Raw genomic sequence first — 72,089 nt, 5'->3', positions numbered from 1 at the left:
TTTCGAGATTTTAGTCCGTCGTTACTCCTCTAATATGCGTTGCGGAACATATTGACTATATACCTTTTGTTCCTCTCTTAAAAAGCTTTCGAGTGAGGTATAAGCTTAGTTTTATCTGTAATTACGGGTTGAAGGGTAACAGCAGTCCATTTCATTATTCAAAATATCCATTTTCATTATTCAAAATATCCATTTTCATTATTCAAAATTGGCTATTTCTTAATTTTCACGCGTATTTTTGCATTTAGGTCCTCCGTTACCTCTCTAATAGTCATTGTGGCACATGTCTTTTATTCTCAGTGTATTCCACTATCAATAAGTTTTAATTTGGTGTATATTTTTTTCCTTAAAGAAGCTGACTGGTTGCAGCAGTCCGTTCCAATGTTGAAATTAAGCTATTTCTCAATGTTCACGCGTATTTCGACATTTTAGTCCGTCGGTACTCCTCCAATATGTGTTGCGGAACATATGGAGTATAAACCTTTTGTTCCTCTCTTAATAAGCTTTCGAATGAGGTATAAGGTTTATCTGTAATAACGGGCTGAAGGGCCACAGCAGTCCATTTCATTATTCAAAATATCCATTTCATTATTCAAAATTGGTTACCAAGTATTTCTTAATTTTCACGCGTGTTTTGGCATTAAGGTCCTCCGTAACTCCTCTAATGGTCATTGCTGTGCAATCAACTTGTTGTATCTTTAATTAGAGGATAAAGAATGCAAAGGTCCAGGGGAAAAAAAAAGACAACGTAGAGTATTTTAATTTTGATATATATGTTTTGGTATTCAGATTGTCCATACATGGAATTTCTGTTAAAAATAGTTAAGAAAAGCCATAAGTTTATCCTCCGAAACTAAACAAATAAATAAAATTAAAGATTTACAGAGTGTTTTTATTTTTTTATATAATAATTTGAATTCAAAACATGTTAAAAAATTTAGAACCCTTCCCGAAATTGTCCCCGAAGACTAAAAAAAGTGGCCGATGGTTCCACGGTGGTTAAGCTGGAGTCACACATTCACGATTTTTACCGCCGTCCTTGACAGGACCATTCCCGATTAAAATTTATTAAAAGTCTGATCAAGACCCTATGAATCGTGGATGGAAATTAAAACTTAAATTAAAATTTGTAAAAAAAATAATTTAATCACTACAACAATCAGATATTGTCCAGGAAGCGTCGATATTCAACCGTTTCCAAGCGAATTTATCCCGATAATCCCGTTCTAAATCCGTTTCTAATCCGATTTGTATCTTTCGCCAGGTAAAATTCGACCGAGTCTGTTACGACTGCGTCCCGATTCTACCGAATGTAATCCGACAGAGATCAGATAGTGACAAAACAGTGAACCGACGCTGACGGAAGTTATCCGTTCGAAAACTGTCGGCATACTCGGGATGATCAGGTACTGTCGGAACGTAATCCTATCACGGTCCTCTCTATCGTATTGCAAACGGCTTTGTCTGGTCTCAGTCGTATTGTGTTCTGTAATTGTCGGGACTCTGACGTGGGTATCATTGACGAATTTAGAATTTATAACGGGACTGTTTCGGAACGGTTTCGGCAAAAACGGTTCGCAATCGACAAGGTCTGGATGCAATCTGGACTCAATCGACAATGAAAAATTTCTCCAGATCATTCCCGTTCCACGGGACACCGTCCCGAATACACAGAACATTGTAAGGAATTCGATCCGATACAGCAGAATCTGTCACGACATAGGCACGATTGTAATCCGACTAGACAAAATCGGCTGAGTTTCCCCGAATGTTACGGGACGCGCCTAACTGTCGGGGTGCTTTGCCGAACTATTCGGACCCTTCCCGACCAGTAGGAATCTGTTACGAACTGAAACGACTGCGTTCAGACAATAATAGGACATTCCAGATAATTGAGGATACTAATCCGACTTTTTCACTTTTCGTGTCGTATCGTTGTCTGATCTCAAACGGGAGCAATAATCGGCAATGTGTGAACCCCGCATTAAAGATGGCACTTCGAATAGCCCGATCTGAGTACGATAAGTCCCGATTTAGAAAATTTCCATAATCGTGTTGCCATCGGCGTAAAAATCGGGACAGTGTGACGCGGGCAGTAAAGAATTAAAAAAAACGGGGCGTATAATACCGAAATCGGGAATACGCTGGCATTTCATAATCTTCCGTGAATGATTTTGTAGGGCACATTTGGATGTGGTCTTACAAAACAGCTTCTAAATGCACATCTTATATCATTTTAATGTTTCATATAGATTTTCCAGTTCATTTTTTCATTGTATACTAGAAAGATCTCATTTTTTTTAATTGGATAACCATTTTTTAACGATAAAGATTAGACAGAACTTTACATACAAAGAAACAACTCAGTCTCATGATACTTAGTGGAAAGGAGTAGGTCCGGTAAGGGCCGATTTTGGCCTCTATTTTCAGGTTCATCAAACGAAAGTTTTTGGACACTTTTTAAACACTTAAGTGTCTATTTCAATTGATTCGATTGGTTTTTGTGAAAGATTTTAACTGATTTAGTCATTAAAAACGCTCTGATTCAAGCTTAAATATGAAAAATCTATCAAAAATGAAAAAAAACGTCACTTTTCAGATGTTTTTTGTCAAAAATGAAAGTGGCCGCATCCGTGTTCATCCTCAATCTTTACATATATGTTTTGAATTATCATCAAATACAACTTACATTTCAATATTATGAATGAACACGAATGCGGCCACTTTCATTTTAGACGGAAACCGTCTAAAAATTAACCAAAATACTAAAATTTTGAAGATTTAAGTAATTAGCATGACTTAATGATGCTAGAACGCGATATTTGTGCATTGAATTGTCAAAAACTGCTCATATTTATGTAGCAGAAGCATTTTACTTTCCAAATATAGCTTCAAGATTACATTTTCACAATTTTCTAAAACTGCTATATTTTGGGGCCAAAAAGGGGTCTGACTGAACCTACTCCTTTTGATGAATTTAGTAGTTTGTTTACAAAACCGTTTCGTAGTGGACAAATTGTGTCGTAGGTGATATCAACTCAATATTAAGTTGATAAAAACATACTAAAAATTACATAAAACTAACCATTGTTAATTGTTTTGCATAAATATAATTGAAAAAAGAGTATAAAAACGACAGCATGGTAGTGGTAGTGTCCAGGCACTACGGAACGTTTTTCTCTCAAAACGAATCAGGAAATAGAAATCCAAATAAGGAAAGGAAAATCGAATAAGGAAATAGAAACCAAATAAGGAAAAAGAAACCGAATAAGGAAATGAAAATTGAATTAGGAAATAAAAATCGAATAAGGAAATAGAAACCAAATAAGAAAAAAGAAGCCGAATAAGGAAAAAGAAACCGAATAAGGAAATGAAAATCGAATTAGGAAATATATATATGGAAGTGTTTAACGACCTCGACTGGCTTTTCAGCCCTCGCACGGTCTGCTCGGTGCCAGAAGGCGTTTGGTGAGCTGTTTCATCTTTTGATGCCGTTGGTCAAGAACAGGTAGTAGAGGACGCAAAATGTAGGCCACCATCTTGGTTTTGGTGAGTTTTTTTTGTTGTTGACTATTTTGGTGTTTCTTTTACTTCACAATGGCTGCTTTCAGGGCCAGTTTGGTCAGCTTGGCAGCCCGCTAACCTCGATGATGGAGTACTGGTAGATAAGTCTCGGACGTAGTATACAGGATGACTGGAAGCATTATCAGGACCAAAGCCGTGAGGCAGTGAAATGAAGGTCAATCACCCAACACCTAGAATGCAGCCCTCGGACGTTAATCGGCATAACACTCCCCAATGATACAATGGGTTTTGGAGTGCATGTTAACGCGGGTACGCCTACTAATACGTCTAATGTACGGGTTGGATTGGTGTCTGTCATCTAAAGTAGTAAGTCGTTGATCAGCTAACTGTAAACCCCATCGAATATAGCCGGTAAAGGAGAGCCGGCCCAGCACGTCCTTTCAGTTGTAATGACTGATACTTGGATGATGATGTAATGAATGAGGAAATAGAAACTGAATAAGGAAAAGAAATCGAATAAGGAAATGAAAATCAAATAAGGAAAAAGAAACCGAATAAGGAAATGAAAATCGAATAAGGAAATAGAAAACGGATAAGGAAATAGAAAACGAATAAGGAAACGAAAAAGAAAAAAATTGAGGAAAAATTTTGAGGAACAAAATTTTTTTGAATAAATAAAAAGTTTTGAGGAAAAAAAATAATTTTGAAAATTATTTTTTTGAGGAAAAACACATTTTGAAAGAAAAAAAATTTGAATATCGAAAAAGGAAAAAGGAAACCGAAACAGAAAATGAAAATTGAATAAGGAAATGAAAATCAAATAAGGAAATGAAAATCGAATAGGGAAAAAGAAACGGAATAAGAAAATGAAAATCGAAGAAGGATATAGAAACCAAAAAAGAAAAAAGAAACCGAAAAGGGAAAAAGAAACTGAATAAGGAAATGAAAATCGAATAAGGAAATGAAAATCGAAGAAGGAAATGAAAATCGAAAAAGGAAATAGAAACCGAATAAAGTAAAAGAAACCGAATAAGGAAATGAAAATCGAATAAGGAATTGAAATTCGATTAAGGAAATAGAAACAGAATAAGGAAAAAGAAACTGATTAAGGAAATGAAATTGAATAATGAAAATCGAATAAGGAAATAGAAACCGAATAAGGAAAAAGAAACAGAGTAAGGAAAAAGAAACAAAATAAGGAAATGAAAATAAAATAAGGAAATGGAAACTGAAGAATTTTACGGAAGAAGAAACTGAATAAGGAAATGAAAATCGAATAAGGAAATAGAAAACGAATATGAAAACGAATAAAAATGAGGAAACAAAAAAAATTAAAAAAGAAAAATTTTGAGGAAAAAAAATTTCACTGAAAAAATTTTGAGGAAAAAATAATTCAGTTTGGACTTATACTATTTTAAAAAATTTGAATATCGAAAAAGGAAAAAAGGAAACCTAATAAGGAAATGAAAATCGAATAAGGAAATAGAAACCGAAAGGAATGAAAATTGAAAAAGGAAAAAGAAACCGAATAAAGAAATGAAAATCGTAAAGGAAAGGAAAATCGAATAAGGAAATGAAAATCGAATACGGAAATAGACACCAACTAAAGAAAAAAAAACGAATAAGGAAATGAAAATCGAATAAGGAAAAGGAAACCGAATAAGGAAATGAAAATCTAATAAGGAAAATGAAACCAAATAAGAAAAAAGAAACTGAATAAGGAAATAGAAACCGGAAAAGGAAATAAAAATCGAATAAGGAAATGAAAATCAAATAAGGAAATAGAAACCAAATAAGGAAAAAGACACCAAATAAGGAAATAAAATCGAATAAGGAAAAAGAAATGGAATTAGGAAATGAAAATCGAGGAAGGAAATAGAAACCAAATAAGAAAATAGAAACTTAAAATGGAAAAAGAAACCGAACAAGGAAATGAAAATCGAATAAGGAAATGAAAATCGAACAAGAAAATGAAAATCGAATAAGGAAATACAAACCAAATAAGGAAATGAAATTTAATAAACAAATGAAATTCAAATAAGGAAATAGAAACCGAATAAGGAAAAAGAAACCAAATAAGGAAATGAAAATCAACTAAGGAAATAGAAACCAAATAAAGAAAAAGAACCGAATAAGGAAATGAAAATCGAATAAGGAAAAAGAAACCGAATAAGGAAATAAAAATCTGATAAGGAAATAGGGTTCATTCTGGCTATTCCTACATTTTAAATTTTATAGGTAAAATAGTAAAATTTTATGTAGGAGTTCCCAGAATTTGTATGTAAACAAGGGGATTATGTAGGATTATGTTGTAACAACACTTAACTAATAAATCCAGGTGAATCTTGTTGAAAATAAAGAAAAAGAATAATTTTTATTACAATATTTTATTAAATGATTAAAAGGCAAATTTTGGGTAAATAATATTGAAAATACAAAATGAATTTATAGGCTCAATGTAATGAACAAGTATTTAAAATTATTTAGGTAAACAAAATTAATATATACAAGTAAATGATATCAATTGCAATACATATATTAAATATATCAAAATTATAGTGGTTTTTTTAAACAATTTTTAAAGCATTAAATTTTGAGTTACACTACATATTTCATTGAAATAAAGCACCAAAAGAACATTAGATTGACATTAAAGCAGAGCACTTATTCAGTGATAAATTTCACTTAATAAAACACACAAGAGAATACAAAGTCTGAATCAATTTTAAAGTAGATGAGAAGCAGCATCTACTTATGAGATTGGTACAAGTTCGTAATTCTGTAACCTTGTTTTCAGTGTTTGAATACAAAAATAAGAAAATGTAGCTTGATTCCATATGGGACTGCTCTCCATGAGAGACTAAAATGAGTCAAAAATAACAACTACAGGTCTCCAAAAGGTCCTTCAACAATGAACAAAGCCCATACCATATAGCCATCAAAACAGGTCCACGAAATGACAAATGTAAAACAATTCAAACGAGAAAACTAATCACCTAGTTTATGTACAAAATAATGAACAAAAAACACAACATTACATGAAGCAACAAACAGCTACCACTGAGTTGAGACAAGCCAATTCAGGATATTTTGGTGTGAAACTCGTTTAAAGGCGCCAATTCTCCCTCTAAACTGAGAGCACGGAAGGCTCTCAACAACTTGATCATGCTGAAGATGTTTGGGTGTGGTGCATTGATTAACTTCTTTTGTTTACTATGCCAACCTTCTAAAAGATTTGTTGTGGAACTTCTGTTGTTGTTTAAAAATCATTATTTATTCAAATAATGAAATCAATTAAATCTTTGAAGCTAAAGTTGAAAGTGTTGAGTAATATTAAATGCTTTAACTACCTTTTCTTTTTCATTTTTTTTTCTAGACTTTAAAATGCCTTTATAATTTTTCTTTAAAAAAAATATTCCAGAATACTGGTTGCTTTTACAACCTTTTCTTCAGATGATTTTATTTTCAAGAAATTCTATATTAAAACACTTAATTATAATATTGATACATATTTTTCAACTAAAAAAAAAACACCAAATTTTACATTTATAATTAATTTTATTTAATTTCCACAGGTAATTTACCTGGTACCTAATTCATTTGTAATTAGACACAAATGACTAAAACAACATATTTTGCAATAACAACATGTATTGTTCTTCCACTAATCCCCCATGTAGGAATAGCCAGAATAGTAAAATACAAAATGTAGGAATAGCCAGAAGACACCGGAAATAGAAACCAAATAAGGTAAAAGAAACCGAAGAAGGAAAAAGTCAAATCACAAAAATACTGAACTTAGAGGAAAATAAATTCGGAAAGTCCATAATTACATGGCAAAATCAAATAACAAAACGCATCAAAAACGAATGGACAAGAACTGTCATATTCCTTACTTGGTACAGGCATTTTCAAATGTAGATAATGGTGGATTTAACCTGGTTCTCAAGCGCCAACCCTCTCACTTTAATGACAGTTTCATCAAATTCCGTGATATTTACATTGATGGGTTGAATAAAAAGACACAAGAAATGAAATAGTCAAAATATGGGTACATCAGTCATCATCGTATAACAATTTTAAAAGGGACAATTTAACAGAACACAAAAACATCTTCTATCTACGAACACATTCATTGATTTAAGTGAAATGAAAATTGAAATCGAATTAGGAAAAAGAAATCGAATAAGGAAATCGAAATCGAATAAGGAAAAAGAAAACGAGTAAGGAAATAAAAATTGAATAAGGAAATAGAAAACGAATCACGAAACGAAAAAAAAAATGATGGAAAAAAAATTTGTGGAAAAATTTTTTGAGAAATTTTATTGAGGAAAAAAAAAATTTGAGGAAATTTTTTTTTGAGGAAATAAAAATCAGTTTGGACCTTTTCAAAATTTGAATATCGAAAAAGTAAAACGGAAACAACTTGTGTCTGGTCATCTTAGCACCGAACCAACACTAGTAGCCCGAAATTAGCTTAAATGGTCAAAAATATTTTAAGACTCTTAAAAAAGGATTACTGAAATATTGAATCAGATTAACAAAAATCAAAAACAGGTTTCTATCATATTCAATCCAATTTAAGATATTTTTATACCAGTCAAATAGACTCCCTTCCAGTCATTCAAGATGTCTTAAGACCCGGCTTATCTCCGTAAAACCTATAAGCCACACCCATGTTAAGCTATAACAAATGATATTAATGCCTACTCGTAAGGTACATCCCTCAAGAAGAAAACAAACCCCAATAGAAATATCTATCGTCTGTCCATTTCAAACGCTATTTATTTTCGTAAGATGATTTATCTCCATCAACTATTCCCTATTAAAAATACATATCAATAAATTAAGTATAACATTTAGATATATGAATAATATAATTTAAATTGTCCACATGCAATATAGGTATGTTTTTAGTGACTTTTAATTAAAATTGAGAATTGAAATGGGGAATGTATCAAAGAGGCAACAATCTGACCATAGAAAAAAACAACAGCAGAAGGTCACCAACAGGTCTTCAATGTAACGAGAAATTCCCGCGCCCGGAGGCGTCCTTCAGCTGGCCCCTTAACAAATATATACTAGTTCAGTGATAATTGAATATTTTCAGTGTTTTCCAAACGAGTCAAAATTTGCAAGTGCGTTGCTGAACTTGGAGTATTACATTATTTAACTGGCAAGGCATATCATCTCTTCATTCCATCATGAAACTACAGCAAAATAGCATAGTATCTATCTCGTCTGTTATCAATGGTGTGCAGATATTCTAGTTTTTTCGCCTACCTACTTTTTAGAACTACAATCTAGGAAAAAGAGAGATGACCCTTGCTCCAAAAAAATATTTAAAATTGTCAAGTTCTGAAAGCATAAAAACAGATTGTTTATATCAACTTTTTTGATATATTACAAGACGATAAAACGGCCTGCTGTGTGTCGTGTAGGAAATACCTGTCAAATTTCCTTTTTCTAACAAAAAAGAATCCTATATGCCATATTGACAGATTTTATACTTCAAATATACCATCCCGATGTTTTGGTATAAAAACCATATATATTCCAGATAAAAGCATATTAGAATTTCTAAAAAAATGAACACTGCGTTTGAAATGATACAATGGTTAAATTAAGAAATAATTCATGGAAGCCATAGATTTGTTGGAAATTTACACATGGCCTGGGCCGTGATATTCTAATTTTATCCTGAGCGTTAGCGAGGGATAAAATTAACGAATATCACGGCCCAGGCCATGTGTAAATTTACAACAAATCTATGGCTTCCATGAATTATTTCGATTCTAATAGGATAAATACGATCATTAAAAATCTGAAGCGATGATGGGTATACCGTGTGTGTGGCTGTTCTATTTTACCCACTGTTCGATAAATGTAAAACAAATCTAATAAACCTACATGAATGATTTCTTAACTAACCGCTAGAAAAAAATGTGATTACATTTTTTACTTCTCAGTAAACCCAACATTCGCAATTTTAGATTTGCATTTTTTATCGTAAGCTACCGTCAAATTCACCGTTGACATGTTGTAACCAAGGAGCCGCCATGTTGACTTGCTGAAATTAGTAAATGTGCGAATATTGCAATAGAACAGAAAACAAACATCACCTACCTCAATACTTTATTTTAATGCAATTGTATCCGAGTTAAGAAGGTAAACGCAATAGAAAAACCTTCAGCTTTGACGTTTTCATTCGTATGACGTCATGTTTTGAAATGACGTTAATGCGCAAAAATCATTACTGGAATTTCGCGGAATTTTAATTTGTTTTGTTTTTGTCCATTTTTCCGTTCTCTAATGTGTAAATTCTTTTTGTTATGCATTAGAATCAGAATAAATGTTCTGTAGGGTTTTATTCAATTGTAATTGTTAACACAGCGAAATCCACAACCGTTTACACATAGGTTACGATACATGTGGATTTACGTGGGAGGCATATTTAAACAGCCATTTGTGTACATCTTGGAGTCTGCGCTAAGCATAGATATATCGAGAATTTTATCACGGTGTTGTTTACAAAGCGAAAGAAGCACGTCATATTAGAATTTGTTATTATTTGGTTGATTTACACCTGTTCAGCTGTAAAAATAAGCGAAAACATATATATTTGGACAAATCGTAAAAAAAGACTTAAATTAGCTGTTTTTAAGGTTCATATGAATATATTTCAAATGCTTTTAATGATTTAGAAAATTCGTGACTTAACTGGATTTTTCCGTGCACTTTTTTTCGTTTTCGTTACTGCAGAAGATGATGAAATTAACAAACAGTTGAGATTCCCTTGATATTGTCACACAGGCACACAGTTTAAGTACAGCTCTTTATAAGAACCAGGCAGATTACCATATACATGTGATACATGGGGGGTTTAAGATTTTATTTATAATTGGCCTAGTAGAAGCAATAAATGAATACTGCTCAAAAAATAATTGTGAGTGGAAAAATATGAATGGTTGCCATGGTAACGGACACTCGATTTTTTGGTTGTTAAGCGGTGTAAAATCTTTCAAAAATCAGTTAAATCACCACATTTCAGAGCCTGATTATGAATAGAATCATGCATTGTTTATTAATTTTCATATGTAACATTGATAGAACTTGGTTTAAGCTTCAATTTAGTAAAGATTGTATGTCAACCAAATTTGTGAATTTTGTGAAAATGTTTTGCGAAAAAAATGCATATTTTCAACTTTTCTGAAATTGGGATTTTTGCGAAATTATCATATTTTCTCTGATGTTTTTCAGAAAAGTGCAAATGTGTACAGAATAGCAACCGATTTTTTCCCTGGAAACGGAGTTTTCATTTGCAGAATATTGCAGTTTAAGAGCTTAAATGTCCTGAATTGTTTTATAACCGATATGAAAATACATAAAAGTTAACGGTAACTTTAAATTAAAATCGTCAAGTGTTGTTGACTTCAATTGCTACGTCGGAAACCCATATTATCCATAGCAACATCCACTAAAAAACTGCTTTAATAGAAATTTATGTAAAACAATATATAAATAGAAGGTGTTTATTTTCAAATTGGAATATGATTTCATTCTTTGCTTCACTCACAGTCTTGTCTGTATTTTTTCTTCAGATTGTTCAATAAATGTAATATGTAATGAAACATTTGGGTTGGGGGCCTTGGAAAAGGGGGGGGGGGGGAGGGGTATGTTAATTTCTTAAAATGTTGCATACAAGTAGATACTTGAAAAGATTATTGCGTTTTGTCGTCCGAAGACACATTGGTTTTCACTCTTTTACTTTAGTTTAAGTCAAAAGAAATCTATGAAATTTAAACACAAGTCTTAGGTTAATTACTACAAAAGGAAGGTTGGGATTGATTTTGAGAGTTTTGGTCCCAACAGTTAAGGAATTAGTGGCCAAAAAGGGCCCATTTAGGCATTTTTCTTGGTTTTCACACAATAACTTTAGTATAAGTAAATAGAAATCTATGAAATTCAAACACAATGTTTATGAACACAAATGATTCGAACTCGTCGGTCAAATAAGAACATTTTTAATTTCGTATGGCACACATCCGTCTGAGATGTTATTCCACCAGCATATATCACAAAATTGACCCGTTAATAATATAAACAAACCAATAAAAGAATCAATTGGTGAAAGCATGTCTAAATTGAAACTGAAGTGTGATGGACGGGCGGATAGAGGGATAGGCAAATTGAACACAATTTAAGTTGGTGGTGATTTAAAAAATTATAATAGCCAATGGGTGAGCGCTAATATCGGAAGTCCAGTATAACGGAATCCTCTTAATATATACATGTAGCTATTAACATATCATTAATACCTGCTTTGTTGTGCTACTATCCCGCAATTGGAATTCAGGATCTCCGAGATAGACAAATAGAATAAATCTGCTAAGTTGGAATTGTGCTAATCCCGGTAAAATAATTATGCTATTACCGGCAAAACTATCAAATCAAAGTTATCAAGCAAACTAATTGTATCAATAATGAATCATTCCTTACTATGCGTCGTTCTACATATATTTCACAAGTTCAAGATTCCGATAACATAATATCTTGTTTTGTATGTGTGTGTGTGTGTGTGTTGGGGAGGGGGATTTAGCTGAAGCACACTTCTTATCCTTCTGAAATCCCCATCCTCTCCTTTAAGAGGATAAACCTGTAAATAGAGGTATCATTTGTTTAGAAAAAATCTTCAAAAAAAATGTTTTGCTGTTCTCAACGTTTTTTTAACCTGTACATGAATTACGCCCTTATTTTCTGTATCCTTTACAAAAGACTGCATTAATCCCGAGATTTGGAATGGAACCACTTAGCTGAGAATGTCTGCATAAATACAATATTAATAACAGTAATAATTTGAATACAAATTCCACACATACCAATCTTATTTTTCTTTGTAATTAACAATGCTTACTAGTCCCAACAAAGTGTAAATATTCATGAATACAAGACTTTAGTGTCCCATGTGACATAAAAGAATAAATTTCTAATGTCCCACTCTTTGTGCACATGCACATTTGATCGATTCAAGGTACAAGGGCAAAAACTAAAATAAACACTTTAATGGTCGTGCCGCAATTATTTTTTTGGGTGGGGTGTAGTAGGTTTAACCCATGTCCGTCAGTACATTAGTCGTCACAAAGTTGGTTTCTATTTATAATTTTAGTTTGCCTCAATCAAATCTTATGAAACATGTATACACAGAGATCAAGTTTGAATTTTATTGGTGTCACTGTTAACTGTATAATTTGCCTTATATCGCCTTGTTAACTATAGAAATTTCTAAGAGTGACCATTTGAACTTAGGAGAACCTTTCTGGGGCCCTCTTTTCGTCATACATACAATATTATATTTTTCGACTTTCATGTAGATTTTGTTTTATCGTTTCTGTTAATTTAAAAAAGAAGATGTGGTATAATTGTTAATGAGACGGTTACACGCTATTATTCCGACAGCCTATTAGTCCGTCAGCCCATTAGTCCGACAGCCCATTGGTCCGACAGCCCAATACTCCGACAACCCATAAGTCCAACACTTATCAAGTCAAGCATAAGGGTAACAGGATGAAAACAAATTGTCTGTCTGTATTATTACGTTTAGATATAATAACATGTTTTAAAGAAATAACTCTGTATACATGTATATAACATAAGGCTTAGGTAGTTCGAATACTTTCTATGTACTCATTTCGAAATCTGTATATAGAATAAAACAGAACAGAATATTTCATTTCTCCAAATTAAAGGGTCTATAAAGAGCATATAAACAACTAGTGATGGTGCTAACTACTGATGATGCCCCGCCCAAATATTTTGTTGTTGAGTTGTGAATCTGAAAAAAGCATCATTCAGTATAGCTGACCATTATAAAACCTGAAACCAAATTTCAGAAATCATTGTATTGTAGTTCCTCAGAAAAATATGACGATTTTTTAACTTGGCTGTCATGTGAAAAGTGTTCGGTAAACAGGGATTGGTTGAGTAAAAAAAAACCAGTTATTGTCATGTATCTATTGTCCATCTATTGTCCATGTCAATCAAAATCGATCACTTTAATTTTTAACTGTGGGGAAGTTCTCAAACCTGTTATCCAACTTTGTTTATTTTGGCACCTTCTAGTGGAATGAAAAAATAAAAAAATGCACTGATATTTTTCAAAGGTCAAAAACAAAGGGTTTGTGCTCTACCTGTTAACCTGTTGAAATTTGTCTTGCTTTAATTATAATTTAAGTTATACAGGAATGTAACGATAACGGTTTTTATAGACAAGAATCAAAACTGCTTATAGTGAAATTAATTTTGTTTGTCTTTCTTGACTTTCTTGAATATTTCTCTGTAAAATGTAAAAATATAACAACAAAATGAAATCAACCAGAAAATGAAATAAACGAATTAACAAATCTGACTATTTCTTAATAAACATCAATTTGTTGATTAACAGTGAATCCTTAAAAAAAGTTATGTGCTTACATGACAATTCTATTGTTCTTTCTGAGCTTTGTCTTTATAAAACAAAAAAAGATACGGACTTTTATTCAGTTTGTGAATTGATCGCCCCAGTTTACACATCAATAACCTCTGGAAAAAATGTGTTTAATCCTATAATATATTCTTCAACCTAAAGTTTTGTATACAAGTTTACGATGTTTGTTATTTAGATTGTTAAATGTACTAGCTGCATGAACAATATGCATTGGTTTTATATAGTATTTAGCAATTTCAATAAATATGCATTTATAATGAATGAATAACATTTATTTACAGGCTGTTGGAAGGTTAGGTGGTACAAACATGCTTGATGAATGTAAAGAGTTAAAAAGAAAAATCTTAGAACAGTCAACAGTACCTTGGAACATAAGAGGTACGTACTCAAACTTTGTATTACAATGCTAAAACAAATAGCGCAAACTTTCGACCACACACAAGGTTAAGATCAATTATTAATTTAGAAAGTTAAAAATATAGAGATAACAGCAAAAACCTTAGACCAAACACGATCATCAAAACATGACACAATGATCATGAATTTAGACCAATGATAGGAAAATTGGATAGATAGAAGGAAGGCCAGTAGAGCCGACTTCAGTGTTATTGAACTTAAAATGTCCCCACCCAAAACCTTACTTGAAGGAGAATACAGTAATATGGAATGGTAAATGTAATTATCAGGTCTTTCCACTTTTCTGTAGAAAGACCTATTGTATTTGTTCTGATTATAGGTCTTTCCACTTTTCTGTGGAAAGACCTATTATATGTCTTCTAATTTTTTTGATTGTTTTCCGCCACATTCTGATTTTTGTTTCGCAAAATGTCGCTTAGATATTTCTCATATTGTATCGTACAGTTCATACGCTTTTCAATTTAACTCTGCTTAGACGAACAATTTTCTTTGTGAGAGTTATCTCCCTATTCACTGTGTATCAAGTGTGTGCATCTCTTTCGTAACAAAAAAAGGTATCGACAAAATATTTTTTTTAAATTGTTGGTTTTTTCATTAGAAATTTTTGGTTAATTTGGATCGAAGCGATTCAATGAAATTTTATAGGAGTTACTGTTCCTGAAATGTTCAACTATAAGGTTAATTGATTGTTACTTCAACTTGGCCCATTGTAAAGCCATATGACCTTTAAAAAAGGTTGGGTGATGTATGACCTTGAAAAATGACAACCGGAAGTGACATTGAATAGTGCTCGGAATTCATTTGTTTTGTAAATTAGATACATTAATTTATCACTCAAGACTAGAAATGACTTTCGATCAACCGGAAGTGGCAAATTGTTTCCTGATTTTAAGGCAAAATTATAAAGACACTATATATTTCTGAAATCAGTGTGAAAGAAGCGATCATATGAGACTGGAAAAGATATTAAAATCACCGGATGTAGCAAATTGTCTCCCTTATTTCACTCAAAAGTATATAAAAACACATTGTGTATCGCAACAGTATAAATCATAATTTCTTTTTAAAATTTCTTTGATGTGGAAAGACCTTTAATTGTACTCTGCACTATGAACAATTACATTTTTATAAGTTCTTTCGATTTTCTGTAAAAAGACCTATTGTATTTCTTCTGATTTTTGTTTTTAGTCTTTCCACTTTTCTGTGGAATTACCTATTGTATTTCTTCTGATTATTGGGTCTTTTCTTTCGCCTAATTTTGTTCTTGCGATAAATATTTGTTTCGCAATATGTCGCTTAGATATTTGGTACATGATATCGAACAGTTTATGCGCTTTTGAAATTTACTCTGGGTAACCGAATGCTTTTCTTTGTAGGAGTTATCTCCCCAAACACTGTTTTCCTTGTGTCCACTACTACTTCCAAACCGTAAAAGATTTCCACAAATATATTTTATAAAATTGCTCGTTATATCCTTCGCATGATTTATCCTATTTTGACCGAAGCAATATGAACGCTCCATATGAGAGTTATTTTCCCTTATCCATTAGATATAAGTGATATTCACTTTTATCTTGTAAACCATAAGGAAAAAAGACTTAGGATCTTTTAATTTGAGGTCCTTGGTCCAAAAAAATAAAAAAATAGGTTAGTGTCAAAGGTCAAGGTCATATTCTAATTTTTGAATTTGGCTTTTTTTCACTCCCGAAAACCATATAAGATATCAACAAATTATTTTTACTAAATTGTTAGTTGCAACATGTCGTAACATGTAAATTTTGATTGCAAGGGTATGTTGAACGTAAACGAGAGTTTTTCCCCCTCTTGTATTTAAAAATACACGTATGGTGATATAACTCATTAACTAAATATAATTAAGACTTATGATCTTTTGATTTGAGGTCCATGGTTTATGACCTTGAAATTGATCTCAAGGACTTAGCTTTATGTGACATTCTAGATTTTGACCTTTGCTTTTACCTCATATGTATACCTGATAAAGCCATGAGACTTTTAGCAAAAGGTATACACCATTTAACCTTGAAAAAAAAAACCGGAGGTGACCTTGTGTAAACCGGAAGTACTTTATTAAGATAAAAGTAAATTGAACCAGATATTTTAGGAATCAGTGTTAAGTAAATATTCAAATATTATCGGAAGTAACATTTTTCAAACTGGAAGTTTCACATTATCTCCCTTATTTAAAATATATTGTATAGAAACCATATATTTTTTAAATCAGCGTACAATAAGCTATCATTTGACGATTAAAATGACATTTTAAACTTAATTTTACAGTTTTTATTTTAAAATACATTGTTTTGGGGGGAAAGACCTCGAATTGTTCTCTGAACAGTCGGTTTTTAATTGTTATCAGGTATTTCCACTTTTCTGTGGAAAGACCTATTGTATTTGTTCTGATTATTATTAGGTCTTTTCACTTTTCTGTGGAAAGACCTATTGTATTTTTTCTGATTATTATTTTTTTTCCACCAAGTTTTGAAATTTTTGTTTCGCAATATGTCGCTTAGATATTCTAACGGTATCGTACAGTTTATGCGCTTTTTAATTTCACCCTGCTAAGACAAAAATTTTCTTTGTAAGAGTTATCTCCCTATTCACTGCTTATTAAATGTGTTCATCTTCTTCGTAACAAAAACTGATATCGTCAAACAAAAATTCTTACTTGTTCGTTACATCCTCAGGAATTTTTAGCTAATTTGGAATGAAGCGATGCGATGAAATTTTATAGGAGTTATCTATCTTTACCACATACATTTTGTTGGTATGTTTTTCTAACTCATAATCCATTAACTGGATAACCCTGGAATATTCTTATTTAAGGTCCGTAGGTACTAACTTAGAAAATGAGGTTAAGTTCAAAGGTCAAGGTCAAATTCCATTTTTTTTCTTTTGCTTATGTTTGCAATTTTTCAAATTTTTGTTTAAAGATATGTATAAAAGAATAAGTGCAAAATGTTTGCTCTCTGATAATGAAAATATGTTACATTTGGTCTGATACATTTTATGGCATCTAAGAGGAGTTAGTACCCCTGAAATGTTTTAATATAAAGTTATTTGATTATAAATTCAACTAAGTTCATTATAAAGCCATATCACTTTGTACAAAAGATAAAGTGACATATGACCTTGAAAAATTACAACCGGAAGTGACATTTAGGAAACCGGAAGTAGCTATTTTTGCACTTTTTCATATAAAAATTCTCAGAATCGATATATTTTGTAATTTGAAGACATTTATTTATAAATCAAGACTAACAGTGACTCTCTGTAAACCGGATGTGCCTTTTAAATCCAGGTTTACAGGTAAAAGTATATTAAACTATATATTTTTGGAATCAGTGTGAAAGAAGCTACAAAATGTATCCAATGAGACCGGAAGAAGCAAATCATCTCTTTTAGTTCACTTTAAAGCAGATCAAAACCATTTATTTATCGCATTATTCTAAAAAAACCAAGGCCCTTTTCAAATTTCTTTGAGGTGGAAAGACCTGCAATTGTTCTCTGAACAATTTTTCAAATTTTTTTTTCTGCCTAATTTTGTTTTTGCGATAAATATTTGTTTCGCAATATGTCGCTTAGATATTTGGTGTATGATATCGAACAGGTTTTGTGACTTTGAAATTTATTCTGTGTAATCGAATACTCTTATTTGTAGGAGTTATCTCCCCAAACACTGTTTTTTTTGTTTGTGTCCACTACTCCTTCGCAACCGTACGCGTAAAAGGTTACAACAAATTTATTTAATAAAATTGCTCGTTCTATATATCTTTCACATGTTGCTGTATTTTCACCGAAGAGATATGAACACTCCATATGAGAGTTTTTTCCCCTTATGCATTTGATAAAATTGAGATGCATTTCTGTCTTGTAAACCATAAGTAAAAGAGACATAGGATATTTTGATTTGAGGTCCTTGATCCAAAAAGATAAAAATTAGGTCTAGGTAATATTCTAAATTTTGAATTTGGCTTATTTTCATTTTTTCCTAAAACTATAAAAGATCTAGACAAATCATTTTTACTAAGTTAATAGTTGTGACATGTCCTAACACATCAATCTTAATAGCAAGGGTACATTGAATGTAAAAGGGAGTTTTCTCCCATCTTGTATTTAAAAGTAAGCGTATGGTGATATGACTTATTAACTATATATGATTAAGACATATTGTCTTTTTTCTTGAGGTCCGTGATTGATGGCCTTGAAATTGATCTCAAGGTCATAGATTAATTTGACGTTTTAAATTTTGACCTTTGCTTTAACCTCATATGTATACATGATAAAGCCATGAGACTTTTTGTTACAGGTTTCAAACCATTTAGCCTTGAAAAATGTAAACCCGAAGTAGCTTTTTTTTTGTACTTTATTAATATAAAAATATATAGAACCAGATATTTTTGAAATAAGTGTCAATTAAATATTCAAAGTGAATCGAAAGTAACATTTTACGAACCGGAAATAACAAATGATCTAGCTTATTTAAAAAATTGTACGGAAACCATATATTATTGGAATCAGCGTATAATTAGCTATCAATTCACACTAAATTGAAATTTTTAAATAATATATTTTAAATATTTTCATATAAAAATACAGGGTTTTTGGTGGAAATACCTTCAACTGTTCTCTAAACAATTGGGTTTTAATTATTAAGTCTTTCCACTTCTCTGTGGAAAGACTTATTGTTTTTGTTCTGATTATTAGGTCTTCCCACCTTTCTGTGAAAAGACCTATTGTTTTTCTTCTGATTATTAGGTCTTTCCACTGTTCCTTGAACAATCTGTTATTATTTTTTTTAATTTTCCGCCAAATTTTGTTTTTGCGATTAATATTAGTTTCGCTATATATCGCTTCGATATTTGATATATGATATCGAAAAGTGTATACAATATCGACAAGATATGGTATCGTATAGTTTCGGTATGTGTTTTCAACTCAACAACCCTTGACCGTATCAGCCTGGAATGTTTTTATTTGAGGTCCCTAGGTCCTAACTTAGAAAAATAGGTCAAGGTCAAAGGTCAAGGTCATATTTTTGATTTTCATATGTCTTTGATTTCCCTATAATTCTTAAATTGTTTTAGATACAGAAAATTTAAGTAGTGTAAAATGCTAAGTACTTCAAGGGACATCTTTGTTACGTTATGACTGTATTGGTTTTACCATTATGTAAGGGACATAACCCTCATTGATGGTTTATAAAAAGTCATTATGAGGCAAAACTCTTAAACAAAAGGTCTTTGGCCCATAGGGTCTTTTGCAATGACATTGTAGATCAATGACCTTGACAAAGGTTACAAGGTCAAATGTCACGGTCATGTACTTAGAGGCAAATTATGTGATTTTGGCACTATTTTAAGAGTTTAATGTGTGTTTGAATTCCAACCAACCAACCAACCAATCAATTAATCAATCAATCAATCATTCAATCAATCAATCAATCAATGCATGTTTCCGTCTCATGGGGTCCAAGATCTCATTTGTTTCTTTTTCGCTTGTTTCAAGAGACCCTATCCAACGTGTTTAATTAATAAATCAATCAATCAATCGATAAATCAATAACTTAATCAGTCAATCAATCAATCAATCAATCAATCAATCAATCAATCAGTGCATAGATGTTTCCGACTCGTGTGTTTAATATGGGGTTTAAGATCTCTTTTAATTCTTTTCCGCTTGTTTCAAAAATCCTATCAAACGCGTTTCACCAACCAACCAATCAACCAACCGACCAACCAACCAGTCAATTAATCAATCAATCAATCATTTAATCAGTTAATTATTCATTCAATCAACGCATGCTTCCGTTTCATGTATTTGATACGGGGTCCATGGTCTCATTGTATTTTTTCCCGTTTGTTTTAACTGAACTTATCCAACGTGTTTAACCAAACAACCAACCAATGAACCAAACAACCAACCAACCAACCAATCATTCAATCAATCAATTAATCAATGGATATTTCTGTTTCATGTTTTTAATACGGGTTTCCAAGGTCTCATTGTTTTTTTCCGCTTGTTTTAACTGAACATATCCAACGTTTTTAACCAAACAACCAACCAATCAATCAATGCATGTTTCTGTTTCATGTGTTAAATACGGGGTCCAAGGTCTCATTTGTTTTTTCCGCCTGTTTCAATGTACACTATCCAACTTGTTAAATTGATCAACTCACCAACCAACCAACCAATCAACCAACTAATCAATCATCTTTCCGTCTCGTGTGTTTAAGACGGTGTCCGAGTCCTCATTAGCTTTTTTTTCTCTTGTTTCAAGAGACCTTATCCCAAGTGTTTAATTTATAAACCAACCAACCAACCACCCCATCAATCAATCAATATGCATGACAGTTTATTAATGACAGTATATCTAAAACAGTAAGGAAGGAAAAAACTCTCAATTATTCAAGAAGAATTCAATTTAATATTGTTTTTACATCTCTTCTGAAAAGCAAATTCACATGTTCTCTTAAACTACAAGTCTGATCAACCTAAAAATTTGCAGTCAGGAGGGCATACATATATTGAAAGTTCATATAACAACGTGGTTCAGATATCTCGCAAGAATTTTCCTAGATAAAAGAAATGGCAATGCCGTAAATCTCAGTGAAATCCTACAATAAAATGTCCGCTCCTAGATTGAAATACTAATCTGTGTTACAAACAGGTGCTGAAACACGTACATTATCAGAAAATAATCATTAAATGTATTTTAAAATCACATCAGATCAATTAATCCAAAACATGCACTGCTGGTGAACTTTGATCAAAAGGTCAATTTCCTACAATCACAAAAGAAATTACACTGTGTGCATTCCGTCTCTATACATGTTGTCTGTTCAACATTGCCACCGAAAAAGAAATAAAATATTCTTATCAAAATTTATTTGACGTGGAAAGACTTTCAATTATTCTCTGATCAATTGTTCTTTTTATTATTAGGTCTTTCAATTTTTGGCGTATTTGGATCGAAGCGATTCGATGAAATTTCATAGGAGTTATCTACCTTTACAAAATAAATTTGTGGGTATGTTTATTAGCTCACCTGGCCCGAAGGGCCATGTGAGCTTTTCCCATCACTTTGCGTCCGTCGTCCGTCGTCGTCCGTCGTCGTTGTTAACTTTTACAAAAATCTTCTCCTCTGAAACTACTGGGCCAAATTAAACCAAACTTGGCCACAATCATCATTGGGGTATTTAGTTTAAAAAATGTGTGGCGTGACCCGGCCAACCAACCAAGATGGCCGCCATGGCTAAAAATAGAACATAGGGGTAAAATGCAGTTTTTGGCTTATAACTCAAAAACCAAAGCATTTAGAGCAAATCTGAATGGGTAAAAGTGTTCATCAGGTCAAGATCTATCTGTTCTTAATTTTTCAGATGAATCACAGAACCCGTTGGTGGGTTGCTGTCCCTGAATTGGTAATTTTTAGGAAATTTTGCTGTTTTTGGTGATTATCTTGAATATTATTATAGATAGAGATAAACTGTTAACAGCAATAATGTTCAGCAAAGTAAGATTTGCAAATAAGTCACGTGACCGAAATGGTTAGTTGACCCCTTTAGGAGTTATTGCCCTTCATTGTCAATGTTTAACCATTTTTCGTAAATCTTGGTTATCATTTACAAAAATCTTCTCCTCTGAAACTACTGGGCCAAATTAATCCAAACTTGGCCACAATCATCCTTGGGGTATGTAATTTAAAAAATGTGTCCGGTGACCCGGCCATCAAATCAAGATGGCCGTCACTGCTAAAAATAGAACATAGGGGTAAAATGCAGTTTTTGTCTTATAACTCAAAAACCAAAGCATTTAGAGCAAATCTGACAGGGGTAAAATTGTTAATCAGGTCAAGATCTATCTGCCCTGAAATTTTCAGATGAATCAGACAAACTGTTGTTGGGTTGCTGCCCCTGAATCGGTAATTTTAAGGAATTTTTGTGTTTTTGGTTATTATCTTGAATATTATTATAGATAGAGATAAACTGTAAACAGCAATAATGTTCAGTCAGCAAAGTAAGATTTACAAATAAGTCAACATGACCGAATGGTCAATTTTACCCCCTAAGGAGTTATTTGTCCTTTATAGTTAATTTTTAACAATTTTCATAAAATTTGTAAATTTTTATTAACATTTTCCACTGAAACTACTGGGCCAAGTTCATTACAGATAGAGATAATTGTAAGCAGCAAGACTGTTTAGTAAAGTAAGATGTACAAACACATCACCATCACAAAAACACAATTTCGTCATGAATCCATCTGCTTCCTTTGTTTAATATTCACATAGACCAAGGTGAGCGACACAGGCTCTTTAGAGCCTCTAGTTTAACTCATCAACAGTAAACCTTATAATCCTGGGATGTTTTCATTTGAGTCCACTAGGTCTTACTTAGAAAATGAGGTCAAGGTCAAAGGTCAAGATCAAGTTCACAATTGTGGCTTTTGCTTGTTTTTGCATTTTCTCAGACACTTTGAGAGATACATATAAAAGAACAAGTGCAAAATGTCTGCTTTATCTATACTATTAAACGAGAAGACCTCATTTTGGGTGTCGCTTCTCTTTTTTCCACAATTAATTCATCAACACGCCTCTGTGTCCTATACATACAGTGCATAGTGCCATTTGTCATCCATTCATAAGATTATTCAGATTGAGTTATTTTTGGAGAAAAACGAGAAAAAAAGGCATCCGGATATTGTTCCAGCATTGGACGAAATTTTAAGTCAGATTAGACTTCCGGTTTGCGTTTTTCTGTATACTTTGAAGGTATATATACAAAGAATAAAGTGTATTTTCAGAATTCTATCTGCTATCATTTTCAAGTTAACTATCCACGGCAGTCACAGAGTTTATTAAATAGAGAGGGTCTGTATACTATATCAATGACCACTATGGATCGATTAGTAAACTCAGAATTGAAAGTAAATACACTATATTTATATAGTAATGAATGTTAATGATATACAGATAAGCGCTAAAGATAATCATGAACTTTTGATACCTTTTCTGAAATTCTCCAGTCATTAAATATTTTACAAAATTCATTGATTACAAAAAAAGAAGATGTGGTATGATTGCCATGTTGAGACAACTCTCCACAAGATACCAATATGACACACATATTAACAATTATAGGTTACCGTACGACCTTCAACAACGAACAAAGCCCATACCGCATACTCAGCTTTAAAAGACCCCGAACTGACAATATAAAACAATTCAAACCAGAAAACTAGCGACCTTATTTATGTACAGAAAAATGAACGAAAAACAAATATGTAACACAAAAACAAACAACAACCACTGAATTACAGGCTCCTTACTTGAATGTTCATAACATACTAAATGTATGTTCATATTGAAAGTGATAGAAAACAAAAAAATGGGAATATTGGAAATAAAGGATGAGGGATAAAAAAAGCATTTTTCCTGTCCCCAATAACCTATGACTTATGAGACTTTTGCTGAAATTCTTCAGTCATTCAATATTTTACAAAATTCTTCCAACAAAACTTTGCATACTTAAAACTACGCTCAGAATGCCCGCGATTTCGCGGGTGTGTTCTAGTTGTAATGAAGATATGCATACATTTAGTCTTATACAATTAAACGTCATCTTACAGGAGTTGGTGTCCCTGAAATGTATTGATTATTTGATTATAACTTCGATTAAGTTATTTATAAAGACATTTGACCTTATCCAAAAGGTTTAGTGACAAATGACTTTAAAAAATGGCTACCGGAAGTGACATTGAGAAAACCGGAAGTAGCTTTTTTTGGCAATTTTTTCACATGTAAGTTTTCAGAATCCAAATATCTTATCATATAGATACATAAACAGATTACTGAAGACTAAAAATAACTTCAAACAAACTGGAAGTGGCCAATTATCTCCCGTTCTACATACAAAAATATATAGAAACTATATATTTTTGGAAATCAGTGTGAAAGAAGCTACCATATGAGACTATAAGTGGCATTCATTTCACCGGAAGTAGCATATTATTTCCCTTATATCACTCAAAAATATAATTCAACCATTATTTATCGCATCAGTATGAAAAAACTATCTTTTTATCAAAATTTCTTTTGTGTGGAAAGACTTTCAATTGTTCTCTAGATCTGAACAATTGGTTTTTAATTAATTTTTTTCCTCCATATTAAGTTCTTGCGATAAATGTTTGTTTCGCAATATGTGGCTTAGATATTTCTCATACGGTATCACATAGTTCGTGTGCTTTTAAATTTTACCCTGCTAAAACGAACAATTTTCTTTGTAAGAGTTATCTCTCCTTTCACTGTTTATCATCAGAGTGTATCCCCTCTGTAATCGTAGAAAAATACGACAAATTTATTTCACAAAATTGCTCGTTGTATCCGTCGCATGATTTGTCCTATTTTAACCGAAGTGATATGGACCCCCCATATGAGAGTTTTTCCCCCTTATGCATTTGATATTAGTAATATGCATTTCTAAAAGGTAAACTATAAGTAATAGAGACCTAGGGTCTTTTGATTTAATGTCCTTGGTCCAAAAAAAATGAAAATTAGGTCAAGGTCAAAGGTCAAGGTTATATTCTAATTTTTGGCTTATTTTCACTTATTCCATAAAACCGTACATAAGATACCAACAAATTATTTTTACTAAATTGTTTGTTGCGCCATGTCGTAATACATACATTTTGATCGCAATGGTACGTTGAAGTAAAAGGGAGTTTTCTCCCCTTTTGTATTTAAAAATACGTGAGTGGTGATATAACTTATTAACCAAATATAATTAAGACCTATGGTCTTTTGAATTGAGGTCCTTGGTTTATGACCTTGAAATTGAACTCAAGGTCATAACTTAATTTGATGTTCTAGATTTTGACCTTTGCTTTTACCTCATATGTATACATGATAAGGCCATGAGACTTTTGGCAATTGGTATCAAACCATTTAACCTTGAAAAATAACACAGGAAGTGACCTTGTGTAAAGCGGAAGTAGCTTTTTTTGTACTTTAGTAATAAAAAAGTATATAGAACCAGATATTTTTGGAATCAGTGATAAGTAAATATTCAAATATTATCGGAAGTAACATTATTCAAACTGGAAGTAACAAATTATCTCCCTTTTAAAAAAAAATATCGTATAGAAACCATATATTTTTGGAATCATCGTACAATAAGCTATCAATTGACAATTGAAATGACATTCTAAATTTAATTTTTGAACTTTCATATTAAAATACATTGTTTTTGGTGGAAAGACCTTCAATTGTTCTCTGATCAATTGGTTTTTGATTATTAATATTTTTTTCCCAGCCAAATTTTGTTCTTGCAATAAATGTTTGTTTCGCAATATGTCGCTTAGATATTTCTAATATTGTATCGTATAGTTAATGCGCTTTTAAATTTCACCCTGCTAAGCCAAACCATTTTCTTTGTAAGAGTAACCTCCCTATTCACTGTTTATCATCTGTTGTATCTCCTTCGTAACAAAAAAAGATATCAACAAAATTGTTCATACCATTTTTGGCTAATTTAGATCGAAACGATTCGATAAAATTTTATAGGAGTTATCTACCTTTGCAAAATAAATTTGTCGGTATGTTTTTTTAACTTATAAACAGTTAACTGTATAACCCTGGAATGTTTTTATTTGAGTAACCAAGGTCCTAACTTAGAAAATGAGGTCAAGGTCAAATTTCAAGGTCAAGTTCTCAATTGTGACTTTTGCTTGTTTTTGCATTTACTCTGACACTTCGATACATATAAAAGAACAAGTGCAAAATGTCTGTTTAATTGTATTGAAGATATGCTACATTTAGTCTTATACAATTTAATGACATCTTATAGGAGTTGGTGCCCCTGAAATGTCTTGATATGAGATTATTTGATTATAACTTCCACTAAGTTCATTATAAAGGCATTTGACCTTGTACAAAAGGTTAGGTGACATTTGTCCTTGAAAAATGACAACCGGAAATGACCTTGGGAAAACCGGAAGTAGTTTTTTTGCAATTTTTATATATAAAAGTACACAGAATCCATATATTTTGTCATATCGATACATTAACTGATTACTGAAGACTAAAAATTACTCCCAAATAACCGGAAGAGGCCTATTATCTCCCATTCTACATACAAAGTATATAGAAACTATATATTTTTGGAAGCCATCATATTAGATCGGAAGTGACATTTATTTCACCGGAAGTAGCATATTATCTCCCTTATTTCACTCAAAATGATAATTAAACCATTATTTATCGCATTAGTATGAAGAAGCTATCGTCTTATCAAATTTTCTTTGATGTGGAAAGACTTTCAATTATTCTCTGAACACATGATTTTAATCATTATTACCATTACTTTATTTTATTTCAAACATTTTTTGAAATTTTCGTTTCGCATTATGTGGCTTAGATATTTCTTCCATAGTATAGTACAGTTTATTGGCCTCTAAATTTTACCCCGCTAAGCCGAACAATTTTCTTTGTAAGAGTTATCTCCCTATTCACTGTTTATCATCTGTGTGCATTTTTTTCGTAACAAATAAAGATATCGACACAATCCTTTGTCTTAATTGTTCGTTACATCCTCAGATTTTTTTGGGTAATTTTGTTCGAAGCGATTCAATAAAATTTAGAGGAGTTATCTACCTTAAGCAAATGAATTTGTAATTATGTTTTTGAAACACATGATCATTAAGCTGTATGAAAAAAAATAGACATAAATGTTAGTCGCGACATGATATTAGTCGAAAGTATTTATCGAAATGGTTCGCGTCCTTGTTTTAGGGGCGCGATGCTACTGCAAAATGAACAAAGTAAACTAATTATAGCTTCAAACTTTGCAGCTATCATAATGTATACATGCATCTTATTGTGATTCACCAACCAAGGTCCACCAGCCTCCAATCCACAATCCCCCCTTTTTTGGTTTCTTTTTTTAAGGAATCCCGTTTCGATTTGAAATTCAGTTCTGTAAATGTCAATCTAAAAATGTAATCCTTCTTAAAAATAAACGTCCAAAACATGTGTTTTCTGAAATTCATCGAAGAACGATGTGATAAAATACTAAGATAACAGCAGTATGTTTGTGTAAAAGCATTCAACGACAATAGTTTACCTGTAAACTATATAAAATAAATCAAGAAAAAAAGTTCCCGATAGGTGCGGTGTGTTTGACTGAAAAATAAAATTCACTGACGTAGAAATTGCTCCTAAATTCATAAATATTGTTGAATTCTGGCAATGCACTTTGTAATCATGCATTAACAGGGGCGGACCCAGGATTTCAGATTGGGGGGGGGGGGGGGGCAAATATTTTATATTCGCCGAGCGGAGCTAGGCCAAAATTTTTTAGGGTAATATTTGAATATTCTTCTGAAAGGGTGCAATGTAGGTATTTTGAACTATTGTGAGGTACAGTCAGCAAGAAATAAAAGTTTCAAGTAGAAACCACCTAAATCCACCATGACAACAATCTACAATCACTAGTAACTGATTGACAGATCATGGACCGACAAATGTGACACAATATGTTCCTGTTCCTCGAAAAACCTTTGAGTTATGATGGCAAGTTTTCCTACAAATTAGAAAATATACAACAATCTCCTAACACCAATAACTTACGCACTACATGTAAGAGATTCATATTGCATACATACGATCGAGTTTATAAAGCTATACAGTTTTTAAGCTGCAGCCCAAAAGACAGATTTGAAGCTGAAGATCATGCGCGAACATTTTATTTTGATTCTGTGTTCCTATGCAAACCAATCTACAATCAAGACACCAGCACTTGTTGTAAAATAATCTATATATCAATATCAGGTAATACATATCTCAGTCAACTAATCCTTGAAAGACATAAGTGCAGGTAATTGTGATAAACAGAAAAACAGAAACATCACACAAATAAGAAGCCCTTGTTTGCAGATCGTCAATGTGTCTTTGCCATTTGTACATGGTTTCAATAATGTGAAATGAACCGGTTCACTTAAGAATTACCTCCATATCACCACCCTTGACAAATTTGGTAAAGACGATGGAAATGTGACTGAAGAGTTGACAGATAGACGGGCGGACCGACGGAAGCAAAGTGAGACAAAACGGTTCACATCAGCTCACATGACCAATACTAGATACTAGTATCAGATTTTGCAAACGAAAATTTCTACTTTTCGCCGTGATTTTCAATTGTCCTCTTTTAATATCTGTTTTTACTTTTTTGCTTTTCGGAGGTCGTGCCAGACTTTATATATTCTGTGTCCGCCACAAACCACTAAAATCAGAATGAGATGCATTTACGATTATTTTGTAGGGAACCCGGACATGCATGTAATACGATACATAATTCGGCACATCGATTATCAAAGAAATTGATTATAAAAACGGCAAATACTTTAACTGCTAAAAACTTATCTTTCATCAAACGCAGCTCTGCGTTTGACACTTTCCTTTAAAGTATAAAATATTTATAGAACTTAAATAAATCGTAGGTCAGTTGATTATGTTACTAAGTTATAATACTTAGTATAGAAAGTCCCTGGTTAAGCTGTCTGTTTTATATACTTTGAATGTTAACAAGGAAAAGTCTCTTCTGATACTCAAACAAGTTGAAGACAACCCATGCTTTGCAAATTTTAGGGGGGCGCACGCCCGCCACGCCCCGCCTAAATCCGCCCCTGATTAAGATACATTAATGTGCTCCCGTAAACATGTGTACGTAAGATGCATGCATGATCCGTCATCAATGACCTGTAAATCATAAAACCAATAGTGATCGTGTTTCTACAGTCAATACACATATGCTCTGTCCAACGGTTTCCCTTGAAAAGAAACTCCAGACATATATATTCGTGCGTCACGTGACTTCAGAACATCACCACGCTCGGGGACCTAAATTAAGAATAACACATTTCATATCCAAAAATGGAAAGTGATACTTCCAAGACAAAATGTTACTCATTTTTTTCCTACAAGTTCAAACAAAATGCACACATGACACGTGAAAGAAACCTTGATGTACGAGTTCCAATAGAAATAAAGTAAATTTAAAATAAAAGTAGATGTTAAGACTTTTATTCATTTGAATACCCTTAGGTTCTCCGTTTGATAGTGCAGGATGTATAAGAACGTCGGTCAGAATATCGACTTTAAGTACTAGGTCTTGCTAAAAGAGTGAGAGTGCCATGCAGACTGTCAATCAACCAATCAACCAACAAACCAACCAACTAATCAATAATTTTGTTTAATACAGGGTCCAAGACTGCATTTGTTTCTTTTTCGCTTGCTTAGAGCCCCTTTCCCATGGGTTCAATTAGTATATCATCCGACCAACCAACCATCAAACCACAGAAAGCAAACAACCAAACAACCAATCAATCAATCAACCAACCAACCAACCAACCGATCAATCAATCAATAAATCTAGAGGCTCTCAAGAGCCTGTGTCGCTCACCTTGGTCTATGTGCATATTTAACAACGAACACAGATAATTTTATTCATGACAAAATTGTGTTTTGGTGATCATGGTGTGTTTATAGATCTTACTTTACTGGACATTCTTCTTGCTATAATTATCTCTATCTATAATGAACTTGGTCCAGTAATAACAGCGGAAAATATTTTCAAAAAAATTTACAAAAATTTATGAAAATTGTTAAAAAAATTACTACAAAGGGCAATAACTCCTTAAGGGATAAACTTACGATTTTTTGCATGTTGATTTATTTGTCTTATTTGTAGATCTTACTTTGCTGGATATTATTGCTGTCTACCGTTTATTTCTTTCTATAATAATATTCAAGATAATAACAAAAAACTGAAAAATGTCCTTAAAAAAAAATCAATTATCCATGCTTTAGAAGGGAAAAGACCGTCTTACAGTTGTTTTCAAACCAATTAATTATATTTATTTTTAGGTCTTTCCACTTTTCTGTGGAAAGACCTATTGTTTTTCTTCTGATTTTTTTTCCGCCTAATTTGTTCTTGCGATAAATATTTGTTTCACAATATACCACTTATATATTTGGTATATGATATCGAACATTTTATGCGCGTTTGAAATTAACCCTGTGTAACCAAATATTTTTTTTGTAGGAGTTATCTCCCAAAACACTGTTTTTCTTGTGTCTTCTACTCCTTCGCAACTGTAAAAGATAACGACAAATTTCTTTTACAAAATTGCTCGTTATATCCTTCGCATGATTTGTCCTATTTTGACCGAAGCAATATGACCGCTCCATATGAGAGTTATTTCCCCTTATGCATCTGATATGAGTATTATGCATTTCTATCTTATAAACCATAAGTGATAGATACCTAGGATCTTTTGATTTGAGGTCCTTGGTCCAAAAGAATGAAAATTAGGTCAAGGTCAAAGGTCAAGATCATATTCTAATATTTGAATTTGGCTTATTTTCACTTATATTCAAAGACCGTATAAGATATCAACACATTATTTTTACAAAATTGTTAGTTGCGACATGTCGTAACACATAAATTTTGATTGCAAGGGTACGTTGAACGTAAAAGGGAGTTTTCTCCCCTCTTGTATATAAAAATATGTGTATGGTGATATAACTTATTAACCAAATATAATTAAGACATAAGGTCTTTTGATTTGAGGTCCTTAGTTCATGACCTTGAAATTCATCTCAAGGTCATAGCTTAATTTGACGTTCTAGATTTTGAGCTTTGCTTTTATTTTACATGTATACATGATAAAGCTATGAATGTTTTGGAGAAAGGTATCAAACCATTTAACCCTTGAAAAAAAACAGCCGGAAGTGACCTTTTGTAAACCGGAAGTAGCTATTTTTTGTACTTTACTAAAATAAAAGTATAAATAACCAGATATTTTTGGAATCAGTTTCAAGTAAATATTCAAATATAATCGTAAGTAATATTTTTCAAACCGGAAGTAACAAATTATCTCCCTTATTTAAAAAAAATGTATGGAAACCATATATTTTTGGAATCAGCGTACTAGAAGATATCAATTGACGATTGAAATGACATTTTAAACTTAGTGTCACAACTTTCATATCAAAATACATTGTTTTGATGGAAAGACCTTCAATTGTTCTCTGAACAATTGGTTTTTAATCTATTTTTTTTTCTTCCGCCTAATTTTGTTCTTGCGATAAACATTTGTTTTGCAATATGTCACTTAGATATTTGGTATATGGTATCGAACAGTATATGTACTTTTGAAATTTACCCTGCGTAACCTAATTCTTTTCTTTGTAGGAGTTATCTCCCCAAACACTGTTTTCCTTGTGTGCACAACTCCTTCGCAACCATAAAATATTTCGACAAATTTATTTTATTTAATTGCTCGTTATATCCTTTGCATGATTTGTCCTATTTTGACCGAAGCAATATGAACGCTCCATATTAGAGTTATTTCCCCTTATGCATTTGATATAAGTGATATGCATTTCTATCTTGTAAACCATAAGTAATAGAGACCTAGGATCTTTTGATTTGAGGTCCTTGGTAAAAAAATGAAAATTAGGTCAAGGTCAAATGTCAAGGTCATATTCTATTTTTTGAATTTGGCTTATTTTCACTAATTCCCAAAAACCGCAAAAGATATCAACAAAATATCTTTACTAAATTGTGAGTTGCAACATGTCGTAACATGTAAATTTTGATTGCAAGGGTACGTTGAACGTAAAAGGGAGTTTTCTCCCCTCTTGTATTTAAAAATATGCATATGGTGATATAACTCATTAACCAAATGTAATTAAAACCTATGGTCTTTTGATTTGAGATTTTTGGTTTATGACCTTGAAATTGGTCTCAAGGTCATAGCTTAGTTTGACGTTCTAGATTTTGACCTTTGCTTTTACCTCACATGTAATCATGATAAAGAACCAGATATTTTTGGAATCAGTGTCAAGTAAATATTCAAATATTATCGGAAGTTATATTTTGTAAACCGGAAGTAACAAAGTATCTCCCTTATTTTAAAAAATATTGGAAAGAAAGCCTATATTTTTGGAATCAGCGTACAATAAGCTATTATTTTACGATTGATATGACATTTTAAACTTAATTTTACTCCTTTCATATTAAAAGATATTATATGTGTTCAATTTCTTTTAATAATTATTATTAGGTCTTTTCACTCTTCTGTGGAGAGACCTATTGTATTTGTTTTGATTATTATTAAGTCTTTTCACTTTTCTGTGAAAGACTTATTGTATTTATTCTGATTATTATTAAAAAAAAAATTCCGCCAACTTGTGAAATTTTTGTCTTGCAATATGTCGCTTAGATATTTCTTGTATTGTACCGTATAGTTTATGCGCTTTTTAATTTCACCCTGCTAAACCAAGCCATTTATTTTGTAAGAGTTATCTCCCTATTTATTGTTTATCCAGTGAGTGCATCTACTAAGTAACATAAAAAGATCTCGACAAAATTCTGTTTACAAATTGTTGGTTACCTCCTCAGCAAATTTTGGCTAATTTAGATCGAAGCAATTCGATGAAATTTTTTAGGAGTTATCTTCCTTTACAAAATAATTAAGCATATAACCCTGGAATGTTTTTATTTGAGTACCCTCGGTCCCAACTTAGAAAATGAGATCAAGGTCAAAGGTCAAGGTCAAATTCTCAATTGTGACTTTTGCTTGTTTTTGCATTTTCTCCGCCACTTTGAAAGATACATATAAAAGAACAAGTGCAAAATGTCTGCTTTATTTTAATGAAGATAAGCTATATTTAGTCTTATACAATTTAATGGCATTTTATAGGAGTTGTTGCCCCTGAAATGTCTTAATATGAGGTTATTTGATTATGACTTCAACTTAGTTCATTATAAAGGCATTTGACCTTGAACAAAAGGTAAGGTGACAAATGACCTTGTAAATGACTACCGGAAGTGACCTTGAGAAAACCGGAAGTAGTCTTTTTTGCAAATTTTTTATCTAAAAGTACTCAGAATCCATATATTTTGTCACATAGATACATAAACTGATAACTGAAGACTAAAAATGACTTCCAACAAACCAGAAGTTGCCAATTATCTCCCCTTCTACATACAAAAGTATATAGAAACTACATATTTTATTGAATCAGTGTGAAAGAAGTTATCATATGAGACCGAAAGTGACATTCATTTCACCGGAAGTAGCATATTATCTTCCTTATATCACTCAAAAGTATAATTAAACCATTATTTATTGCATCCGTATGAAGAAACTATCTTCTTATAAAAATTTCTTTGATGTTGAAAGACTTTCAATTGTTCTCTGAATAATTGGTTTTTAATTATTTTATTTTTTTCCGCCAAATTTGTTCTTGCTATTAATGTTTTTTTTTCGCAATATGTAGCTTAGATATTTCTAAAATTGTATCGTACAGTTTATACGCTTTTAAATTTCACCCTGCTTAGCCGAAACCATTTTCTTTGTAAGAGTTATTTCCTTATTCACTGTGTAATATCTGTGTGCATTTCCTTCGTCACAAAAACAAATAGCGACAAGATTCTTTTTACAAATTGTTCGTTACATCCTCAGTAATTTTTGGCTAATTTGGATCGAAGCGATTTGATGAAATTTTATAGGAGTTATTTACCATTACAAAATAAATTTGTAGGTATGTTTATTTAACTCATAAACAGTTAACCGTATAACCCTGGTATGTTTTAATACGATTCCCCTAGGTACTAACTTAGAAAATGAGGTAAAGGTCAAAGGTCAAGGTCAAGTTCTCAATTGTGCTGGGTTTTGCATTTTCTCTGACACTTTGAAAGATACATATAAAAAAAGAAGTGCAAAATGTCTTCTTAATTGTTATGAAGATATGCTACATTATGATTTAATGCACGTTGTTTAACCAAACATTAAGTATTTATGTGCTAAAATGCTCCATCTATTTTGAACCTATATGTAAATAACTGAGCACATCCAATTATTTACACTTCAACATAGTCTTAACTTTCTAAATACAATAAAACAAACACAAGTTATGATACTGAATGGCGCAGTGACCACCTCTTAAATTGTATTACTTATACAAAATGTATCTGATATGCATGTTTAGTCCATCAAACTAAAATAATAAAAGTCCCATCAAAAACACAAGATGTCAGAATCTTGGACAATATGTTCTGCAACAAAATGATCTACAAAATAAATACAAATATTTTGTATGCAAAAAATATGAAAATAAACTTCTACCTATATATATATATATATATATTCGCGTATGTGGTCACTACCCAGTCCTCGATAACTAAAAAAACCGTGCAATTTACTTATATACTGACCGCCAAACCGGTTCACGGCAAAGGTATACAACTTATACAAAATCTCCTTTATAAAATTAATGCACAATCTTTCAAATACTTTCCGCATACAGCACATAAATTCATTTATGTTTTAATACACTTTATTTAACCAAACATAAAGTATTTATGTGCTAAAATGTTCCATCTATTTAGAACCTATGTGTAAATAACTGAGCACATCCAATTATTTACACTTCAACATTAGCCTTTGATTTCCAAATACAATAAAACAAACACAAGTTTGGATACTAAATGGCACAGTGACCACCTCGACGCACAAAAAAGTAGACAGAAATAAACATGTAACTAAATTCCAAGATTCTTAGAAACAGATAAACACTTTTGTTAATTTTCTTACACATATCCGTCTTTTGCTCTATCTAATTTCCAGCGACCGTGCATTTTAAACAATCTATCAGATATACCATTCTGAGCTGCGGCTGTTGCCCCTCCAGGTCTGAAGCTATGTAAACCTATACCAGTTATAATACAGCCAAAATCAGCTAATGCCATAGATACGATTTCTCTAGTTCAAGTGTACGACAGACATACATTTTTCTTTCTTAATGAAATGAAATGTTTAGATGAATCGGACAACCCATTGTTGGGTTGCTGCCCCTGAATTGGTAATTTTAAGGAAATTTTGCTGTTTTTGGTTAATATCTTGAATATTATTATAAATAGAGATAAACTGTAAATAGCAATAATGTTCAGTTGACCCCTTTAGGAGTTATTGTCCTTTATAGTCAATTTTTAACCATTTTTCGTAGATCTCAGTAATCTTTTAGAAAAATCTTCTCTGAAACTACTGGGCCAAATTTTACCAAACTTGGCCACAATCATCATTGGGGTATCTAGTTTGAAAAATGTGTCCGATGACCCGGCCAACCATCCAAAATGGCCGCCATGACTAAAAATAGAACATAGGGGTAAAATGCAGTATTGGCTTATAACTCAAAAACCAAAGCATTTTGAGCAAATCTGACATGGGATAAAATTGTAAATCAGGTCAAGATCTATCTGTTCTTAATTTTTCAGATGAATCGGACAACACGTTGTTAGGTAATTTTAAGAAAATTTTGCTGTTTTTAGTTAATATCTTGAATATTATTATAGATAGAGATAAATTGTAAACAGCAATATTGTTCAGCTGAGAAAGATTCACAAATAAGTCAATATGATCAAAATGGTCAATTGACCTCCTAAGGAGTTATTGCCCTTTATAGTCAATTTTTAACAATTTTCATGAGATTTGTAAATTTTCACTATCATTTTCCACTGAAACTAACTGGACCAAGTTCATTATAGATACAGATAATTGTAAGCAGCCAGAATGTTTAGTAAAGTAAGATCTACAAACACATCACTATCATCAAAACACAATTTTGTCATGAATCCATCTGTGTCCTTTGTTTAATATTCACATAGACCAAGGTGAGCGACACAGGCTCTTTAGAACCTCTAGTTCATTTTCAGACCAGAATCCAGTAGAAAATAGTTTCTGTAATCAAATAAACACTCCAATATAAAATGTATAATATAATCAATACATACTGTTATGATTTTTATATGGTCCTGTGACCAACACTACACAATGCAAATAGGTAACACATCTTAGAAGATGTACGTCCAGTTACACTTAAACATATGGTCCAGTGACCTGTACACACATACATGGTCCAGCAACCTTTAAGGCAGTCCAGCGTAATCAGAACATAAAAAACACCAAGTGGTGCAACATCTTTATCTGTAAATAATAAACAGCATATTAATTCATCTTAGAAGCATCCAAACGAACAGCTAATAATAGCCCATTATATGTCCCATAGCGAAGATAGAATTATATTGCCTGCAACTAAGATACTGTCAATCTCATGAAATTTTAAAACATCTCTGACAAACCAAGCATATTCTAAATTTTCCTTGAATAAAAGAGGCCAAAACGCAGACAATGGCCATTTCGGAACGATTATATTTCTATATTTTACAGAATTACCAATCTTCCATGAACATCCCAAATATTTTTGATGATTAGAAAAGTTAATGTGATGATAACCAGATTTGAGATCAAAGACGAACCCAAAACAATTCGAAATTAATAACTGACTAGCTGTTTTCCAGTCCTCGAACTTGACCTTACAATAACGTACATGTTTGTTTACATGTCGTAAATCTAAAATCAAACGAACTTTACCTGATTGACCTACAGATACTGTTAACGGATTTACAACAAAAGGTGCGGTCGACTCCTCTTTGACCAAATTAGAATCTACAAATCCTGTATAGCCTACAAAATCTGAATTATCAAATGCAGATTTATTTTTTCAAAAATACACTTTCAGGTTCATTGATGAAAGGAATTTTATAACCAGAATTAATTATATCTAGAATAAAATCTGCAGTTTTGATACTTTTCCAAAAAGAAAAAGAATGCTTCAATTTAATATGTACATAAATCAAAAATGAACCAGATTCATATTCAAAATAATTTTGAAAATTGTCTAAGCTTTGTACCTCTAAAATGACCGAATTTCTTCTATGCAGAAGATCCTCTGGAAGCTGCGAAGTTACTGTTCCCTCCATTCTTGCATTCCTTGACCCAATGCCCATACAACTCACACTTTTAGCAGATGTCTCTGGGTTTTGATCTGACGAATCTTGAATAAGGGCCCGATGCCCCGTCAACACGAAAGGGCGGCTGTGATCAAGTTGCAACACCACTAGCTCCACGTGCTACTAAAGACTGCAGCTTCAGCGGGTCTTTTCTTTACATTTCTGTTACCGCTACTACCCTTTATAACTTTCATCTTCTTCACGGCTCTTGTCTCTGCAGCTCGTATTTTCTTCTCATCTTCTGAATTGCTAGCTACCTCGTCAGAAAGATATTCGTCAACGGTTTTCCATCCTGCCTCTGACTTGTCGGCTATATGGATCAGTTGGTTTCTCCTCATTAGCACCTTTTCAGACTCCTCCAACAACAAAACGGCCTTGGAATATCTCTTATGTTGCAAGTCGTCTAAAGCGCCACTAATATTGTCTAAAATGTCTGAATTTAGATCAAACTGCACCTGATTTTCTTTGTTTCTTAAATTATTCTCGGTCTTCTTGACTTACGGGCTAAATCCTGAGTAGTGTCAGCGAAATTTCCCCGACAATTTCTTACTAAAGTAGTTTCGCATAAGAGAAAGCAAATTAGCATTGGAAATCCATATATTTTGTCATATAGATACATAAACTGATTACTGAAGACTAAAAATGACTTCCAACAAACCGGAAGGGGCCAATTATCTCCCATTCTACATACAAAAGTATATAGAAACTATATATTTTTGGAATCAGTGTGAAAGAAGCTATCATATGAGACCGGAACTGACATTCATTTCACCGGAAGTAGCATATTAACTCCCTTACATCACTCAAAAATATAATTAAACCATTATTTATCGCATTAGTATGAAGAACCTATATTCTTATCAACATTTCTTTAATGTAGAAAGAAAGGTTTTTGATTATTATTATTTTTTTCTTTCGCCAAATTTTGTTTTTGCAATAAATGTTTGTTTCGCAATATGTAGCTTAAATATTTCTCATATTGTGTCGTATAGTTTATGCGCTTTTAAATTTCACCTGACTAAGCCAAACCATTTTCTTTGTAAGAATTATCTCCCTATTCAATGTTAATCCTCAGAGTGCATCTCCTTCGTAACAAAACAAGATATCGAAAAAATTATTTTTACAAATTGTTCGTTACATTCTAAGAAATGTTTGGCTAATTTGGATCGAAGCGATTCGATGAAATTTTATAGGAGTTATCTACAAACTAAATTTGTTAGTATGTGTTTTCAACTCATAAACTATTAACCGTATAATCCTGGAATGTTTTTATTTTAGGCCCCTATGTCCTTACTTAGAAAATAAGGTCAAGGTCAAAGGTCAAGATAAAGTTCTTAATGTTGACTTTTCCTTGGTTAGGCATTTTCTCCAACACCTTTAAAAATATGTATAAAAGAACAAGCGCAATATGTCTGCTTTATTGTAAAGTAGATATGTTACTTTTGCTCTGAAACATACTAATGGCATCTTATAGGAGTAAGTGCCCCTGAAATGTGTAATTATCAGGTGTTTTTTTTATTATTACTTCGTCTTGGTTTATTATATAGCCAAATGACCTTTACCAAAATGGTGGTTGACATATAACCTTGAAAAATGCCAACTGAAAGTGACCTTCAGAAAACCGGAAGGAGCCGTTTTTGCACATTTTTTATGAAAGTACTCGGAATCCATATATTTTGTAATCTAAATACATTTACTTATCACTCTAGACTAAAAGTTACTTTTGATAAACAGGAAGTGGCCAATTATCTTCTGGTAAAAGATAATAGTATATAGAAACTTTATAGTTTTGGAATCACTGTTAAAAAAGCTTTCATATGAGACTGGAAGTAACATTTACTTCACCAGAAGTAGCACATTATCTACCTTATTAAACTCAAAAGTATATGAAAACCATTCATTTATTGAATCAGTATAAAGAAACTTGCTTCTTTTCATAAAGTCTTTGAGGTGGAAAGACTTTCAATTGTTCTCTGAACAATTGTTTTTTAATTTTTTTCTTCTTCCGCCTAAATTTTCTCTTCCGATAAATATTTCTTGAGCAATATGTCGTTTAGATTTTTTTTTAAACAGTATCGTACAGTGTATGCGCTTTTAAATTTCACCTGCTAAGAGTAACAATTTTCTGTGTAAGAGTTATCTCCCTAATCACTGTTTATCATCAGAGTGCATCTCCTTCTTAACAGAAAAAGATATCAACAAAATTCTTTCTACAAATTGTTCGTTAAATCCTCAGGAATCTTTGACTAATTTGGATCGAAGCGATTCGATAAAATTTGATAAGAGTTCTCTAACTTTACGGAAAAAAATTGTCGGTATGTGTTTTCACCTCATCAACCGTTAACTGTATAACCCTGGAATGTTTTTATTTGAGGCCCCTAGGTCCTAACTTAGAAAATGAGGTCAAGGTCAAAGGTCAAGGTCATGTTTTTAATTGTGACTTTTCATTATTCTTGCATTTTCTCTAACAATTTGAAAGGTACACATAAAAAGAATAAGTGCAAAATATATGCTTTATAGTAATGAAGATATGTTACATTTGGTCTGTTACAATGTAATGGCATCTGATAGGAGTAAGTGACCCTGAAATGTCTAAATATAATTTTGTTTGATTATAACTTCAATTTAGTTCATTATAAAGCCATATGACCTCGTACAAAATATAAGTTAACAAATGACCATGACAAACAACAACCGTAAATGACATTAAAAAACCTAAAGTAGCTATTTTATGCACTTTTTTCATATCAAAGTACTCAGAATCGATATGTTTTGTAATTAAAAAACATTTACTTATTACTTAAGACTAGAAATGACTTTCTGTAAACCGGTGGTGGTCAGATATATCCGGGTTTACAGGCAAAAGTATATAAAACTAAATATTTTTGGAATCAGTGTAAAAAAGGATATCATATGAGACCGGAAGTAACATTCAGTTATCCGGAATTAGCCCATTATCTCCTTTAGTTCACATTAAAGCAAATCAAAACCTTTTATTTATCTCATCAGTCTGACCCTTTGTGTTCTTTTTCTCTCTATCTATACTCTTATTAGGTAATTAAACAAGACTAAGATTTTACCATTATATTCTTTTTTTATAAATTGTGGTCATGTGGGTAGTCATCGGCTATCTTCTTATTTTTAAAGTCTAGCTTCTTTTCAAAATTCTTTGATGGGGAAAGAACTTCAATTGTTCTCTGAACAATTGGTTTTTAATTGTAATAATAGTCGTGAAAATATTTGAATTGAAACTTGATCATTACCTCATCTTGCCTACAGGTGCAGTGCTAGCTATAGCTTGGCATTCATTTTACATCCGTTTAAATAAACAAAAATGACTTTAAAAATAAGAAGATAGCCGATGATTACCCACATGACCACAATTTATAAAACAAAATAATGGTAAAATCTTAGTTTTGTTTAATTACCTAATAAAAGTATAGATAGAGAGAAAAAGAACACAAAGGTTCAGAATGTCAAGATTAACTTCCTGTCTATTTGGACAGAAACTGTCAAAAGAATTAATTGATTGATGTATAAGGTTTAATATATAAAAAAAAAGGTTTAATATATAAAAAAAAAGAAGTGTTGGTATGATTGCCAATGAGACAACTCTCCACAAGAAATCAAAATGACACAAAAATTGACAACTATAGGTCAATAATAGTTTTGTTTTCGGTTTGAAAAAGTGTATCAATGGTCAATTAGGTGCAATTAGCAACTATTGTTCACAGTAAATGATGATTTTCTTTTGGTCTTATCTGTCATAGAATGAATGCTTAATATAGTAATGCTTATTTCAAACGACAGCGTCATCAAATATTGAATGTTTTCTATTCAAGGAAGGGGGATATTTTGATTTTGAATAACTGCTTGATTTATGGTTTGTCTGCTTCTTATAAAACCTTATCCGCTGTTTAACTGGCTAATGAAGGTATTTTATTATAAGACGGAATTGAACTTATAATCATGACACCCTGCACTTTTGCCATTTACCTCAATAACAAAAGACTTGCTTGTTATTATGTTTCGTGTCTTAAACATAGTTGTCATTTGACAAAGGATTTCGATATTTGACACATATGAGGTATCAAATACAATTGAAAGGTTTATATGAGTGATCGTAGTGATTTCACTCGGGGTCATAAAACACAAACTCATATAATTATTTATCGCAATAAGGGTTCAAATCCCTATTCTTACCCATATATAATCGTAAAGGCCGTGATTAAACCTCTCTATTTCACCATGAGTTTAGTTCATTTGGGACATGCTCTGTCCTTGTATATAAATAATAGGTAATATTTAGTTTTATCGAATCTCGGTTAAATCAGTGATGATAAGAATGGTCCCGTCCCGCGGAGTCTAGATTTCAATCGATATCGGGTTAGTAAATTTCATAGGGATTCCATGACGTCATATCTACTGATATTGTCACTTTTTCATTGTTTATATTTAAAAAAAACGAATGTTTTTGGGGTTTGCCTTTCGTTAATTGATTTAGGGTAAGTGAATACCACAGGGGATTTGATCTATAGCATCTTTGAATCGGTAAGGGATTAGTAGCAAAATAATTCAGAAAAGTTCATGGCAGCACTAGATTTGTTTTCATTTTTAACTCCGAGTTTGGCATTTATATTCATTTTTTTTACCTTTTAGAGTGTTAGCAAGGGGCAAAATACCAATTTAAATGCCCAAACCATTGGTTAATTGAAAAAAACAAATGTACGGCTGCCCTAAATTATTACGCTTCTAATAGGACAAATTCGGTAATTTTGTTAACCTTAAAGCCCTATACATACTTTACTGTTTTGACTGTGTCGTATTGCGCAATTTTGATAATGTTAGTAATATAATATAAATCAATGATTTTTTTTTATCGCATTTTTCACTTCCGATGTAATTTTATTCATTCTGAGGCGTACAAGAAGCTTTATAACACTCGGTATTTACATTTGATTTTTTGTTTACGCAAAACATACTTGTGACGTGACCTTGTTTCGTTGCCATGTCAATGAAACCTGGTCAAGTCGCGGAATTTTTGTTTAAAGACATTTTACCATGAAAAATAAAATTGAAATGGACTGGTTTGTTTATTTTACTGTAGAATAGAAATGAATATTGTACCTGAATCTTCGCCTACGTAAACTGGTTTTTTTTTATAGAAAATTTAGACTATCTGGTAATATAAATAAATTAGTCGTTACTCGGAATAGCCGTGTTTGTATATATTTACGTTTTCTCTTAAGGTAGATATAGTGTGATTATATTGGTGGACGATAAAAGGTCGTCATATAAGAATTTATATTAAACTTGAGTGCACTATATATTTTATTGGTGGACCCAACTCCTAAACCATATATTTCGAAATTTTGGAAATGAATGCTGGTAACAGATTTAAATAAAACAATAATGTTTGAAATCTCTTAGGATTCACATCTATTAATTAGGTATAGTTATATTTGCATTTGCAATGATACTACCTTTGCAGTAATAGAATGTGCTCAGTGTGTCCCTTTTTAGGGGAGTGATTTCTTCAGATGAAGGGGATTTGAGTTAGTAAAATAAAATTTAATATTTTAGAAGATAGAGAACTGGTCGGCACATATGATTTTAAATCCTGGTTCAATCCACCATTTTCTATATAAGAAAATGCTGGTACAATGTCAGGAATATTACAGTTGTTTTCCATTCGTTTGATGTGTTGCGCGTTTGATTTTGCCATATGGTTGTGGACTTTTAGTTTTGATTCATCGAATTTTTTTTGCTATTCTACGTTTTATGTGAGGTATTTTTTGTTTGTCATATGCACGTTGTACTATTCCTCATTTCCTAGGTTCTGAATCTGCTGCAAAATATGCAAAGTATATTTGTATGCTAATTTCTCACAGTTACTAGTCATATTTGTGATTTCTAATTGGAATAATATGTTGGGCATGTAATACTTACAGTTATGTAACCGCAATGCATTTTTCTTGTAATTTTCTGATGATAAATGACATACAATCGATATCTAATAGTTATGTTTTTCTATAATTTAGTACAAATCAATCAGAATTTGGAAGAATGGAAGACGAATGATTCTACCTTTGTTGAAACCACAGCTGCCAAACATGTACTGAAATGTATACAGGAAAACAGTTGTGTCACTATTACTGCTAGTTCTGGTGTTGGAAAGACAGCAACTCTTCATCATGTGGCTTTGAAAATGATTGATCAAGGGTACGATGTCCTTTTAGTAAATAATGCACATGAAATTGTCAAGTTTTGGAATCCAGATAAGAAAACGTTGTTTGTTATGGACGACTTTTGTGGAACGTATTCCATAAACCAATTTGATCTTAACAGTCTGGAGGCAGTCATGAAACGTATAAAAGGACTTGTTCAAAACAAAAATACAAAAATTATTGTTACCTGTCGATTACAAGTGTTCCAGGATAAAAAGTTTAAATCTCTATCAATTTTCAGGAAATGTGTATGTAACCTTCTATCAAAAGATTTGTGTTTATCCCAAAAAGAGAAGCAGTCAATAGCAGAATTATACCTGGATACCAAATCTAAAGAAATTATGCAGTACTGTGATCTTCATGATTGCTTCCCACTTCTCTGTAAATTGTATTATGATCAGCCTGAACTCAATATTACAGATTTCTTCAAAAATCCTTTCTCAGTGTATGAGGAGGAAATTAACATGCTTGATAGAAAAGGATATTATACAAAATATTGTGCTTTGGCTTTGTGTGTCATGTCTAACAACAGTTTGAAGGAGGAATGGTTTACAGATGAGATAGATACCACTACACAAAGAATGATAGAGAACATATGTGAGGCATGTAGACTGGACAAAGGAACATCAAGACTTGTACTACTAGACGAACTTAGGTCACTTGAAGATAGTTTTGTTATGAAAAAACAAGGGGTTTACAAAACTAAACATGATAAATTATTTGACTTCTTTTCTCACTTTTTTGGTAAAAATATGATTCAGTGTATGATCAGGAATTCAGACCCTTTAGTTATAATGCAAAGATTTATATTAGAAAAAACAGATGACATAAATGAGTTTATCATTGTTGTACCACCTGAATACCATGCAAAGTACATACAGAGAATGATTGATGACTGGTCAAAAGGGGAACTAGATTGTGTGTTTGATAACATTAATATGGAGAAACCAGAGTTCAGACAGAGATTCCTAAGTTTTTTGAATACATTTGATATTTCATTACAGAGACATTTAGCACTGACATGTGATGTTGATCTGAACGATACGGTACTGTTACGGTGCTGTAAATATGAGGATATTCCTTTGATTCAGTGGTGTTTTCATCATGATGTTGATGTTAACCAGTGTAACCGTTTTAATATTAGTCCTTTGTTTGAATCAGTATTAAGAGGCAACACTAAGGTATTGAAGTTATTACTGGACAACAATGCAGATATCGATCAGTGTTTGGATGGTGCAAAATTTCCAATGCCTGAGTGTATGAATCATACAAAACTATTTGAGACTTTAATGGATCCCGGTATGTGTACGCTTCTTGGACTTCCCCTTTTACATTTTGATGTTCTACCGAATAGAAAAGAGCTTGTAAACGTTATTCTGAAAAACAATTCTGATAACAAAAATAGTGCAACTGCTAAAGTTTCCGCTTTGTGTATTGCTGTTTTCTTTAATGAAATAGAGATAGTTAAGGTACTACTTGACAACAAGGCAGACATCAATATTTGTTCGAATAATGGGGCATCTCCTTTGCATGTTGCTTGTGTGTTTAAGCATATGGAGATATTAAAGTTATTATTGGACAACAAGGCAGACATTAATAAGGGTATCGATGAAGGGGTATCTCCTTTGTATGTTGCATGTGTGTTAAATCATATAGAGGTAGTAAAGGTATTACTGGACAACAATGCAGACATTGATAAGTGTACGGATAATGAAGTATCGCCTTTGTTTATAGCTTGTCAGGAGAATCATATAGAATTGGTTAAGGTATTACTGGATAACAAGGCAAATATAGCTAAATGTATGAATAATGGGGTAACGCCTTTGTTTATTGCTTGCCAAAATAATCATAAAGAGACAATAAACATATTACTGGACAACAAAGCAGACATAAATAAGTGTAACGATGATGGTGTATCTCCTTTGTATGTTACTTGTCAGAAAAATCACATAGAGATAGTAAATATATTACTGGACAACAAGGCAGACATCAATAAGTGTCGGGATGATGGGGCTTCTCCTTTGTTTATTGCTTGTCAGAATAATCATGAAAAGATAGTAAAGGTATTACTTGACAACAAGGCAGATATAAATAAGTGTAAAGATAATAGGGCCTCTCCTTTGCTTATTGCTTGTCAGCAGAATTATATAGAGATAGTACATGTACTACTTGACAACAATGCAGACACTAATAAGTGTATGGATAATGGGACAACTCCTTTGTATATTGCTTGTCATCGGAATTATATAGAGATAGTAAAATTACTACTGGATAACAGTGCAGACATTAATAGATGTAATGATAATGGGGTATCTCCTTTGTTTATTGCGTGTATGATGAGTCATATAGAAATAGTAAATATGTTAGTGGACAACAAGTCAGATATAAATAAGTGTGCGGATAATAGGATATCTCCTTTGTTTATAGCTTGTCGGCAAAATCATATAGAAATAGTAAAGGTACTACTGGAAAACAAGGCAGACATCGATAAGTGTATGGATAATGGAGTATCTCCTTTGCATAATGCTTGTTACAATAACCATATAGAAATAGTAAATATACTACTGGACAACAAGGCAGACATAAATAAGTGTAACGATGATGGGGTATCTCCTTTGTATGTTACTTGTCAGCAAAATTATATAGAGATAGTAAACATATTACTGGACAACAAGGCAGACATCAATAAGTGTCGGGATGATGGGGCTTCTCCTTTGTTGATTGCTTGTCAAAATAATCATGAAAATATAGTAAAGGTATTACTGGAAAACAAGGCAGATATAAATAAGTGTAAAGATAATAGGGCCTCTCCTTTGCTTATTGCTTGTCAGCAGAATTATATAGAGATAGTGAATGTACTACTTGACAACAATGCAGACACTAATAAGTGTATGGATGATGGGACAACTCCTTTGTATATTGCTTGTCATCGGAATTATATAGAGATAGTAAAATTACTATTGGACAACAAGGCAGACATCAATAAGTGTCGGGATGATGGGGCTTCTCCTTTGTTGATTGCTTGTCAAAATAATCATGAAAATATAGTAAAGGTATTACTGGAAAACAAGTCAGATATAAATAAGTGTGAGGTTAATAGGATATCTCCTTTGTTTATTGCTTGTCGGCAAAATCATATAGAAATAGTAAAGGTACTACTGGAAAACAAGGCAGACATCGATAAGTGTAAGGATAATGGAGTATCTCCTTTGCATAATGCTTGTTACAATAACCATATAGAAATAGTAAAGATATTACTAGATAACCAGGCAGACATTGACAAGTCTATGGATAACGGCGCATCTCCTTTGCTTATTGCTTGTCAGGAAAATCATATAGAGATAGTTAAGGTATTACTGAACAACAAGGCAGACATCAATAAGTGTAAAGTTGATGGAACGTCTCCTTTGATAATAGCCTGTTATCAAAATCATATAGAGACAGTCGAGATATTATTAGATAACAAAGCAGACATTGATAAGAGTGGTCCTAACGGAGCATCTTCTTTGCTTATGGCTTGTCAGAATAATCATATAGAGATAGTAAAGGTATTACTGGACAACAAAGCAGACATTGATAAGTGTATGTATGATGGAAGATCTCCTTTGTATATTGCCTGTCAACAGAACCATATAGATATAGTGAAGGTATTACTGGATAACCAGGCAGACATTGACAAGTCTATGGATAACGGTGCATCTCCTTTGTTTGTTGCTTGTGAAATGAATCACATTGAGATAGTAAAGATATTACTAAACAACACAAGAGACAATACTACAATTTTGTACTCTAGACGTGCGTTTAACAAGGCAGACTTAAATAAGTGTAGAGATAATGGGGCATCTCCTTTGTTTATTGCTTGTCAGCACAATCATATAGGGATAGTAAAGGTACTACTTGACAACAAGGCTGACATTGATAAGTGTATGTATAATGGAGTATCTCCTTTGCATGTTGCTTGTAAACAGAACCATATAGATATAGTGAAGGTATTACTGGATAACCAGGCAGACATTGACAAGTCTATGGATAACGGATCATCTCCTTTGTTTCTTGCTTGTGGAATGAATCATATAGAGATAGTTAAGATATTACTTAATAACGCAACAGACAATACTACAATTTTGTACTCCAGACGTGTGTTTAACAAGGCAGACATAAATAAGCGTGGAGTTAATGGAGCATCCCCTTTGTTTTATGCTTGTCAAACAAATCATATAGATATAGTAAAGGTATTACTGGACAACAAGGCAGACATAAATGAGTGTACCTATGATGGAGCATCTCCTTTGCATGTTTCTTGTCAGAAAAATCATTCAGAGATAGTAAAGGTATTACTGGACAACAAGACAGACATCAATAAGTGCATGGATAATGGGGCATCTTCTTTGTTTATTGCTTGTCAAAATAATCATATCGAGACAATCAAAGTATTACTAGATAACCAGGCAAACATCAATAAGTGCATGGATAATGGGACATCTCCTTTGTATATTGCTTGTCAGCATAATCAAATAGAGACAGTAAAGGTATTACTGGACAACAAGGCAGACATTAATAAGTGTATGGATAATGGGACATCTCCTTTGTATATTGCTTGTCAGCAAAATCATATAGATATAGTTAAGGTATTACTGGACAATAAGGCAGACATTATTAAGTGTAGAGATGATGGGACATCTCCTTTGTATTTTGCTTGTCCGAAAAATCATAAAGAGACAGTAAAGATTTTGCTTGACAACAAGACAGACGTTACTAGGTTGGAGGATAATGAAGTGACACCTTTGTTTATTGCTTGTCATAATAATCATATAGAGATAGTAAAATTATTACTGGAAAACAATTCAGATATGAAAACGTTTAAGGATGTTGCGCAATCTTCCTTGTTTGTTGCTTGTCGAAATAATCATATACAGATCGTAAAGTTATTACTGAACAACAAGGCAGACATTAACAAGTGTGCAGATGATGGAGAATCTCCATTGTTTGTTGCTTGTCAAAATAATTGCATAGAGATAGTAAAGATATTACTGGACAACAAGGCAGACATTAATAAGTGTATGAATGATGGGGCATCTCCATTGTTTATTGCTTGTCAGATTAATCATCTAGAAACAGTAAAAGTATTACTGGAAAACAAGGCAGACATTAATACGTGTATGGATGATGGAACATCTCCTTTGTTTATTGCTTGTCAAAATAATTATATAGAGATAGTAAATGTATTAATGGACAACAAGGCAGACATTAATACGTGTAGAGAGGATGGAGAATCTCCTTTGTATATTGCCTGTCAAAATAATCATATAGAGATAGTAAAGATTTTAGTGGATAACAAGGTAGACATTAATAGGTTTACATATGATGGAGAATTTTTTTTGTATATTGCCTGTCAAAATAATCATAAAGCGATAGTAAAGATTTTAGTGGATAACATGGTAGACATTAATAAGTGTGATGATAATGGAGAATCTCCTTTGTATATTGCCTGTCAAAATAATCATATAGAGATTGTAAAGATTTTAGTGGATAACATGGTAGACATTGATAAGTGTACATATGATGGAGAATCTCCTTTTTATATTGCCTGTCAAAATAATCATAAAGAGATAGTAAAGATTTTAGTGGATAACATGGTAGACATTAATAAGTGGGATGATAATGGAGAATCTCCTTTGTATATTGCCTGTCAAAATAATCATATAGAGATTGTAAAGATTTTAGTGGATAACATGGTAGACATTAATAAGTGTGCAGATGATGGAGAATCTCCTTTTTATATTGCCTGTCAAAATAATCATATAGAGATTGTAAAGATGTTAGTGGATAAAATGGTAGACATTAATAAGTGTACAGATGATGGAACATCTCCTTTGTATATTGCCTGTCAAAATAATCATATAGAGATAGTAAAGATTTTAGTGGATAACATGGTAGACATTAATAAGTGTGATGATAATGGAGAATCTCCTTTGTATATTGCCTGTCAAAATAATCATATAGAGATAGTAAAGATTTTAGTGGATAACATGGTGGACATTAACAATTGTGATGATAATGGAGAATCTCCTTTGTATATTGCCTGTCAAAATAATCATTTGGAAATAGTAAAGATTTTAGTGGATAACATGGTAGACATTAATAAGTGTGCAGATGATGGAGATTCTCCTTTGTATATTGCCTGTCAAAATAATCATATGGAAATAGTAAAGATTTTAGTGGATAACATGGTAGACATCTATAAGTGTGCAGATGATGGAGAATCTCCTTTGTATATTGCCTGTCAAAATAATCATATAGAGATAGTTAAGATTTTAGTGGATAACATGGTAGACATTAATAAGTGTGCAGATGATGGAACATCTCCTTTGTATATTGCCTGTCAAAATAATCAGATAGAGATTGTAAATATTTTAGTGGAAAACATGGTAGACATTAATAAGTGTACATATGATGGAACATCTCCTTTGTTTATGGCTTGTCAAGAGAATAACATCGAGACAGTCAATGCATTACTGGATAACAAGGCAGACATTAATAAGTGTAGAAATGATGGAACATCTCCTTTGTTTATGGCTTGTCAAGAGAATCGTATCGAGATACTCAAAGTATTACTGGACAACAAGGCAGACATTGATAAGTGTAGGAATGATGGGACATCCCCTTTATGTATTGCTTGTCAAAACAATCATATAGAGATAGTAAAGATATTAGTCAACAACAAGGCAGACATTAATAAGTGTACAGATAATGGATTATCTCCTTTGTATTTTGCATCTAAAAATAATCATAAAGAGACAGTAAAGTTGTTACTTGAAAACAAAGCAAACATATTTTGGGGCCGCATAATTATAAATCTTCTATTTATTTTACTTTTCATTTTATTTATTTTGATCGAGTAAAGTTGTCGGTGTAAGCTGTCAGAATATTCAAACAGAGATAGTATAGGTATAACTGGACAACAAATCAGAGTAACAAAAGCGCAACGATAATGGAGAATTGTTCTGTTTGCCTTTTAACTTTTACAAATACACAGGTTTGTTTTTAAACCTGAATACGTTTTGAGATGAAAACACTGACATTTTAGCCAAATGACCTATATGAACATAAATCATTGACCTGAAATGAAAAGCACAAAACAATGTCTTAAAGTGTCTTTGATTTAAACATGAATCAGAACAGTAGAAGGAATCATTAGAGACAACACGAAACGTTAAATATTAAAATTTTAGTCAGAGAATTATTTAAGACTTAAATTGATGAAAAACAGAATTCATATGATATATCTGTGACTTTTATACCGTATGAACCATTCCAGTCGAATAATGATTTTGTTTCCATAATGTGTTGTTTAATAAAAATTGTATTTAAACTGAATTGTTTTAGTACATATCAAACTATATGAAAATGTATTTTATCATATACTTAGACTAAAGAAATATGATTTCTACTGTATGATAATAGCATTAAATTAACGTAAATTCCATATTTTCGAATTGGTGCTTAGCGGACTGATATGAAAAGTTTATCACATGTTTCGATTGTTATCACATGCCTTTCCGTAACATTATCGCATGGCATTCCGGTGATACTCGGTATTATCCGGAAAATGCACCTCAATGCTACGTGTTCAGTGAAAAACATTACAAAGTAGTGTACAAAACAATTATTTTGATACTTAAAAGTACATTGTGTAAATTAATAATAATAATAAAAAAAAAAAAATTTTTTTATTAAAAAACAATTTTTTTTTTTAAGTTTTAAACATAATTTAGAAAGTTACTTTGAAAAATATGACTTTCCAAGCAGTGTTTATTATGTATATTGCTGATTTTTTTTTGTCGATTCGTCCATATTAAAATGTTTCTCTTCTCTGTTGAAGCATATTGTAGAATGATTTCATATCGAATGTACTAAATTTGGGGTCCGACGTCCGTGAACTTTTCACTCTTTAAACTTATATTTGGGAACCACGTAAAAGGATCATTAAATGAATTTTTCTCCATTGTTGAAGCATATGATAAAAAGATCATAACATGTCATTTTTCATATCGCATGTATTATCAGCTGCCTTCGGTCAATATCAGCCTGAGAGCCTGAGAGAGTTTTACTTGCATAGATTTACTTTCTTAGTCTGAATTATTTGAAAATTAAGTTTTCCATATACTACACCGGTTTTATCCGAGAAATTACATGTAGGTGTGTAAACGTCGGGCTTTATTTTTGTTTGTTAACTAACTGTCTTTCGGGCTAGGAACATAAAGTATGTATATATGTTGCATGTGTATCATCGATGGTTATACACTGATGAGATGAATATGTTGTGTACAAGTTATCATTTTGCTCAAATTATAATTAGTACAAAACAAAATGTACAAGTTAGAATTTGTATTTTGACATTGTACAAATTAGAATTGTACAAATTACAATTTGTACAAAATAAGGCTGAATTTCACCTATAACTTGTACAAAAATTTATCATATGGATATTGTGATAAAAAATTGTTGATACCCACTATAACAAGAGTGCACACGCTGAAATGTCTCGCCTTCTTTACTTATCATAGATATAAAAATATGTTGATAGACCAAATATAAAGCTTAATTACAACTCTCACATATACTCAACATTAAAAAAGAAAACAAAACATTGATTAATGAACCATGAAAATGAGGTCAAGGTCAGATGAACTATGCCAGGCTGAAATGTACAGCTAACAATTCTTCAATACAAAAAATATAGTTGACTTATTGCTTATAAATTCAGTAAAAAAGACCAAGACACAAGAACTTAACACTGAACAATAAGCTGTGAAAATGAGGTCAAGGTCAAATAAAACCTGCGTAACAGACAAAAAGATCATAAATCATTTCCATACACTAAATATAGTTGACCTAATGCATAAAGTATTAGAAAAATAGACCAAAACTCAAAAATTTTACTTTGACCACTGAACCATGAAAATGAGGTCAAGGTCAGATGAAATCTGTCAGCTAGACATGTACACCTTACAATCATTCCATATACCAAATATAGTAGACCTATTGCATATAGTATAAGAAAAACAGACCAAAGCACAAAAACTTAACTATAACCACTAAACCATGAAAATGAGGTCAAGGCCAGATGACACCTGCCAGTTGGACATGTACACCTTACAGTCCTTCCATACACAAAATATACTAGACCTATTGCTTATAGTATTTGAGATATGGACTTGACCACCAAAACTTAACCTTGTTCACTGATCCATGAAATGAGGTCGAGGTCAAGTGAAAACTGTCTGACGGGCATGAGGACCTTGCAAGGTACGCACATACCAAATATAGTTATCCAATTACTTATAATAAGAGAGAATTTAACATTACAAAAAATCTTAACTTTTTTTTCAAGTAGTCACTGAACCATGAAAATGAGGTCAAGGAAATTGGACATGTGACTGACGGAAAGTTCGTAACATGAAGCATCTATATACAAAGTATGAAGCATCCAGGTCTTCTACCTTCTAAAATATAAAGCCTTTAAGAAGTGATCTAACACCGCCGCCGCCATAGCCGCCGCCGTAGCCGCCGCCGCCGCCGGAACACTATCCCTATGTCGAGCTTTCTGCAACAAAAGTTGCAGGCTCGACAAAAACTGTTCAATGCTATTTTTAAAGTCATACTGATTCATTTATATTGCCTTGAGGTTATAAATTGAACTTCTGTTTACTGGTCTTTCACGTGGTCATTAACAACATTTTAAGTTAAGGTGTGAAAAAATCAATTACTTGACATTTTTCTTCTCTTTGGTGCACCCCGTGATCTCCAAAGCGATAATGGGAGAGTGCTCACTGCACATATAATTACTGAACTGATATCATTATAGTTAGAATTAGTAATTGTTAATGATTAACCAAGACATCCCCAAAGTCAAGGGTCTGTAGAAAGAGCAAATTCAGACATTAAAGAAATGCTCATATTATGGATGAAAGACAATGACACACGAGAGTGGTCTGAAGGTTTACGATTCGTGCTCTTTCAGAAAAATATATCATATCACAGAGTAATTGATTACTCGCCTTACTCTGTTTAGTTCTGATCCAAAGATAGATTTATCTTTGTCTTCTTTTCCCAATGAACTTTTGCCAAATCATGAAACTGAGGAAGATTTGGAGAAATTGTTAAAAGAGATTTCAGAGGAGAACAGTGAAATTGAGATTGATGTCAAGGATGAAAAAACAGATTCTGAATCCGAAGGAATATAAATGGTGTTGTTGTAGAAGTAGTAAATTGTGGATATCGTGTGGGGCCATCAGCTGGTAATTCATCAGGAGTCTTTAGCAGATACCAACTATAATCAATTATTGACTCTTCTTTGTCTGTTACAAATTCCAGATTTACAACTTTCCCTGAGGGAAGCTGTGAAAAAAAATTCAAAAACTGATGGAGAGGGTTATCTTCCTTGAAAATGTAAAGGCGTTAGTATTAATTTGAAGTGTAAATGTAAAAAGCAGAATGTTTTGTGTAATTCGAGGTGTTATGGTTCTAACACCTGCTCCAACAAATAAGAGCATTATATATATTATTGTATAGTATTGTAAATAGAGTTACATTGTATCAGTGTGTTTCATATTGATTCGTAATTAAAATTGAATTTATTTTTTATCTTTTAATTTGAAACTTTTTTATGTAAAATATCGTACAAGTTATAAGTGAAATTAAACCATATTTTGTACAAATTATAATGTGTACAGGCTCTTTTTGTACAAATTACAAATTCACAAGTCAAAATACAAATTATAATTTGTGCAATATTTTTGTACAAATTATAATTTGTGCAATATTTTTGTACAAATTATAATTTGTGCAGTATTTTTGTACAAAATATAATTTGTACAAAATGATGCACTTGTGCACAACAAATATACTTGAAAAAATATACCTGAGGAGAAATTGAAAATTATATTGAAAAAACTAAAATAAATTACAAATTAAGTACACAAGAAGGTAATGAAATTGACGGCAACCTGACAATAGAGGAATGTACACAATCAGTTTTTAAAATGAAACTTAATAAAACACCAGGTATCGATGGTCTCTCAATTGAATTTTATAGAGCTTTCTGGTCCAACTTACAAAACTTTGCTGGAAATGTTTTTAATACTTGCTATGAAAAAAAAGAATTGACAAATTCTCAGAAACTTGGATTAATTACCCTTATATACAAGAAAAACGACCTATTAAATTTAGATAATTATAGACCAATTACCTTATTAAATGTAGATACCAAAATTATAGCATACTCTCTTGCACAAAGACTGAAACCAATATTGCATAAAATCATTCATAGTGATCAAAACGGTTATGTAAAAAACAGATATATTGGATTTAATATTAGACAAATCCAAGATATTATAGGTTATTCGGAAAAATTCAATGTAGATGGAGCTATCCTATTTTTAGACTTCACAAAGGCATTTGACTCGCTAGAATGGGAATTTATGTATTGTTCTTTAAAGAAATTTGGCTTCCAGGAATCTCTTTTGAGGTGGATAAATACTTTATACACAGATATAAAGGGTTGCATATTAAATAATGGCTGGAATTCAAGACCCTTCAACATTGAGCGTGGAATCCGTCAAGGGTGTCCCGCGAGTTCTATAATTTTCGTAATTGCTGTTGACATTTTAGCAAGTAGATTAAGACAAAATAAAAATTTTAAAGGTTTTCAAATTAAACTAGATAATAAAACCCATACCTTAAAATTAAGCCAGCTTGCAGACGACACCACTTTATTTTTAAATTCAAAACAAGAAGTGTCATTAACTCTGAATATTATAGAAATTTTTGGATCACTTTCAGGCCTAAAGCTTAACCGAAATAAAACAGAAGGAATATGGCTCGGCAATTTAAAGTCCTGCAAAGATAAAGTTGAAAACATTAATTTTACGAAAAAACCTATAAAAGTTTTGGGAATATACTTTGGACTTAATAAAAATGAGTGTAAAAAATTAAACTTGCAACGACAATACGAAAAATCTGAAAAAATAATTAAAGATTGGAATAAAAGAAATTTAACTATGTTAGGTAAGATAACTCTTGTTAAATCATTAATCTTACCGAATATTACTTATGTTGCATCTGTAACCGAAATTGATAACGAATACCTAGCAAAGTTTAAAAAAATAATATACAGTTTTGTATGGAATAATAAATCAGAAAAGGTTAAAAGAGATATAATAAGTAAAAATTACCATGCTGGCGGGCTTAAAATGATAAACATAGATAAATATCTAGAAGCGATAAATATTAGTTGGGTAAAAAAACTCATCGATAACAAAGATCTATCACCCAATTGGAAAGTCTTACCAAAATTTTATTTTGATAAATTTGGACAAGAATTCCTTATATTTAAAATGAATTTCAACAATATTAATTTGGTCTATAAACTGAAAGAACTAATTCCACAATTTTACTTAAGAATAATCACTTCATGGATAAATTCAAAATCTGAAAAAGAATCAGATCATCTATCATATAAACAAATTAGACAGCAGCTTATATGGGGCAATAAAAATATCAAATTAAACGGTAAATGTCTCATTTTCAAAAACTGGATAAACAGTAAAATTCTTTTTTTAAATGACATTATTGATAATAAAGGAAAATTTAATCAAAACATGATCTTAGATAAACTTTCCTGTCATGCTAACTGGTTTTCAGAATATTCTAAATTAATGAAAGCAATACCAAAACAGTGGTTACAAGAGCTAACTAAAGAAGAATCAATAAAAACAAAAGTTGCCATTGACTCCGAATATAAATTTAAAGATAAAAAAGGAAAAACGGTATCACTTAAAAACATTTCCTCCAAAGACATTTACATCTCCCTCTTAAATAGATATTATGAAAAACCAATAGGATTTCAAAAATGGGACAACATATTTATCTTGGAAAACAACACAAACAAAAGACAACACATGCTGAATTATATCTTTTATTATATACAAGATAATAAATTCAAAATGTTAAGATGGAATTTTCTGCACTACATTTTACCAACCAAACAATTACTTTTTTCTTGGAAAAAAACTAAAACTCCGCTATGTAATATTTGTGATGTCATCGAAGATTTTGAGCACTACTTTTTAACATGCAAATTTCTGAAATCATTTTGGGATCAAATAAAACTATTACTTGATAAACTTAAAATAGGACATCATATCATATCAATTAAATCACTTTTGTACGTATACAAAATAAACGATACAAGTTACTACAGTATTAATGATTTAATAACAATTATTCTTTTTACTGTATACAAAGGATACTATATATCCGAACAAAAAACAAAACAAATTAATATGTTTGAAATTTTCAAAAAAGAATTTCTTCAATATCATGAAATATTGATAAATAAAGAAGGCAAATATGAAAAATTCCATAATCTGGTTGCAGCTAAAATTAAATTAATTTCATCAATTAGAATTTATCATACATCATGTTATCATATTTCTATTCAGTTACATACATATCATTATTACTATATATCCATATTGTGCACTAACAAGTACTGACATATAAAATATTTCTATACACCAAATATAGTTGAACTATGGCTTATAGTATTAGATAAAGAGACCAAAACTCAAAAACTTAACTTTGACCACTGAACCATGAAAATGAGGTCAAGGTCAGATGACATTTGCAGCTAGACATGTACACCTTACAATCATTCCATACAACAAATATAGTAGATCTATTGCATAAAGTATGATAAAAAAAGACCAAAATATAAAAACATAACTAAAACCACTGAACCATGAAAATGAGGTCAAGGTCAGATGACACCTGCCAGTTGGAAATGTACACTTTACAGTCCTTCCATACACCGAATATACTAGCCCTATTGCTTATAGTATCTGAGATATGGACTTGACCACCAAAACTTAACCTTGTTCACTGATCCATGAAATGAGGTCGAAGTCACGTGAAACTGTCTGACGGGCATGAGGACCTTGCATGGTACGCATATACCAAATATAATTATCATATTACTTATAATAAGAGAGAATTCAACATTACAAAAAATCTGAACTTTTTTTTCAAGTGGTCACTGAACCATGAAAATGAGGTCAAGGACATTGGACATGTGTTTGACGGAAACTTCGTAACATGAGGCATCTATATACAAAGTATCAGGCATCCAGGTCTTCCGCCTTCTAAAATATAAAGATTTTAAGAAGTTAGCTAACGCCGCCTTCGCCGCCGGATCATTATCCCTATGTCGAGCTAAGTTGCAGGCTTGACAAAAATCTGTAACTAGAGCTCAAAATTTTAACACATGGCAAAAAATAGGGCGGGTCGGCCTATTCCAGGGCTTCTAGAGAAAAATAATGAGGGGTTTGAAGGTCTTGTAGAGGAGAAACAGGCGCTTCTTTTGCACTTGGTATCGAAGGGCGCTATGTTCAAAAATCTGAAACTAGAGCTCAAAGTTTGAAAAAAATAGCAAACAACAGGGGGTTTGGCCTATTCCTGGTCCTCAAGAGAAAAATAATGAGGGGTGTCACAGGGTATGACTATATAGGTCTTGAAGAAGAGAAACATGCGCTTCTTTTGTCCTAGGTTACGAAGGGCGCTATGTTCAAAAATCTGAAACTACAGTTCAAAATTTGAAAATAAAATTGCAAAAAAACAGGGCGGGTCGGTCTATTACAGAGCTTCTAGAAAAAAATAATGAGGGGTGTCACGGGATATGACTATAAAGGTCTTGTAGAGGAGAAACAGGCACTTCTTTTGTGCTAAGTATCGAAGGGCGCTATGTTCAAAAATCTGAAACCAGAGCTCAAAATTTGAAAAAAAAGCAAATTAACAGGGGGGTTGGCCTAATCCAGGGCTTCTACAGAAAAAAAATGAGGGGTGTCACGGGGTATGTGTATATAGGTCTTGTAAAGGGGAAACAGGCGCTTTTCTGCGCTAGGTATTGAAGGGTGCTATGTTCAAAAATCTAAAACTATAGCTCAAATTTTGAAAAACAAGGCAAAGAATATAGCGGGTCGGCCCATTCCAGGGCTTCTAGAGAAAAATAATGATGGGTGTCATGGAATATGACTACAAAGGTCCGGAAGAGGAGAAACAGGTTCTTCTTTTGCACTAGGTATCGAAGGGTGCTATGTTCAAAAATTTGAAACCAGAGCTCAAAATTTGAAAAAAAATAGCAAAATAACATGGGGTTGGCCTAATCCAGGGCTTCTACAGAAAAGTAACGAGGGGTGTCACGGGGTATGACTATATAGGTCTTGTAAAGGAGAAACAGGCGCTTATCTGTGCTAGGGTTTGAAGTGCGCTATGTTCAAAAATCTAAAACTAGAGGTCAAAATTTGAAACACATGGCAAAAAATAGGGCTTCTAGAGAAAAATAATGAGGGGTGTCACGGAATATGACTATAAAGGTGCGGTAGAGGCGAATCAGGCTCTTCTTTTACGCTAGGTATCGAAGGGTGCTATGTTCAAAAATCTGAAACTAGAGCTTAAAATTTGAAAAAGGGTGGGGGGGGGGACTTTTTCATGGATTCTAGAGAAAAATAATGAGGGGTGTCACGGGGTGTGTCTATATAGGTCTTGTAGAGGAGAGACAGGCGCTTCTTTTGCACTAGGTATCAAAGGGCGCTATGTTCAAAAATCTGTAACTAGAACTCAAATTTTGAAAAAAACATGGCAAAATATAGGGCGGGTCGGCCTATTCCATGGCTTCTGGAGTAAAATAATGAGGGGTATCACGGAGTTTCGCTATAAAAGTCTTGTAGAGGAGAAACAGGCGCTTCTTTTGCGCAAGGTATTGAAGGGCGCTATGTTCAAAAATTTAAAACTTGAGCTCAAAATTTGAAAAAAATTGTCACAAAACAGGGTGGGTCGGTCTATTCCAGAGCTTTAGAGAAAAATAATGTGGAACATCACGGGATATGACTATAAACGTATTGTAGAAGAGAAGCATGCGCTTCTTTTGCGCTAGTATAGGTATAAGTATAGGTATCGAAGGACGCTATGTTCAAAAATCTGAAACTAGAGCTCAAAATTTGAAAAAAAATAGCAAAAAAACAGGGGGGTTAGCCTAAAATCCAGGGCTTCTACAGTAAAATTATGAGGGGTGTCACGGGGTATGACTATATAGGTCTTGTAAAGGAGAAACAGGCGCTTTTCTGCTCTAGGTATTAAAGGGCGCTATGTTCAAAAATCAGGGGGGTTAGCCTAAAATCCAGGGCTTCTACAGTAAAATTATGAGGGGTGTCACGGGGTATGACTATATAGGTCTTGTAAAGGAGAAACAGGCGCTTTTCTGCGCTAGGTATTAAAGGGCGCTATGTTCAAAACTCAAATTTGTAAAACATGGCAAAAAATAGGGCGGGTCGGCCTATTCCAGGGCTTCTACACAAAAATAATGAGTGATATCAAGGTCCGGTAGAGGAGAAACACGCGCTTCTTTTGCGCTATGTATTGATTGGCCTTATGTTAAAAAATATAGAAGCTAGAGCTCAAAATTTGAAAATAATAGCAAAAAAACAGGAGGTGGCGGCCTTTTCCAGGGCTTCTAGGGCAAATAAATGAGGGGTGCAACGGGGTATGACTATAAAGGTCTTGTAAAGGAGAAACAGGCGCTTCTTTTGCGCTAGGTATCGAAGGACGCTATGTTCAAAAATCTGAAACTAGAGCTCAAAATTTTTAAAATATGGCCAAAAATAGGGGGGGGGGTCAGCCTATTCCAGGGCTTTCTTTTTTTTCTTCTTTTTTTTCTAAGACATTGCGCAGAATTCATCTTTGTTTCAATTTGAAAAAAATAATATAACATTATATTTCACTGGATATAACAAAATTTACTCATTAAAAACGCTTAATTAATGCGCTGTGTTTTCTATACGTTTATTCGTCCCGATATCTAATGCATACTATACTCTAACGTCATACAGTATAGAGTTATGGTAACAACATTGCCATATCGTAATGTTTGTACTTCGCGTATTTTCCGACATTCTGGGTGGCGACAAAAGTGAAATATGTAACGAAAATTATAAAAAAAAAGTAAATTCACAATAAATATATATATATTACGGAGTTCCAATTGGAAATGATATGGTCAGTTGCTTACTGTATGCAGAGGATATTGTGTATATATCTGAAAGTGCTCATGGTTTACAAACTCAGCTGGAAACTCTACATAAATGGACAAAGCTAAACTATTTACAGGTCAATAATAATAAAACGAAGATCATGCATATTCGGAAAGCTTCCGCCGCTAGATGTGACTCAGAATTTATGCTTGGATTGATTTCGCAAATAAATACCGCTATCTAGGCTTAATGATATCTAAAGATATAGACTACGCTGTGTCTGTGAAAGAGCTCTCAACAGCAGCTAGTAGAGCGCTTGGATTACTTACCTCAAAATACCTTCATATGGGTAATATAGACTTTGCTACATATACAAAGATATTCGAAAATACGGTTATCCCTGGAAAGGACTATGCGTCAGGGGTGTGGGGATCAAAGCGTTATGATGTACTTGAAAGAATCCAGTATAGAGCAATCCGAACTTTCTTGGGTTTTGGAAAAACCTCGCCGATTCCAGCAATAACAGGAGATATGGGATGGACTTCTATACTTGTAAACAATCAATGTAATATAGTTCGTTTATTGTGTAGGAAAAATCGTAAAGTATTCCTTTGGGATATCCATCTTTCCACACGCTACAAGAACATCTGGTTCAACAGAGTTAAAACATTATTGAACAATAGTAGTCTTTCAGTCTTAATTAACTGTACAAACAATCACGATACGGTCTCAACAAAATACGTAATTGAATCCGTTAAAACTAAACTGGTAGCCCTTACCGAAAAAAAGCCCTGTGGCAAACATTTGCCGCAATCTTGCAGCAAACGTTTGCTGCAAACTTGTTGCAACCATTTTACCATGAAAATGAAGTTTGCGGTAAACATAATTATGCAAATTAGATTTGCCGCAAGCTTGCGGCAATGGTTTGTTGCAAGCTTGTGGCACATGTTTGTTGCAAACTTGCGGTAAACTTGCGGCAAACTTGCAGGAACTACACATATACTAATGTCATGTGTGACGACACATTCCATTTATCTCTTTCAAATTACACAGCAACATTTTTACAAAGTCAATTATTATCTTTATACAAACAGTCATTGAAAGAATTCTTGCAAACTCATGATATTTAAGGAAATACAAATACATACGTATGCATTTGAGTTTTGAAAAAGGGGCAGGATTCATTCTCAAATGACATAATATACCTGTATTAAAAAATGAACAAGGTAAAATCTCAAATGTGTTTTGAGACTATAAAACTTGGGGTGTCTTCAACCTATGCCAACATTTGATAAACATATATTTAACCTATGCCTACAAACAAAATACAATAGGTGTTGTTATAACAATTATTAATTAATAAAAGATAAGCTAGGTAATAATTGCTATACAGAATTTAACTTAATAAACATGATCATGCTGGTACAGTACATCAGTTACAAATTAAAACTTATAATAGCTTAAGTTTTTCAATCACACATACATGTTTATATAGTTGCTTACTTAATTATGTATGATGGTAATATAAATTATTTCATTAAAGCATGAAGTTCCATTATGAATGAATGAATATTTTATTGCAAAAAGCATATATATGCTATAGCAACGAAAACCATATTTACAACATGACAAATGATAAACAGCAGAGAACAATACATATAAATCATTACAAGAAAGCAAATAACATTAAGTAACAATATGTGATCTGATTGACCAGGCAGATTTTATGTAGTTACACAATTTTTCAATATGTAAAACAGACTTTAATTTAAATTAGTAAGGTTTGGCCAAGAACAATAGAATTTTGGCAAATATATAGGCCTAATTGATCTATAGGCAGGGCATACTAGTAAAAAGTGGTATTCGTTTTCAACACACTGCATATTACAACATTTACATAAACGTAATTCTCTAGCCATGCCAGTATATCTTCCTGTTTCAATGTTCAGTTTAAATGTACCACTTCGCAATTTAGTTAAAAAGTGTGAATTATAACAAAAATCTAAATAATGTTCAAACCTAGATTCTGACTTTATATCCTTATAAATACTAAGTTTTTTGCTCTTTTCTACATATGATAACCAGCTTTGTATATACTGATCTTTAATTCTATTTTTAATTACATAAAAAAATCCAGTAGTACTTATTTCTGATTGTTGATACCATATATAATTGAGACCACTATCAAATAGTAAGTCACGTACCTTAGAAGCACAGGTTTTTTTTTGCCATTATTGGCATCATCAAGTAACAATTTATAAACATCATAAACAATAGGTGTTTTTTCTAGTTAAGATATTCAACCAATATTTCAAAATTCTAAATTTTCTCAAAATGTACATAGGAAAATGGCCCAATTCTTCATATAAAAAACAATTTGGGACAGATTTGCCAACTTTTAAAATATATCGACAGAAACGATTGTGAATAATCTCAACATCTTTGCCTCGATTGAAACCCCATATTTCCGAAGCGTAATTAAGAGGCCACCATACTGTCAAATAGATCAAGTTGTTTCTTCTTTGACAAGAACAAATCTTTCACTGAGTTTAACAATGACGATAAAGCTCGTGATCCCTGTTGAGACACACGTTTCTGAGTCTGTAAGAATTTTCCATTGAAATAAAACATCATGCCAAGATATATACCGGAATTTACTATTTCTAGCATCTGGCACTTACTGGTTGCCATCCATTTCTAAATACTATAACTTTTGTTTATTCAGTATTAACTTCAATGTTCCACTTATGACAGTATTTCAATAATTTATCTAAAAGTTCTTGCAATAATTCTGGTGATTTTCCAAACAACACAGTGTCATCCGCAAAAAGAATAAGATATATAAGAATATTATTCACAGTAACGGCATCATCCCGTTATCAATATGAATGTCCTCAATCAAGTCATTGATGAAGAATAAAAACAAAATAAGCATTTGTACTTACAAAATTACATACTGATTATCCCATATTATTGAACCAAAATGCCTCCTTGATCTCTTGTATGTGAAATGCATTTCCAAACAAAATCAACATTGACCTAGCCATAATTTCAAATTGTTAGCATCCAGGAAGTGCCAACTAGGCATGCCCAGTCAATATTGTGTAATTCCTGCAATGTTCTGGCAAACATATAAAATGGTCAAAGTTTTCTGCAATCTTACGGCAAACATATAGAATGGTCAAAGTTTTCTGCAATCTTGCGGCAAACATTCTTTATTATTTAAACTTTCTGGCAATCTAACGGCAAACATTGATGTTTCTGCAAACTTGCCGCAAGGTTGCAGTAATGTTTGCCGGAAGTTTGCAGCAAGTGGCAAACATCTGCAAACACTATTTTCTGTGTTCCGGCAAACTTTTTGTTTGCTGCAAGTTTGCGGCAAACAATTTAGTTTCATAAGGGAGATACTTTCAAAATTGAATGGACTATTAGTGTTCAGAACTTGCCGAAACCAAGAACATACAAGTTACTTAAGACCGAATTTTGTACTGAACCGTATGTTAAAAAGTTCTTGTCCAGAAAACAGCGATCGAGTATAGCTAGATTTCGATACGGTACACTACCTTTAGAAGTCGAACGAGGTCGATATCGAAATATTCCAGCCGACCGCAGAATCTGTAAAGTGTGCAACTCCAATGTGACTGATGATGAAATCCACTTTTTGTTTTTGTGTAACCGTTACTCTGTTAGAAGGAACGAACTCAGACGAGAACTCACCTCAGTTAACTTTGAATCCCCAGAAGAAACACTAAAAGAACTGTTAACCAGCAACCCGAAAAACGGCGGCAGACTTTATCATAGACTGTTTAGGGATAAGACAAGATTTTATATAAACATATTTACTTTAACAAAACTACACGACGCAAAAACTATAAAAGTTAATATTTTATATCAAATCAAATGTAGCTATATATATACTCTAGAACACACCCGCGAAATCGCGGGCATATATACAGCTTGTGAACTGTTGTAGGATGAATTTGTTTAAGATATTATGTATGGAGCATTACATAAAAGGTATCTCTCTTTTTCCAAAGTCCGATATTTGTTTCCTTTCTGTTAAATTCAATTATATTCGTGTTTCTGGACTACGACCACAATTCTTAGTCAAATCAAATTAAAAATTTGCACCGTTTCAAACATGAAATAAATGTAACTGCTTATATATATACCCTTATTAGTCTAAAAAATATGCTTCTATGAAAATTCATCAGTATTTTTTTTTTTGAGAGCCTTATTAACATGTCAATGGTAGGATTTGAATCATGTATAAATGACTAATACCGACTAAGGCTAATTTGAGGGGTTGTCGATCGGAGGGGTCCTGATCCCGAAATACCGGGCTTAAAACTATGAAATCCCGAGATGCAGAATTTAAAGAAATTAATATCCCGAAATCGAAAAATATATTCCCGGATCTCGTAAGGATCACTCCCCGAATTCCGAGCTTAAAAACACCCTATCCCGAAGCCCCGAAAAAGGTCCTGCCTCCCTCTAATCTCTACCTTACTTTTATTTTTGCCAAATCACTATTTTCCCTTTTAACAATAAATTTGTATGCCCCAATTATGGGCATTATGTTTTCTAGTCTGTGCATCTGTGCGTTCGTTTTCGTTTGTTCGGTCGTCCGTCCGTCCGTCTCGTCCGTCTGTCCCACTTCAGGTAAAAGTTTTTGGTCGAGGTAGTTTTAGATGAAGTTGAGCATGTTTTATTTATTTTAATATATATGCAAGCGGTACGACCCTTTAGATAGTAAACATTTCAAAGAAAACAGTAAACAGAATCAGGGACTTTCTATTCTAACATAGAAATTCCCTGACAGAATACAAAGAGTCTCCATATATTTAAATAGTATAATCGTAGTTTACATGTAGATAAACGCGAAAATTTGTCCTGTCTAAGGAAGTATACTAGTTGTGATTTTTGCGATCTAAACACCATGATGTGGAGAACGCTCTACGATTGGTTGTACTTGTGTCACATGTTTTACTTTTTTTTAATATAAATGTAACTGGTATGACCCCTTAAATAAAGTAGTATAATCGTAGTTTAAATGTAGATAAACGTGAAAAATATTTGTCATCTCTAAGGAAGTATAATAGTTGTGATTTTTTGCGATCTAAACACCATGATATGGAGAACGCTCTACGATTGGTTGTACTTGTGTCACATGTTTTACTTTTTTTTAATATAAATGCAACTGGTATGACCCCTTAAATAGTAAACATTTAAAAAAAAAACAGTAGACAGAATACAGAGAGTCTCTATATATTAAAGTAGTATAATCGTAGTTTACATGTAGGTAAACGCGAAAAATAGTTGTCCTCTTTAAGAAGGTATAATAGTTGTGGTTCTTGCGATCTAAACACCATGATATGCAGAACGCTCTGATTGGCTTATCTATTTTTCATTTTTGTTATCTATCATACGAATGGTTGTATTTGTGCATGTTTCAAACAGGAAGTCTTATCTATGACTAAAAGTCAGTCTGATGACGGAATCATATCCGGACTCCTTTTTTGTCGTTTTTCTCCTAAAATAACTCAATCTGAATAATCATAAGAATAGATGACAAATGCGACTATGCATGTTACCTATAGTACACAGGGGCATGATGATTGATTTATTGTGGAAGGAAGAGAAGCGACACCCAAAATGAGGTCTTCTCGTTTAATAGTATAGACATGATGATTGATTTATTGTGGAAGGAAGAGAAGCGACACCCAAAGTGAGGTCTTCTCGTTTAATAGTATAGATGAAGACGAGAACTCACCTCTGTTAACTTTGAATCCCCAGAAGAAACACTAAAAGAACTGTTAACCAGCAACCCGAAAAACGGTGGCAGACTTTTATCATAGACTGTTTAGGGATAAGACAAGATGTTATATAAACATTTTTACTTTAACAAAACTACACGACGTAAAAACTGTAAAAGTTAATATTTTATATCAAATGTAGCTATATATATACATGTATAATAATGTTTTGAAATGACAGTGCTTCGTAAGCCTATAAGGCTGGCTGAAAATAACAATGTTCATATCATATGTATTATATAATGGCAATTCGGGTTGCACTTCATTCATTCATTCATTCATATATTATTTCGATGCGTTCATTATGAAATTTGCTAGATGTTATATATGTGAACAATAATTTTGATACTTACCTATTTAATTACGACATTGTTTATAAAAAAACTTATTTGATTAGTTTTACCTCCAAAACCAATTAAAAAATTTGAAAGATGTTACAAAAAAAAACAATTTGAATTTAAGCAGTGGTCTTAAGACTGCTTATTTACATACAATACTACTAAGAAGTAAAATCACAAAAATACTGAACTCCGAGGAAAATTCAAAACAGAAAGTCCCTTATCAAATGGCAAAATCAAATGATAAAACACACCAAACGAATGGACAACAACTGTCATATTTCTGACTTGGAAGAGGCATTTTCAAATTTTGAAAATGATGGATTGAACCTGGTTTTATATCGCTAAACCTCTCACGTGTATGATAGTCTCAGCAAATTATGTTATATTTACAACGATGCGTGAACAAAACAGACATGATAGGTAAAATTGTCAAAATATGGATACAGCAGTCTAATATTAATACTAATAAGTACTAATATTGAATTAACAAAAAAACTGCTAAGATAATTTAAAAGGATTGCATTGATATAAGAATTAATAGCATTTGTTAATTTATGTATATAAAAAAACACAGCACTGCAAATTTTACACGGACATAAATTTTTGCTTTTAACTAACTTCTTAATGTATATTTAGACTCAATTGTTGTTTATATTTCAACAATGAGTTTAAAAGTTAGTATTTTCTTAATTTTTCGTTGCCGAAAACAACATTTTTCGCATGGAATGTCTGCATATTTACAATTGATATTAGACAATATGGCTATGTGATAATAGGAAACGTGTTTATCGATTCGCTTCTTCCATATACTGTAGAAGGTCGTTTTAAACGATTTGATCAAAAAGTTTAAATTTGAATTCTGTTGGGTTTGAGGGTCGTTTTGGGGTATAAAACTGACCACAACACTCTTTAGAGTTTGAAAATCGTGAAAAAAAATATTTTTAGTTTAACTTATTCGCCCCAATAGATTTCTGGAAAATCAGGCATTTTTGAACATTTGCAAGCATATGCAAATTATATGCAAATTAGCACTCTTGATGCTGTTACTGATGCTCATGTATTAAACTATATATTGGGATTTTGGGCCGGATGACATGGGTGGGGGTAGGGTGGGAGGTTTAATAGTTTCTCGTGGATTTGAACCCACCCCCACTGAAAATGGTAATTTCCCGTCTATTTTCCGATATCTTAAAACGACCTTGAGAGGTTAACATTGACAAGACCTTGTTTCTTTTACATTGAAGTTTTACCCTATAGTTACAGCAGTCTATTCATGCTAACTGAGAGTATATTGGACTTGAGTGTCCCGCTGGGGAATTATCATTGTCAAGTCAGGTCTAAATGTCCGTTTTTAAGGACTTTTGACAAAACGGTGACCTAGATTTCACTAAATTACTATAATCGTCATATTAAACCTCTTTATGTTCCTGTACCACCTATGCATGCATGTATGATATTAGTTAATACCTAAGGTCACTTCCAGTTACGTAGTGGCCATCTAAAGATGTCCATTCCCACCTGATTTTGGCTATTTTCACGTTTTTCCTATTTATAACTCTTAAACGGCTGTCAAAGTGCCATCTTTTCATGAGCAGACATCTGAGAAGAGTTTATGGACCATGAAATGCTTGGTTAAAGTCTTTTTCTATCATGACAGTTCAGCTGGGGCAGTTAATCAAAGAGGGACGAAAGATACCTAAGGGACAGCCAAACTCGTAAATCTAAAACAAACTGACAACGCCATGGCTAAAAATGAAAAAGACAAACAGAAAAACAATAGGACACATGACACAACATAGAAAACTAAAGAATAAACAACACGAACCCCACCAAAAACTAGGGGTGATCTCAGGTGCTCCGGAAGGGTAAGCAGATCCTGCTCCACATGCGGCACCCGTCGTGTTGCTTATGTGATTACAAATCCGGTAAATAGTCTAATTCGGTAGGTCAAATTCATGAAAGGGAAGGGGATTGTAGTTACGACGTAAGGAACATATCCGATATCATTTGTGAAACGGTTATTCCATAACGGTCAACCAACTCGTGATGGCGTCCGTAAAATTTACGAAGGGATGATTTCAACTTCACCATTTGGAACTCTTGGTTTAATAGCTTCCTTGTGAGCAGTAACCCTCTATCAAGAAAATCATGATAGGAAATGCAAGCACGGGAATATCGTATCAATTGGGAGATATATACCCCGTATGCAGGTGCTGCTGGAATGTTGCTACTTAGAAATGGAAAGTTCACAATTGGAAAGCTGAAATCATCTCTTTTGTCGTAAAGTTTTGTCTTCAACCGACCCTCATTGTCAATTTCTAGATGTAAGTCAAGATATGAAGCCGACTTAACTGTATCTGTAGTATCCTTTATCTCCAATTCGATGGGATAGATGCGATCCACATAGTCACCAAATTTTGAATTGTTTAGTGAAAGAACGTCATCTATATAGCGGAAAGTAGAGTTAAAGGATATTGCTAACTTCTTATCTTTCTTCCTAAGAAGTTCCTGCATGAAGTCAGCCTCATAATAATAAAGAAACAAGTCAGCAAGTAGAGGGGCACAGTTTGTTCCCATTGGGATGCCGACAGTCTGTTGAAAAACACGTCCTCCGAACGTAACAAATATGTTGTCAATCAAGAAATCAAGCATCTTGATAATATCGGTTTCAGAGAATTTTTTGTTTGAATCAGAATGATTCTTTACAAAGTATGATTTATCCCTCCCTAAGACAAGATACTTGTATCTACGTTGGCCATTCTTTTTTATGAAGCAAAGTAATACCAACTCTTTTAATTTGTCTTTTAGTTTGGAATGTGGAATACAAAGTGTTATACAGTGTTTGTGGTATTGAGAATTGTGTACAAGTTTCATATCATTTGGTTAAGACAAATTAAAGTTAGAGAACAGAAACCAAAATTTCCATCAACTTTTCTATTTGTAAAGTAGCATAAAACGCTAGAATGGTAAAAGTGACGCATCTAAAATTCAAACTTGTCTTGTGAATTGTGGTTATAAGCATTACGTATATGTGGTAAACTGTTTTACTATAAAGGTCTTGTAGAGGAGAAACAGGCGCTTCTTTTGCACTAGGTATCGAAGGGCGCTATGTTCAAAAATCTGAAACTAGCGCTGTAAGTTTGAAAAAAATATCAAAAAACAGGGGGGATTGGCCTATTCCTTGGCCAATAGAGAAACATAGTGAGGGTGTCACGGGGTATGACTATATAGGTCTTGAAGAAAAGAAACAGGCGCTTCTTTTGCGCTAGGTATCGAAGGGCGCTATGTTCAAAAATCTGAAAATAGAGTTCAAAATTTGATAAAAAATAGCAAAAAACAGGGCAGGTGGGTCTATTACAGAGCTTCTAGAGAAAAATAATGAGGGGTGTCACGGGATATGACTATAAAGATCTTGTAGAGGAAAAACAGGCGCTTATTTTGCGCTAAGTATTAAAGGGCGCTATGTTCAAAAATCTGAAAATCAGAGCTCAAAATTTGAAAAAAATAGCAAAACAACAGGGGGTGGGCCTTATCCAGGGCTTCTACATAAAAATAATGAGGGGAGTCATGGGGTATGACTATATAGGTCTTGTAAAGGAGAAACAGGTGCTTTTCTGCGCTAGGTATTGAAGGTCGCTATGTTCAAAAATCTAAAACTAGAGCTCAAAATTTGAAAAACATGGCAAAAAAAGGGCGGGTCGGCCTATTCCAGGGCTTCTAGAGAAAAATAATGAGAGGTATCACGGAATTTGACTACAAAGGTCAGGTAGAGGAGAAACAGGCGCTTCTTATGCGCTAGGTATCGAAGGGTGCTATGTTCAAAAATCTGAAACTAGATCACAAAATTTGAAAAACAGGGGGAGCGGCCTTTTCCACGGATTCTAGGTAAAAATAATGAGGGGTGTCACGGGGTGTGACTATATAGGTCTTGTAGAAGAGAAATAGGCGTTTCTTTTGCGCTAGGTATCGAAGGGCGCTATGTTCAACAAGAGTGCACACGCTGAAATGTCTCGCCTTCTTTACTAATCATTGATATTATGTTGATAGTCCTAAGTATAAAGCTAAACTACAACTGTCACATAAACTTAATATTAACCAAGATAACTAAATAAAGACCAATGAACCATGAGAATGAGGTCAAGGTCAGATGAACCATGCCAGGCAGACATATACAGCTAACATTATGCTTCCATACATCAATTATTATAAGTTGACCTACATGTATTACAAACATGTACTTATAATAAAAGAAAAATAGACCAAAATACAAAAATTTAACATTTATCAATGAACCATGAAAATGAGGTCAAGGTCAAATAAAACCTACGCAACTGACATATAAAATATTTCTATACACCAAATATAGTTGACGTATGGCTTATAGTATTAGATAAAGAGACCAAAACTCAAAAACTTAACTTTGACCACTGAACCATGAAAATGAGGTCAAGGTCAGATGACATTTGCACGCTAGACATGTACACCTTACAATCATTCCATACAACAGATATAGTAGACCTATTGCATGAAGTATGATAAAAAAAAGACCAAATATAAAAACATAACTAAAACCACTGAACCATGAAAATGAGGTCAAGTTCAGATGACACCTGCCAGTTGGAAATGTACACTTTACAGTCCTTCCATACACCGAATATACTAGCCCTATTGCTTATAGTATCTGAGATATGGACTTGACCACCAAAACTTAACCTTGTTCACTGATCCATGAAATGAGGTCGAGGTCAAGTGAAACTGTCTGACAGGCATGAGGACCTTGCTTGGTACGCATATACCAAATATAATTATCCTATTACTTATAATAAGAGAGAATTCAACATTACAAAAAATCTGAACTTTTTTTTCAAGTGGTCACTGAACCATGAAAATGAGGTCAGGGACATTGGACATGTGAATGACGGAAACTTCGTAACATGAGGTATCTATATACAAAGTATCAGGCATCCAGGTCTTCCGCCTTCTAAAATATAAAGCTTTTAAGAAGTTAGCTAACGCCGCCGCCGGATCACTATCCCTATGTCGAGCTTTTTCCAACAAAAGTTGCAGGCTTGACAAAAATCTGTAACTAGAGCTCAAAATTTTAACACATGGCAAAAATTAGGGCGGGTCGGCCTATTCCAGGGCTTCTAGAGAAAAATAATGAGGGGTGTCACAGGGTATGACTATATAAGTCTTGTAGAAGAGAAACAGGCGCTTCTTTTGCCCTAGGTATCGAAGGGCGCTATGTTCAAAAATCTG

The sequence above is a fragment of the Mytilus edulis genome, chromosome 10, assembly GCF_963676685.1.
Source record: "Mytilus edulis chromosome 10, xbMytEdul2.2, whole genome shotgun sequence".
Classification (NCBI taxonomy): Eukaryota; Metazoa; Mollusca; class Bivalvia; order Mytilida; family Mytilidae; genus Mytilus; species Mytilus edulis.
This window is presented reverse-complemented; position numbering follows the sequence as displayed.